General features: G+C 39.5%; 1 protein-coding gene across 3 annotated transcripts; it reads right to left on the reverse strand.

Moving 5' to 3' along the window:
* Positions 1–22,446: 22,446 nt before the first annotated feature.
* On the reverse strand, positions 22,447–56,861 carry SLC2A2 (solute carrier family 2 member 2). 3 transcript variants are annotated; one of them, XM_032631392.1, is made up of 11 exons: positions 56,775–56,861; positions 47,559–47,651; positions 43,212–43,474; positions 38,230–38,354; positions 35,496–35,611; positions 34,205–34,367; positions 33,578–33,765; positions 31,026–31,130; positions 26,872–26,973; positions 25,999–26,202; positions 22,447–25,911 (listed from the first exon to the last, which is right to left on the reverse strand). In XM_032631392.1, the coding sequence occupies exons 3-11, from the start codon at positions 43,298–43,300 to the stop codon at positions 25,711–25,713; spliced, it is 1,293 nt and encodes a 430-aa protein (XP_032487283.1). In that variant the 5' UTR covers positions 43,301–43,474; positions 47,559–47,651; positions 56,775–56,861; the 3' UTR covers positions 22,447–25,710. The 3 variants fall into 3 exon arrangements, with proteins under 3 accessions (XP_032487283.1, XP_032487281.1, XP_032487284.1); XM_032631390.1 differs by lacking the exon at positions 56,775–56,861 and adding an exon at positions 55,093–55,162; XM_032631393.1 differs by lacking the exons at positions 38,230–38,354; positions 47,559–47,651; positions 56,775–56,861 and having other exon boundaries at positions 43,212–43,298.
* Between the last annotated feature and the right edge of the window lie 9,918 nt (positions 56,862–66,779).

Raw genomic sequence — 66,779 nt, forward strand, 5'->3', positions numbered from 1 at the left:
TGTTTCCAGGCCCTTATTTACTTCTCACTGGGGCTGCTGTAATGATTCCCTACACCAAAGACTGCTTTGATCCACACTGCTGACACAGTGACCTTCCTGCAACATTTCTTTCCCCTTCACCAGCTCCCCATTTCATTCCAAATAATTTCCACTCCTCAGCAAAGTGGTAAGTTTGATACCAGTCTGCTTCCCCAGGGTATCTTCCATTATTGCCTTGCATTATCTCTACTCATGAGACACCTTGATTGCTGTCCTTTTTTAAAAATGAATTTTAGACACTTTGTTGCCCTTGAGTGTTTCACTTCATATGTCTCCATACCCAAGGTGCCCTTCTGCCCAACACTAGACAAAGTTTGACCTTATTCGCATCAAAGCCCAGATTGAATTCATTTTCTTTATGTAATCTTCCCAAGCAACCCATTCAGAAATCTTCACACAGCACTTTGTAATTTTCTTATTTTCACGTTTTGTATTATATAATAATTCTATAATTAAATTATAAATACTTTCAAGGTAGGCAGTTTGTCTTTATAGTCTCCACATTGTGTTTATGTTTGTACTATGTGGCACTCCCTGAAGGTCAGCGGGATTGAATTTCAGGATTATTCAAAGCTAGTTTACAGTAGTGGTGAAAGTGCTGACTAATCACCATCAATTGCCAGCCTTCCTCTGGTTTCTCATTTTGCAGATACGCAATGAGGGGCCACTATAGCGAGAAACCAACCTGGATGAAGGATGTCCAGGGCTTATTAACCAATTTGAAGTAAAATTTCCATTCAATTTGACACTATATGTGAAAACTATTAAACTTTTGCATGTCATTTGATCCCTGTATTCCACTCCTAGGTAAGAACATGATAACAATACTGTAGGATTTATTTGAAGAATATTTGGAAGGGCATGTTTATAAAAGATAAAAGTTGGAAATAACCCAACTACCCAACAATACAGGCTTGGTTAAACAAATTCATACGATGAATTGCTATGAAGCCATTAATAATATTTAGTGAGTTGAGAATTCTCTAAATATTTCGGGAATAATATTTAGTGACATAGAGGTTCCTGATGTATTAAGTGGAAAAAAATTACAGGATAGTGTTGACATCACAATACCTTGTAATGGAAGGAAAAAATATATTCATAGAAAAAAGACTGAATGTGATGGCAGAGGTATTTCTAAGTTTGGAGATTATTTTCAGTTTTCTCTGTTGCTATTTTTTTTTAAGTTTTAATGATGAGCTAATTAAGAAAACAATAACAAAATTTATTTTTAGAAAATAATGTATCTCAAAAGTTATTCTATTGTATACACAAAATTCAGTAAAACAGGAAGAAATTTCAGTCTGTAACACTAGTCCTTGGGCCTCACACAGAACCAGGGGACCGGAAGGGCCAAACGATGACACGGGGAAGACAGTATTAGAGGCCAGAAAAGATGAGGAACCCAAAGAAGGTTAAGAAGTGCAGTTACCATGCTTAGGAATAGAGGGGCACAGGAGTACAAGTAGGAGAACCAGAGAAATCAAGCAGATACCAAGTTTGCAATGTAGTAGGAAGATAACTACACTTAGAAATCTAGGAACAATACTTAGTGTTATTGTTTACTGAGTAGGTGGTCTTGAGTAAATCATTTATATTTTTGAGGGTCAGAAAATACTTTGAAGGTATTTTTATTCCCATTTTACAAGTGAGTAAAGTAACATTCAGAAAATACAAATAAAGTCATATATGTAAGCTAGGGTTTCTTAACATTAGTACTATTGGCATATTAGACCGATACCTCTTTGATGTGGAAAGCTATTTCATACGAACAATTACACTAGTATGGGATAATAAATGACGATGTCAATTTTAATGAAGAAAGGAGAGTTGCCCAGTGAGAGGAAAGGGGGTGAGAGGCATTTTGTAGTTCATCAAGGAACTAGGACTGGTATGCCTTTTTATGTAAACTCTCCCTAAATTCTCAGTATATATCTCACCAAAGAGTGTTCTCCCCTTGTTGAGGACTCTGGAAAACTTCATTATCTGTAGTTGGTAGGTATATGCTCCAGATCTACGCAAGTCAAGTCAAGCCACCAGTAAACAGAGCATCTTGTGTAAGTGATTTTAAGCCCAATCTTCGTCAAAAAAGGGTCTCTTATATCCTGCCTGTCTACGTAGAGATAGGTCCTTAAGATGAGTGGGCCTGAGGGGGGTCCAGATATGTGTAAGAGCCTGAATCTAACTTAGAGAAGGAGTGGAAAGGGTAATGAAAGGGAGTTCTGACACTGTGGAGCTATTTGTGGGTAGGGAGGATTCTAAAATAACTCTTCAAATCATGATACCATGTTAAATACATGGAGTATGTATGGTTTATATTAATCCCATTTTTTAAAAGATAACTGTCATTGATTATTATTTCTACAATGTACCTCAAATTTATTCCAAAGTAGGGATATGACTTTAATAAAAATGGGAATAAAAATTTAACTTCATGTTTTACTTGTAGGTTTCACTTTTGAAAAAAAAATTTTTAATATGCAATTTAAACATTTTCATATTTTAAAGATTGGAAAACAGTAAACAAAAACAACAGAAAAGAGAATAGAATTTGTATGTAACTTCACCACCCAGATAGACCCAGTATTCATATATGGTGGATAGACTTTAGACTTCTTAAATCAGTAGTTCTGAGCCCAGACTACACATTAGATTCCCCTAAGGAACTTTTAAAATGTAACCATGACCAATGTCATCCCAGAACAATTAAGCCAGAATCCCGGGCAGTATGGGAGTATGTGGGGAGCCAGGCAAAGGTAATTGTTTTTTAAGCTTCTCAGGTGATTCTAATGTGCAGATAGGGTTCAGAACCACTGTCTTAAATGAGTGACATATTAGTGTTATTGTCTCAGCTGAAGCAGCTAGGCCACACTAGGCCAAAAGATGCTGGTGGTTACACTGAAGAGGCACTTTGATTGTAGTTGCCGTTGGCAACTAGGAAATGAGAGAGTGATAGAGAGGCCACGGGGCACGCAGCAATCCTTAGTGGCCTAGCACCATCCAAGCCACACCACCACTGTCTGCGGTAAACAGTACTCAGTAATTTGGGCAGCAGTAGCTGTAGATATTTTGCAAGCAGCAGGCTGCCAGCCACACAAGAAGGTAGTTACTCTATTCTTATTTTAAATTACAAAAAATGCTAGAATTTATCACCAGAATGTTATCTTTGAATATACAAATTCAAATGGCCTGATGAGCTTTGTGAAAGGCTCCCAGGTAAGCTAAGTGGTGGGAATGGGTGGAGGGTACGGATTGCTTTGGGCTGATCTCAGTGTGGCAGCTCATCATTGGGTTCTGGGGAACTATTTGTGTACAGGGACAGGAAGGTGGTATGGGAGAAGCACACTCTACGATCAGGTTGAAAGAAGCATCAGTCACCTAAGAAAGTTTGTCCGTCAGCTGTTCCTGTAGAAAGGGGAGTGGATGGAGGGGAGGCAGGCAGGTTTCTCAGTTGGGGCCTCACAAAGCTGCGTTTTCCACAGTGGGGTCTGACCTCAACTTTGTACAGCCCAGAGATGGGAAGGTTCCAGTCTCTCCAGTGGAGGATCAGCTCTCAGGACAGCTACACACAGTAATGTTGAAGTATTATTCAGAGGAGGAGAGTAGATACCAGCGACCAGAATAATTTGCATTTATTACTCCTAGGAAGGGAAACGAGATAATGAGTGAATATTTATTAAAATGTCAATGTGTCAGGTGCTTTACATTTTAGCATTTCATTTACAGATGAAGAAACCAAGGCATGGAGAACATGCCCAAGCTCCCCAAACTGGTCAGTGTGATAAGAGCAAAATTTAAACCCTGGTCTCTCTGGCTCCACAGTTGTGCTAGCCTTCCCGGGAGATTGAACAAGCATTTAGAAGGCTACTCAAGAGACTGAGAAAAGGGAGAGGAATGATCCTGATGGAAATGTCACGAAGGCCATAAGAATATTTGCACTACACACGTCTCATAATGGGGTGGGGCTCTCTGGTAACCAGAATGATTTAGGTTGTCAAATACAGCGTCCCATTTTTGCAAGGTACATATGTTTCTTTTTTTTCCTTAACTTGGTAAAGTCTCACAGAGGAGTAAACAAATTTTAAGTTTATACTTAAGAACTCAATGAACTATTACAAATGTATACACGTCATATTGCCATCACCCAAATGAAGTTAGAGAACATTATTAGCAGTGCAGTAGCTTCCCTCTTGTCCCCCTAGTCAAAACCAGACTTCATCCTCTGCCTCCCCAAAACCAGTATCCTTAATTGTGGCACACAGATTTGTTTTGCCTACTTTAGAGCATCACGTAAATGGGCTGTACTTTATGGACCTTTTGGTATTTGGTGTCTTTTGCTCTACACTGGCCTGTGGAATTCATCCATGTTGCTCTATGTAGTTCTTAATATATTTTTTTTCACATGCTCCAAGAATATATCACTGCTTGCCACATCCCAGTCTCTAAGCAGTCAGATTGCTCATATTTGATTAGATTTGCTTATCTTTAGTTATAGTGCTATTCTGAGGACAATCCCTATACGCCCAGATTGGACTCCAAATATTGGGTTGGCCAAAAAGTTCGTTCGGGTTCTTCATGCTATGGAAAAACCCCGAACGAACTTTTTGGCCAACCCAATATATCTTCTATCCACATCAGCTAAATATCTAGGCACTATTTCTTAGGATGGACAGTGTCTTCAGAGGTATTGCACACCCACTATATGCTTATTTTTAATGTTATAACTCTCAATCGTAATTTTCTTTTCTTCAAGTTACTGCCTTTTACCTACCATAGCTCTGTCTTAAAAAAATACTTTGGTTTTTTTGTTTTGTTTTGTTTTGTAAACACATTGCTGTCTCTCAATATAAACAATTTCTTTTGAGAAGGAGGTTTAACTAAATACTGTGTTTTTGTAATGCAAAGAGTTTCTGTGGCTTGTAGGGAAGTCTTGTAATGATGATAAATTGTTCCCAGGTTATTGTGTATATATATGACTCCAAGGTCTGGAGAGATGGAGCTGCTTACATTCTTGATTACTTCATGCTCACATCTGGACCATCACTCCCACCACTCTCTATTCCTTCTCCCAATATTGGACATTGAAGTCTAACCCTTCCCACAAATAGGTGGAAGGAGGGCCAGTTCTCAGTGAGTCACAGGAGCCTTCTCCTCTGCACATCTTCCCCTCCTCATTAAAAAACTATTTCCTGATCATTACCCGTATCACTGACAATTGAATTCTTTATAAGAGCCAGCAGTGGCACTACTCACCCACCACATTTTCCCTTCTCTCTTACCCTGTTTTTCTCTCTCTCTCCACCCTTTCTTTTCTTTCTTTCTTTTTTTTTTTTTTTTTGTGGTACATGGGCCTCTCACTGTTGTGGCCTCTCCCGTTGCGCAGCACAGGCTCCGGACACGCAGGCTCAGCGGCCATGGCACACGGGCCGAGCCGCTCTGCGGCATGTGGGATCTTCCCAGACCGGGACACAAACCCCTGTCCCCTGCATTGGCAGACGGACTCTCAACCACTGCGCTACCAGGGAAGCCCTCCACCCTTTCTTTTTTGTTGTTATGGCAGGGGGAAAAAATTAAGTAGTTGAAATCTTGGCATAACATTTTTTAGAAATTGCCAAGTCTGATGTTATTGGAGGGAAAAAATAGGAAGACCTAAAGAAAACATTTAGAAAAACTGTTTTTGCCTGGAATTTTTGTATATAATTTTCCCCCAGATTATATAGTTCTAGGCCAGGAACTATCACTGTCTTACCCCTGTTTGTTTTTTTCATTTCTACAACCAGCACTTGTTTCTCTTTTCCATGGTACTTGCTATTATAAAGAATTTGTTATTGCTTCTCGTTTGGTTGTTTGGTTTTAACCACTTCTTGGGAGTTAGTGCATTTGTTACAATCAGTGGAGAAAGGTAAAAGCATGAGGAGATTCGTGCTAGCACAGTAGCCTCTGAACACTTTAGTCAAGTTTGGGTGGTGATGGTCTACGGTGCTTTTGTTTCCACTTTGAAAAAATATTTCCCAAGAGTCACCTCTTCCGCTTACACATGCCTATATACAGTATTTCAACTAAAGTGTTGGGTAAAAGAAGATAATTGAGTACATGGGTAGTAAGTTGTACCCATTCCTTTCTAATTATTTTATACAGGTAATTTATTCATATTCAGCAAAAAAACAAGAAAACTTTTTTTTTGTTTCACAATTTAACTTTTCAAAGCATGTTAATAAATGATTATCAATTAAACATTACTGTTTGGAGGCTGATTTATTATCTTAAACACACCTACTATATTCAATAATTTAAAAATAAATTCCAGTATTTATGATGACAACACCTAGAGATAACATTCATGTTAAATACATTTTTGAAGATTCTCTTTTATTACATTACATAATGAATGGACATTTTAAACAGCAATGCAGACACACATTATAACTAGGTCAGAGACAATATACGCATATTAAAGTTCTGTATTTTTCGATAAGGTAAAAAATAAAGCTATATAAACTGATCTTTAGATTTTTTTCTGCAAAAGTAGAACCGCACTTTAATAATGCTCTGACACATCTTCATTAAAGCTTTGTTTATAGACAATCAGAATGCTTCTCACCCCCATTCATCTACCCTCTAACTAAAAAAAAAAAAAAGAATGCATTCACCAGCTGACATTTTTCCTGTTTTTAATGTTACAAATGGGGAACTTCCAAAAGAAAGTGCATACCAAGCTGTTACACTGAGTTGTCAAATAAATACCATTAATTTTAAGATAAAGCAGAAGTGGTTGTATTATGTTATTAATAGTGCAAAACAGATGAACTTAGTAGTTTTAAAGAAAAAGGCTGGAAACTTCTTTTAGGTTGCCCTGAACTTTTGGTTGATGCCCATGAATTTAAGGTTACACAGCACGTGCAAGGCATTTACAAAAACTTTTTATTTTTCTCTTTCCTAATGTAATACATGTTTATTGTAGAAATTTAGAAAATAGAGATAAGTGAAATAAACCCTTCACCTGTAAAAAAATTGGTTTCTGATTCTACAGCAGAGAAAAACATTATTGCTATATAGGGCTATAACATCCTTTCAGTAATGTTTTTGTGTATATACCATTTTGTTCCTCTTTTCCTTTCTGACATGCACAAAAAATGGGTTTAATTTTTTAAAAATTTAATATATTGAGAATGTATTTCCATGTTATTATTATTTTTCAGCATCATTTTTAATAGAAGTACAATATTCCACTGTGTGAACAGATCATAATTTATTTAAATAATCTCCTATTCTTAAATATTTATATTCTTTTATTAGTAAGCAACATACAATAAGCATAAAAGGATAAGCTTTTTTTTTTTTTTGCGGTACACGGGCCTCTCACTGTTGTGGCCTCTCCCGTTGCGGAGCACAGGCTCCGGACGCCCAGGCACAGCGGCCATGGCACACGGGCCCAGCCGCTCCACGGCATGTGGGAATCTTCCCGGACCGGGGCATGAACCCGTGTTCCCTGCATCGGCAGGTGGACTCTCAGCCACTGCGCCACCAGGGAAGCCCAAGGATGAGCTTTTTAAAGACCCTTAACTTCAAGTGTGTATATCTTCTTTTTCTTCTCCCTAGGTTTCGTTCCAGCATCTATTTCTGCAGTAAGACAGCAATTTAAATTGTAGAACAATAGGATGTTACCATTGGTTCATTATATACTTCATTCATTTATCTAACAAATAATTATTGATTACCTACTTTGTGCCAGGATCTATGCAAGGTACTCAGGATATAATGATGAAGAAGGTACAAGTAGTCATTAATCTGAGGAAGTATAGTTTTATGTGAGAGAAACACAATAAATAAAGTCATTGGATAGGTGCCATTACAGAAGAAGTACACACTTCCAGGGGGGCACAGAAGAGAGGCAATTATTCCAGACTCTGACGAAGGGTAGTTAAGGGGAAATGTTCACATTGCATGAGAATTTCCTGTGCCATATATTCTCAGGGTGGGAAAAGACTTCAGATGTCATTTAGTTCAAGCCTCTTTGCTGCTAGAATTTTCTGTGTCAAGTGGTGATGTAATACACAGGGCTTTGCAGTATGGTCAGTGGAGTTAGATTCCTTGGATTTGAGTCCTGGCTCTACTCATTTAGTATCTGCATGTATGATTTCAGGCAAGTTGCTTAAAATCCCTGTGCCTTTTTTTTACTCTCTAAAATGGGATAATAATAGTGCCCACTTAAAGATGCTGTTGTGATAGAAGATTTCATATAGGTAAAGAGGGTCTGGCATATAGTATACGATCCCCGACCTACGATGGCTCAACTTAAGATTTTTTGACTTTACACTGGTGCAGAAGTGATAGGCGTTCAGTGGAAACTGGACTTCAAATTTTGAATTTTGATCTTTTCCCAGGCTAGCAATATGTGGTATGATATTCCTTCACAATGCTGGGCAGTGGCAGTGAGTCTCAGCTCCCAGTCAATGCAATCATGAGGGTAAACAACCGATACCCTACATGTCCTGTGTTTGAACATGCTTAAGGTAGGCTAGGCTAAGCTGTGATGTTCAGTTGGTTAGGTGTATAAAATGGATTTTCAACTTACAATGTTTTCAGTTTATGATGGGTTTATTGGGACGTAACCCCATCATAAGTTGAGGAGCATCTATACATGCAATTCATGTACACTCAATTCACGCAGTAGTCGTGTTAATAATATGGAGCTCACTGTCCACCAAAGATTTTGATTGTTAGAAAGTTATTTTTTGTGATAGGTTGAAATTGGGCCCCTGTAGCTTTTACCTGGAAGATATTCCCACCTGAAAAACGGAAGAAATTTCAGGGAGGCAGCTTTTGGTTCAATTTAATGAAGTAGTTTCCAGTATTTAGAGCTGTCTAACAGAAATGGACAGCCTAAGGAGGGGTGATTTTCACAAGTTAAAATAACCACACAGCCTGTTGTTTGCAGAGAGTTCCCTGGATAAAACCCAGAATAGCAGATTTCAGAGCTTATCTGTACTACAGGTGGACTCTGAAACTCATTTTGAAAGCATGTGAACACAAACACATTAAACTTTGATTTTGTACTATAGTGACACTGTTATTGGCAAACACAGTTTGAAATTACAGATTTGTGTAAGAACGTGAGCACATTGTCTTGCATTAAATTCCATAAAGGAATTAATATTCCCACAACACTCAGATTAAACTTTGCTCAACAACAGAGAATTGGCGACCATTCTCCTTTGTTACTATTGAATCAATCCATACATGCAATGAAATTTAGATTATGACATCTAATCTAATTATGACAATCAAAACCAGCCTTCTGCCAGAGACCCCTGCAATGAAGAAGCATTAGAAACAAGACAAAAGAAAAACCATGTTACTTTTTACGCTAGTTTCCAAGGCTTAACTGAAATAAATATGCTTTCTACTGAGAGAGGGTCTCACCGTGGGTTTCCTAGTGTGAAAGGTTTATAACAGATTTTAGACTAATGGAAACAACTATGCAACAGAGTTTAAGTAGGAGTTGATGTGTGCTTATCAGTTTTGAATTGATTTACAATTCATGAAGCCCTTAGATGGCAGAAAAGAATGACTACTCCATGAGACACCTTGGTGAAGATCACGGGGGTAGTCGGTAGAGATCAACGGTAAATCAAAGCTGTGAATGGAAACTTGCAGGCCCACTGCTACTGCTGCAGTGGCCATTTGGTAATACGGATGGGCTCACCCTCCCCTCCTGTGTGGCCTTTTCATGCCTTTCAATATATAATCTGAGTTATGTAACTGAGCAGCTTATTCTTTGAGGATATGACTCAAGTTGGATTATTCCTAGGGTCGAACTACTATAATTCCTAGCAACTGTATAGAGATTTACATTTGAAAATTAGAACTAGCATAGTATAGGATAACATTATAATATACTGTGGGGTTTTTTCCTTTTAAAAAAAGTGGGTCCTCCACTTTTAGATAAGTTTACCAACTTAGAAGGGGTAATTTCTTTTGCTCATTTGAACTCAAAACTGACGTCCTTATCTTCCTCTTGAAATCACTTCTTTTCTCCGTGAAGTTTGGCAGTATCTATTCAAGCCAGCTTGAATAGCTCAAAACTGTGGTGTCTCACAACTGGACCTTAAACGATCCTTAGTCCATCACCCGTTTGATACTTAAAGCCTTTACTATTATCTAATTTGTGATTCCCCAAGTATTTGAGTATCTACTCAGTACCAGGCGCTGCACTCATTCCACTGAATAATCATTTCTGCCAGATATTAAGCAGCTCTGGGAAGAAAGAAGATATAGTCATAACAAGGCACATCCCACCCTAGTGGGAGAGGCAGCTAAGAACATTTTAATACGATGCAGTGAGCGCTTTGCAGAGGTCATGCAGAGGACTGGGGGAAGACAGGAAGGGTGCCTAGCCCAGAGAAGGCTTCAGGAAGGGTAATTGGGCCTGCTTTCTAGAATAGGGAACACTAGAACTGAATCTTGAAGGATGACTAGGAGTGATCCAGGTGACTGGCAAGTGTGTGTTCCAGGCAAGGAAACTGCAAGGGCAAAAGTGCAGAGAGACCATGTTTATCTCTCTAAGTCTTGGTTTCCTCATCTGTAAGTGCTGACTTTGTAGGAGTGTTGTGAGGAATAAATGAGAAAATGTTTATAATGGACATACTAAGTAGTCACCAAATTATTCTTCTTCTCACCATCATCATTATTACAACTGCTGCAATATGTCAATGTAGAGATATGCAAGGTAACCATTACAGCAACCAGATGATCCCCACACACACACCCAGGCCCACAATTCTTGCCTGATAAATATACTAACGTATCTAGAGTAGGAATGTTCCAGTCTGAAACACTCTCAGAGCCTAATGCTACTAGACACTTCAGGTCATAACAACTCCCCTTGCTTGCTAACATTCCATGTTCAGTAAAAACCATGTTGCTTTGGCTTCCCTCGGAGCCAGGTCAGGTCAACATGAAATTCCAGATTGCTCAACAACTCTGTTTTCTCACTGTAAAATAATTTGTCACTATGGTATTATGACCAGTCTCTTATTAATTTTGTAATAACACTCAAAAAGCACCGACTATGTGCCAGACACTAGTCTTAACACTATTCAAATATTAACTCATATTTAATTCTTACAACAACCCTAGAAGGTAGCTAACTATTATTTTCATAATTTTTTAAATGTGGAAACAGAGGCACAGGGAAGTTAAGTAACTTGCAGCTAGTAAAGAGTAAAGCCCAGATGCAAACTGAGGTGCTGTGGCTTCAGAGTCCCTGTTCTTTACCTCTACATGCACTGCATCCCTGAAGCCAGGCAGGCAGCTCTGGGACCCTATGGGACTGACTTTCTGAGCCCACAAGGCTGAGGTCAGACTCTGTGGTAAATGCAGCAAGATAAACACCACTTTGCTGGGTTTGTCTGGGTGCCTTTGGCAGCTGGTCTCCCAAAGTGCCCGGATAGCAGCCTTGGATTTGGTGTTCAGACCTCACAGTCCTTCTTCAACTGATTAGAGCGAGTGGTTGGTCATCTCTTGCTTTCAAGATATCGATGCACTGGCCTGCTTGTCTTGCATTGGATCCAAAGTTTGCCCTAATCCACATGAGAAGGGCCTTCAGGTCTGAAAAATATCTTTGAGACCTACAGCAGAACAGTTCTTCAGCTGTATTCTGAATGGGAATTTACATTTCTTAGGTTTAGAAGTGGTCATTCCATTCCCATGGAGAATCTTATGGTTTGAGTTTTTCTCTGATGAAAACAGAAGTGGCCAGTGGCCCACCATTACAGCGTACCAAGGAGATCTCTACACAGAAGCCATATTCCAGGATGATACACATTACTTATTCCTGTATAACTTTGACCCCACTCCTTTGAGACATTCTGGCCTTGCTAAACTCAGTGAACTGTGAATGAACCAGGAGGACTCCCTTTTGCCTTTCTAGCCTAAAGCTAATCTGAGAACAGGTCCTTCCTCAAAGCCCACACTCCATACTTGACCTTTGGGGTCTTATCCACACTGATGACAAAAGGAAGCAAAGACAGGTGAATTGCTACCCTTCAGAGCAGTACTGGCTCTATCTCCCCACCTCTAGGCTTCTTCAGAGTGGAGGCCCCTCACAAGGCAGGGCTCAGACCTATCCATACCAGCATCCCGGACAGACCAAAGTCGAGGAAGCTAAGAACCGAGAGAAGCTGGGAAGAACCCCAAAGAGCCCTTCATGCCAAAGCAAGGGCTTTTACTTTCTTCTGGCCCACTGAAAGCTGCAACTCCTAACAACATACCGTCAGAGCTTCCCCTCTAATGCTCCTTGAGGGGAGGATGGGATTGTGTTGAGTCAGGGTGGAAGTGGGAGAGTGTGGAGGCGGGGTGGCGCTTGAGCTTCGCTAGAAGCTGACTTGTGCTGCAGATGCGTTGTAACCGGTGAATAAAGTCATGGCATCATCTGACCTGCTCTTGACATTCACAGATGAGACAGGATACAGAATATCATGGGGCTGAAGAGTCCCAGGGACTCTGGAGTCAAGTTACCTCAGTTTGAATCCTGCCCTACATTTCCTATTTGAGTGCCCTCGTACAATTTACTTATCCTCCCCTTCCCCCAGTTTCCTCATTTTTAAATGGTTATCATCATAATAGTAGAGTTTAGAATAATAAAAATGTTGGGGAGGTGTACGTATGATGGTGGCACAGGTCATGCACCTAGGCAAATCCAGTTGCACCTGGAGACTTCAATACTTCTCTCTCAGCAGTCAGAGAACAGGTAAAGGAATAAATCATCAGTAAGGAAATAGGAGACCTGAACAACACTATCAACCAAATTGACCTGATTGACATTCATAGGATACTCTACCCCACAGCACACACTACACAACTAGACTCACCACCACGTGACTGAAAGCCAGAGTTATTAGAGGTTTCCTGTGTATTTAATTTCTAACTTGATAAAAATGAAATATAATTGCAGAACCAAAAGAACAATGATTCTTGTTTCACAGTATGTATAACTCATTTCACTTCTGATAGTTCCATCATATTTACATGATTAGGTGCTTTTTGCTTTTGCAAAGTGTGGTGTGTGGGACGTGTATGCTGTTCATCCCTCTTCTGCCACTGCCCCTGGAATGTGGGTGGGCAAGAGATGGGAAGGGGAATCTGGAGACGGGCAGTAAATTGCCAAAAATATTTCTGTGTGTGTTCTTATTTTACAGTCATAATGATGTGGGAGATGAGGACGGGTCTTTGGCTATCTTGTCACCCTGTTATTTGCTTTTCCTTTTCTTGGCTTTCACCGAACAGCTCTGGTGTCAGAAACCATCATCACATGTTTTCTTACTCCAGCAAAGTGGTGTTAGGCGATGTACTAGTTAATTGTATAAGACATCCAAGATTGATTTCCCTACATACAAAATATACTTTTTAGCACCAAGTAAGAATAATGGAACACAGCAGATCCTATAAACAGGGGAATAAAAAACAAAACAAAACAAAAAAACAAAAAAAACTGTGAGAAGAGCATGAGATGAAGCAAATGGAGAAATCTTTAATGGGGTAGATGAATCATTATTCTGACTTCCCCTGGGTTTTGCTTGCCCATGCCCTTCTGCTGAGATAGATGTGCTTTTGCAAGGCAGAATTGGAGGTGAGTAAATAAGAAGGCGGTTATCCACTTTTATCATCACAGCACCCCACATGTCAGTTCAAGAAAATGCTAATGGAGAAAATTCTGTGAGTTTGTGGAATCAGAACCCAAATTACTTTTAGAATTTAAAAGAATCAGAGTAGGTACAGCACCAACCACTTAATCCAATGAAACAGAAAAACCCTAATGGAGATCATCTTGGCACCTTAGGAAAACAACCTCAGGGCTCCCGCTGACAGGATACTTTCCCCAAGTACTATTAATTATAATGCATTATTAGCTAACTGCAGGTAGTGGACGCCCTTTGCATGTTAACAAAAGTGCAACAGCCTTTTAGTTAGTGGGGCTTGCTCAGTCTTCAAAATTGTCTTAATCATTAGTGAATTAGTTAAACAATAACATTAGGAGATAAAAATAATCACCAGTGTCACTTGGGAACAAGTCTAAAGTAGAACTGGCTGCCAGAGGCTCTGGGTACAGACATTCCTGACTGTACAGATTGACGGGTGACAATCAGCACAACTCCAGACAGAGACAGCCTCATCCTGGCCTCCTCAGGGTTACACAGTAACATGAGATTGTTGTTGCAGAGTTGATTTCTGCTACAGAGCATGGTAGGTGTGTGAGACAGGGAAAGTGGTACCATGGCCTCTCTGTTCAGTTCTCAATCATTCAGAAATTGACAATGCAGTTAGCAGATTTTTGAAACTCATGTTCCTTTCAGTGCTCTCTTTTTGGGCCATTTCACTGATTGTTAATGGCTCCACCTGGGGAGGTCTGGCAATGATGCTGAAACTCTGTCAAGCCTCATTGGCTGTTCTGGAAAGAGGTTTTGAGTGTCAGCTCAGAGACTGTGAAGAGAAGCTCAAATTGTGCTTTAGGGTTATCTCTGGATTTTGATGATTGGCATATTCCTCTTCTGCTGATTCATATTTTGGTGACTGACCATAGGTAGAACAAAGTGGAAAAAAATCTCTCCTCGAGTGACCTGAGGTGATAAATTCATTGTCTTTTGTTTTATCCAAATTTTAAAAAGCACTAAATTTCCTTTTTTATAAATTTTACATACAGTAAAATTCACTCTTTTTGGTATACTGTTTTGTAAGTTTAGACAAATATATAGTCAAGTAAACCACGACTACAATCATAATAATTTGTATTATCACTTCAGCATGAAGAAATGCTAAGAAAATGTATTCAGAATTTCTTTTACAGCAGGTCTACTGGTAACAAAAATCCCTTATTTCTTCTTCACCTGAAAATGTTTTTTCTTTCCTTTCATCTCTGAAGGATGTTTTCTCTGGATAATACTAATTTATGCTTCCACAAGCAGTGTGTCAGGGCCGTGTTCTCTTAGCACTCTTGCCAGCCTCAGTAGTACCATTTTTAATAGTTTTGCCAAATTGGCAGGAAAAAAATGGCATCTCATTCGTTAGGCATTAAGAATATTTGCCCTTTGTTGTATATGTTGACAATTTCCCCCCACTTTATTTTTATTTTTAAAAAACATACACATGTTTAATACTTAGGTAGAAAAAGCTATCTTTTTTCCTTTATTATTATTATTACTATTTTGCTTTATTTTAGAAAGATCTTTTACACCCTAGGTTAGATTAGTGTTCATCCACATTTTCTTTTGGTCCTTCTAGTTGTTGTTTTCTAAATTTAGCACTTTTCTCCATTTGCCACAAATTGTTTTGGTTAGTGTGAAGTAGGCATTTAACTTTATTTTTTCTAACTGGTATGTATAGGTTCAGTAACATTTATCAAGTTATATATACTTTCCCCTTGTTTGAAATACCCATTTTATCAAGTGTTAATTACTTTTATATAGTTGTGATTGTTTGAGTTTTTAATTCTATTTTGCCAGTCTGTGTATTTGTACATACATGCCACGATTTTATAATGGTAAGTTTTTAGTATTGCTAGATTTAGCAAATGAAAATAGAGGCCACTCAGTTAAATTTGAACTTCAAATACGCAATGAATAATTTTTTAGCATATGCATGTTTCAAATATTGCATGAGATTCCAAACTTCAAATTTAACTCAGTGTCCTGTATTTTATCTGGCAACCCTAAATTCCAATATCTGCAACACATACTGCCCCCAGTCTTTTTCCTTTTCCAAAATGTGCTATTATTTTTTTTAAAAAAGAGTAGAGTCCTTTAAGAAACTGATGGGTAGACACTTTGGGAAAGTTTTTAAGTGTGATTAAAGATGACACCAGCAAAAGAAAGTAAAAATGGGCTTAATTTTCATTCTTCAAAATAGAATAATATTAAAACATGTTAATTCCTCCAAGACAGGCTGGTCCTCTTTCCACCCCCATCCCCCCCCCCCCCGCCCCCCGGTGTGTCTTTTGTTTTTCTCTCCTGGAGGTAAAAGTTCTTTACCATTTGTTGTTATGGACTGAATGTTTGTGTCCCCCCTCCACCAAATTCATATGTTGAAACCCTAACCCCAAAGTGTCTATACTTGGAGATGGGACCTGTGAGGAGGTTAAATGAGGTCATAAGGGTAAGCCCCTAATTGGATAGAGCTGGTGCCCTTATATGAAGAGGAAGAAGCACTAGAACCCTTTCTGCCATGTGAAGACACAGGGAGAAGGTGACCATCTGATCTTGGACTTCTTAGCCTCCAGAACTGTGAGAAATAAATTTCTGTTGTTTAAGTCACACATTTTATTTTGGCATATTTTGGTATTTTATTATGGCAGTCCAAGCAGACAAATACATCATTTGAGAACTAAATTATTTGCATATTTCATTAAATTTTTTTAACAATTATTATTTGTATCTTGCAAAATCCTATAATTTAAGCAGAATCTGTGCTATCTTTATTTTCATTTTACGTTAAGAGCAAATGACTGAAACTTTAGAAGGTTATGTGAACTGCCCAAGATGACTCAGCTGATAACTCTATAATCAGGGTTTAGCATTAGGGTGCAATTGGTTTATAGGAGTTGGTTCAGGAATCAATGATCTCTAAGATTCCTGCTCAGGGTAGGAGCTCTCCTAGTACTTTCTCTGCAGAAAATGGCTAGTCAACCTGATACAAGAAACTTCAACGTTTTTACTCTTTGCCTCAAAATGTCTTCATATCATTTTTCCTTTTTAAATTTTTCTCTCACTTTTCTGTCTCCTCCTTTCTAATAGCACTCCCTGTGATTTTTATATCAAATTTTCCCATGCCTCACTTATCCTCTCTCATGAATCTTAAAATTCCTTCTCTATTTCTCCATTCCCTTAGTCTACAAACATATTCACACATTCTCCCATTGTAATCACGTCCTGTATTGTTCTTCAAATTGCAGACCCTTTTCTTCTACCATCTATTTCTAAAAGAAGGTTAATTTCCCCCACATTTTTTTAGCCTATTATAAGCATAATATACGTGCACAATGAAGAAAACTTGGACCATACACTCACACACACACACACACAAACACACACACCCTAACCCCAACATCAACCCTAACCCTAACCCTAACACACTACCTGAAATCCTATCACCTATTGATAACCACTAACCACTGTACATTCTTCTCTTATCCTCTCTCCCTCTCTTCCTCCTCTCTCTTCTCCCTCTCTTTCTACCCCTCTTTACTCTCTCAATCTCTCTCGTCTATCTAAAATATACTGTGTATATATAATTTCATCCATATTTGTGCTATATAGCATTTTTTCAGTTGATTTAATAGTTTAAATTAAAACGTTTATTGTTATTTAATAATTTCTAAATTTTTATAAAATAATGCATGTCTATAATTTAAAGGTTAAAGAATAGCACAGGCTTATATTACATATGTTTAAAAACACAATAATTTCTTGCCCCATCCATCTTCAACCATGAGTCTTCTTAGAGGTGAATACTTGAAAAGTTTTTAGCTATTTCTTAAAGCTTTAGTATCCATGTTCTAATTCATATGCTGTATTGTTCGGGTCCCAGCAGAAACAGATGGCCCCCTGAAAAGGGGGCGTTAAAGAAGCTTAATGAAGAAATGATTTACAAAGGAGTGGGCCGAGTTAAGGAAACAAGAAGGGATGGTAAAGCACCTGGGACTAGCAGTAGTGACTAACAGTAGTGTGATGCCATTACCAACTCTAGGATTAAAAGAGGCAAGATTCAGGGGAATGATTATCAGAACCCAGTAAGAACTGTAGCTGTAGCTGTACAGTAGCTGTGGCCTTAAGTGGAGGAGTGCAGTCACTGCCCAAGGGGTGGGAGGCTGGAAGGTGAAGGAAACAATAGCCTTCTTTCTGCCTCTTCTTATCCTCCCATTTCCCACTAGGGCAGCCCATTAAGCAAACCCAACTAGAAGCCAAAGACAAGGAGCTTAGATGATACAGTCTGGAGAGATCAGCCTTCTGAGTCACAGAGCAGGATGGAAAGGGTAAACACAGATCTGCAGAAGCACAGGGAAAATTACCAGCACATAGGCTTATATGGATATTTTTTGCTTTATAGATTTTGGTGGTTATGTGTCGACAACTTATTACGATAAATAATAATTGAGCTTCTTTCTCACAATTTCTCACCTTCTCCACATATCTCATAATATAGTACTATTATAAATTTTTTTTAAAAATTTATTTATTTTTGGCTGCATTGGGTCTTTGTTGCTGCACAGGCTTTCTCTAGTTGCGGCGAGCGGGGGCTACTCTTCATTGTGGTGCGTGGGCTTCTCATTGCGGTGGCTTCTCTTGTTGGGGAGCACGGGCTCTAGGTGCGCGGGCTTCAGCAGGTGTGGCGCGCAGGCTCAGTAGTTGTGGCTTGTGGGCTCTAGAGCACAGGCTCAGTAGTTGTGGCACACAGCCTTAGTTGCTCCGCGGCATGTGGGATCTTCCCGGACCAGGGCTCAAACCCGTGTCCCCTGCATTGGCAGGCAGATTCTTAACCACTGTGCCACCAGGGAAGTCCAGTACTATTATAAATTTTATTTGAAAGTAAGAATTGTTACCAATATCCAGTGTTTTACATAATTATGTGAATAATTATTCACCATTGAGCCAAGAAGTGTACTAGGACGTTTCCTTTCTATGCTGCTCCCTACTGCACTCTCTCCGTAGGAATTCATAATTGCCTCCTATTTGCATTTGTTTAGTTTTCTATGTGCTTGGCACTATTTTTTTTCTCTAAATGTTCCAAATTATTCTTCATATGGTCAAACACATCAGAGAATATTTTAGTTTTGTTTTTCCCTGGAACCTTCTTTTTCTTGCTTCAATCTGAATTGGTTGCTTTCTAGGCCCTGGAGCTTGCTGTCACCTATGACTCCTGCCTTGAGACTTATTTTTAATTCTCTCCTTTTGCTGAATTCCATGTCTCTCTCTCTCTCTCTCTTTTGGCACAGTACACATTCCACTTGTTTCATGAGAGAAGGTACAGAACAGGTAAGTTTTTGAGTCTTGCATATCTGGAAATATGCTTAATTCTACTTTTACACTCAACTGATAATATGTCTGGGAACAGAATTCTAGGCTGGAAATAATTTTCCTTCAGGATTTTGTAGGTATTGTTCCATAGCCTTTTAGCTTTCACAGTTGCTATTCAGATATGACATGCTTTTATGAAGCCTGTTTCTTTGTATGTGACCTGTCTTTACTTTCTGGATGCTTTTATATGTACTTTTTAACTGCTGGTGCTCTGAAATTTCATGATGAAATTTTGTGCTTTGTTTGTTTATTTGTGTTTCGCACACAATAAACTTTCAATCTCAAGCCTTGTTCTTCAGCTCAGCAAAATTCCAGTATGATTTGTCTTTGATAATTTCCTTCCTTCTATTTTGATTTTATTTTTTTTTTCTCTTTTGAGCTCCCATTGTTTAGATGCTGGATCTTCTGGGCTGATCCTCTTAAGTTTCATTTCTTCCTCTCCTCTCCTCCTCCCTCCTCCTAGCATTTAGTTTGTTAATAACTTATAATAACTTGTCAGAGTTGGGCACATTATCTCTTATTCATGGACAAAAACATATGTTTTCATGCTCAGTAATGCGCCTGCAGTTGGGCATTAGGCCAGTTCTTTCCCCAACACCTCTTTCATAGTCATCCTTCTCCTTCTTTACAAAAGACAGGTATAGTCCTCCTTGAATCCTGACTTTCACTGTGGCGCATTGCCGCAGACTCAAACCTCTAGCAGTGCCAAAAAAAGGGATACTTGGAAATGATTTTAACTGTGACGCCTACCTTAATTAAGATGGCATAAGAAATAGCATATTTGGGCCTGAGTTAGGATATTTTGAACGCAGACATTGTAGAACAGGGTACTGACCACTTTGGTTTAGCAGACCGTACCCAATTATTTTCAAAGTGCATTTGCTCCTGAAGGAAAGACCAGTAAAAGTAAAGAATATAAAGCATCTGTAAGAAATGCAGGAGACAGACTGGTGACCAGTACCCATGACTCATTTATGTTTACCTGTGGAAGCACTGGAATTCAGACATGAGATGGCTGTCACAGGAATGAGTATTAAGGTGCTCACTGGAAGTGAAAAATTAAGTCAGATAGAAAGTAAGTCTGATTTAGAAAATTAGTTTGACAATAAGGACTGAGTTTGCCCATTAGGTTATGACAGACATTTCCCATGAATTGAACAAGCTAACAAGCTGTACATGAGCTCTCATCTGAGGTTTGGTGTGACTAGAGCATGTGATAAAATAGAAGAATTTTATCACATATATGTGAAAATGCGTGAAATTAATAATATTTCAATTCTCCCAAACCCTTCTGAGTATATCATGTTAAGCAAGTTGCCTCTAAGTGAAAGATTCAACAATATAACTAATAGTCTTTTAATAAGTCTTGGTAAAGCCTTTTTGGTATGCTGCCCAGAAACTAGGGAGAGAATAATTTTAACAACTGGATAACAAGTCCTTTCACAATACAGGTTCTTTGATTTGAACAAAATTAAAGGGCCCAATTGAGTTATTAGCTGATAGTTTATTAAAAATTACTCTGATGATTAATTTTTATGTGCTTTTTGGCTATAACTGAGAAATAGTTATGGAATTAAATGACATTGGTTCTTCCATTCCTATCTACTTATTTATGAAAACAAGATTTTCAATACATCTATAATAACAAAAAGTAATGATAGGATTTATGTTGAACACTGTTTCACATTAGTAATAAGAAATATCTATCCATTAATTTTTTTTTTTTTTTTTTGCGGTACGCGGGCCTCTCACTGTTGTGGCCTCTCCCGTTGCGGAGCACAGGCTCCAGACGCGCAGGCTCAGCGGCCATGGCTCACGGGCCCAGCCGCTCCGCGGCATGTGGGATCTTCCCAGACCGGGGCACGAACCCGTGTCCCCTGCATTGGCAGGCGAACTCTCAACCACTGCGCCACCAGGGAAGCCCCTATCCATTAATATTTAAATTACTTGAAGAAAACCCATACTTCTCACTGAGATGAATTTCTAAAATAAATATTTAAAAAATGATAAACGTATATAACTGAGTCACTTTGCTGTACAGCAGAGATTGGCACAATATTGTAAATCAACTATACTTCAATAAAAAAATTAAAAAATGAATAATTTTATCAAAATTTGTAATATGGATAATTTTCAGCAGTTATGTGCTACTAGTTATCATAAATGCTAACTCAATCCAGAAAAGAAAAAGAGGTTAAACATTTTGACCTTTGTAGACACAGGACATTTTTAAAAATTAAAATTCAAATTATAGATATTTTTTGTTGCAGAAACTTAGAATCATCAAAAATATTTTAAAGCACGTATATTTATTACTTTAGGATAAAATTCTTTGGGGGAAATGGAACAGAAATATGAGAATAGAAAATAATGCAGTAAATTTTCCAACTGTTAAATATAAAAATATATTTATATATATATTTTAAATGGTTATGGTGAGTAACAAATTACTATGGTAATTAAATGCTATTGAATAAATAGAGCATAGCAATTTAAAAATGTAAATATATACTATATTTTGAAAAATTATATCCTTTGCAACTATTTAAACATATGATGAAAAATTTTAGATATTAACTTAAAAATTTTAAAACCACTAACTTACAGTTTTTCCTTTTCTCTCCTTTGTACTATAACTATTTGTTTTCAAATTTTATCCCCTGTATGAGTATGCAGGTGAATGAGGATAGGGACCATGTTTTCTAAGCTTTGTCTCTTTTACAAAACTTTAATAAAGTGTCTTGTTCATAATAGAAGCGCAATTCAATATTTACTGAATTAAATTATTTCTATTTTCATCAAAGGGAGCCATTCATTCCTCTTCAGTTGTTCTTACCTAGCCTACAGGTTAGTTTTTTCTACTACTGATAATCAAAACAACTGCTTGATGGAAATAAAATTTTGGTTTAAAATGTAACTCACATATTATCTTTAAAATGAGAATAGGAAAGATACTGTGAGAGGAAATGAGTATACACAATAAACCAATATCAATTTTCTTAAATGTGGTTATTTTCTACATAAAATAAAACAACACAGTATTTGGAAATATACTTATTGACATAAAACTATAGTGTATACATACTATAAATATGTATACATTCATATAGTTTATGTATGTGCATAGATATTAATAGTGTATACATACTAATAAAACAAGTTTATTTTCATGATGATTCTTTCTAATGTGCACTCAATTAGAAAGCAGTAAAAACACCAGCAGATGGCTCAGAGTGGTTGACAATAAACCTTTTCTCCTCAGGTCACTAATACAGAATTGTAATGAAAAATTGTATATACTTTACTCAGCACCTTTGCTTAGGACACTGTGAGCACAAGATATTGCCTAATACTGCTTTATTTGCTACGTTTGCAACAATAAGCTAGCAAGAAGAAGTCGCTTATGCATGTATACAGGTTTATACACTTTTGCAATTTTTGAGGATTATCAAGGTTTGGTCTTGCCCTGTGATTTAATCCTATTAAATTACATTTAAATATGATATATAGCATTTTATTTTGTACTTAGTATTATCCAAAGAAATAATATTACATATAGACCTCTTAAAAAATAACTTAGGCAAAAGCAAGTTTAAAAAATACAATAGAAACTCTTTTAACCTACTTAGAAATATCAGGTATGGGTTTAAGAATTAGATAGCCTAATATCTACCCTAATTCTTACCATTCCCTTGTCGTCATGAGACTGTTGCTTGAAGTAAGAAAATATTATCTTGAATTTATATAACTATTTTTATTCAAAACAAAAAATTGGAACTATCTTATATATGGTAGTCCTGTATCCTAACAGTATCTTCATGAATACTAATTCTAGGTAACATTTATTGAGCGCCCCTTTGTACCAGACACTCTGCTTAGCACTTTACATTTAATCTTCACAACAGCTCTCTGAGGTAGGTATATGATTGAGCCCTCTTTACAAAAGAGGCCTTCAGTTTGAGGTTCATGGAAGGAAAAAGATGCAGATGGGGATGTTTATACCCTGGTCTTCCTGAGCTCCTCAACGGACTGAGCTCCTTGAGGAGGGGCTTTCTCTTACTGTGTCTCAGCATGCACTACTGTGCTGATCGTGTAGTGGAGAGTGGGGAGAAGGAAGTGAGAGGAGATCCGTGCATTGGTGTCATGACAGTGGGCAACACTAGATCTAGCAGATGAGTAGCCAGATCAAGAAGTGTAATCATGCTCCGAGCAAGCTAAGAGAAAATCACATTTGTAAGGATGTTAGAGTAGGAAAATAATTCCACAAGAATGGTAGCATACTATGAAAATTAAACATTCAAACACCCGTCTAATTTCCCTGGGATTAAATCTAATTAATTAGTGCCGATATTATTATCTATTATGATGAATATTGTTGAAAACCTAGGAGTTTTTGTTATCATGTTAAGCTAGTTCCTTTGTCTTAGCCTCTTATTTCATCTTAATGTTTCTTTTCAACTCACTTGTATCTCTGAAAGGAAAAAATTATGAAAGGGAAACAATGTAAGCCATTTACATTTCTCTGAGGCAGAAGACTGCAGGGTCCGAATTTTTGGTATTTGTGGTCAATCAGAATAATTAATTAAAACTTAAAAGGGGTCTTTTGGTTCTTTATTTAAACCTTTACTACTTTATTCTAAATGAGGTCAGGAATAGTGATTAAGGAATGTGAATAAATCACATTCATCGCCTATAAATATGTTAAATTTCTTTACCAGTGCAACTTTGGGCTTCTCAAAGGTCTTCAGCATCCTGAAGAAGACAGGAGCCGCAAGATGAGCCATTTTCCTGCTCCTGCCCTATTCAGAGTCCCTACTTTTTTTTTTTTTTTAAACAGAGTTCACAGTTTAGCAAAAAGGTCTACTGAACTATTTAAGCTCACTGTGACTGTGTTCTGAAGTCCTAAGTGAAAGTAGTTTATCCCAAATTGGCCCAGAGGAAACAAAAATCAAAGTGAAAAGAAATAATTTCATGTTGTTTGGAATGTCAAATTACGTAAAGGTAAACACCTTTGGTCAAAAAAAGGGAAGAAAAATAAAGGAAAAAAAAAAAGAAAAAACAAACAACCCCCCCCCCCCACCAAGTGTTCAGTATTGTTTTTCCCACTCTTAAAGAGAACTTTTTAAAAAGTGCCTTTCTTTCATGCACATTAAAGCAAATGTAAAAAAAGATTGATTCAGTGCTCTGCTTTGTGAGGAAAACAGCCTGGGGATACTTTAGCTCCCTGCTAAGCCTTTGGTATCCATCAGAACTGTATTTCCATAGTTGCAAAATTGACTGTAAGTGAAAGTCTGTTCAATTATCTGTGTATTTCCAATTTGTCCACATAAAAGCACTTGTAACAGTGCCTGGCACATAGGTAGTGTACCTATGGCACAATGTACAATGGTAGCAATTGCAAGAGAACAGCTTAGATAGCATCCATATCCTGCTAAGGCAAAAAAGGAAACGTCAGATGGGATGATTGCTTTGTGTTAGGCAACTCAAGTCTTTTCAAGAAAATTAAAAAAGGATATTGATCAAGTCTGAAATTAAACATTCATGAATTTTCAGGAGGCTGCCCTCAGGATCTTCCAACCTCACCTTTTCAACTCTATTTTAAAACATAAGAATTCAGAAAATATTTTTTAACAAACAGAGCAATCTTTTACTTCCAATTTCCTACGTTAGACTGTTGTATCTTATTTGGGGTTTGAGGAGATATACAAAGTGTTTGATTTATCACTGTTTGAGTATATTTTATAACACAACTCAGAAAACCAAGCTGTGCTCAGTTAAAACGCAAAACAAACTATAGCTCAAAGGATTGAACCAGCAAGGAATTAACATGGGTTTATAATAACTGTTAATATTAACTGATAACCCATGCTAAATGATCAGGTAAAACCTTTTAGTGTTTAATCTTACAAAAACCATTTGGTCATCAAAGTAACAAAAAAAAAATTTTTTTCCCCAAATACTGAAAGATTTTGGTAAGCCTACCCAAAATAAAAGTTTTTCTTTATAACCATATTTTAATGTGCTTAATAAACTATTCCACATGAAAAATAACAAAAAAACTTTTAAAGCACAACACAAATTCTAATGCACAAGAAAAAAGCTGAGGGGAAAAATTGGAAAAGTTATCAATTTTAACATGGACCTTACTGCCACTAGTCATATCTCCCTTAGTATTGATATGAGGTCTGCAGGTAGGAAAATTCCAACTTGATCGTATTTAAATATGTAAATATTGGTTGTGTCTTCAGGTTTCTAGTCACGTGCTTAATGAAGCAATAACTCTGAAACTGCTTCAACTTCAGGATACTCTTGTTGTAAAGGACAGCACTAAGAACATTAGAATGTACTTGCCATTTAGTGTACCAAAATGAGCTAGACTTTTTGGTTTACTTAATTATAGAGTCTTACCACCCAAAATAGATTCTCGAAGTTAAAAAAATACTTTCTTTGTAATATTTGATGACATTTCTGATCAAAGCCTATAACATCTCTTTAAAAAATAAAACAGTACTTCAAGATGTAGATATAGAATTCTCAAAAAACTTGTCATTTAAAAAACACTGCTTCCTTCCTGTTTCTGTTCCTGTCAAAAAGCAGGTTATCTTTACACAGTCTCTGTAGCTCCAAGGAATTCCATTTCTACAGCAGCTTTTGGTGCTTTGGTTGAAGCACTCTTCTTTCGGAACTCTGCTGCGATTTCCTCAAAGGACTTTCCTTTGGTTTCTGGAACTTTGAAAAATGTAAACAGAGTAAAGGCCAGGACTACACCAGCAAAGAGGAAAAACACATAAGGTCCACAGAAGTCCTGCACAGAGAATAAACAGAGTTCCAATTAGCAGCTCTTCAACCTTATCTTCTGTTCAGTAAATTTGTACAGTATCAGGCTGCTTACCGCAATGTACTGGAAACACAGAGCTATAATGAAATTGCAGGTCCAGTTGCTGAAAGCAGCCATTGCTAAAGCAGCAGGGCGTGGTCCTTGACTAAAAAACTCAGCCACCATGAACCAGGGGATGGGGCCTGGTCCAATTTCAAAAAAACTGACAAAGAGGAAGATGGCTGTCATGCTCACGTAACTCATCCAAGCCAATTTATTCTGAGGAGAAAACAAAAAACAAAGCAAAAGTGGAACTGACATTGACTGCTTCTTCCTTTAGCTAGGTAGATTCTCATTGAGTTCAGAGATGACATAGCTCCCTTCTTGATGTGTTTATATTCAATTAAGTATAAGTTATTCTAGTCATAGACAACTTTATTCTAGTTTTAGTCATCCTTAGATCTTTTGCGCTATAGGAAATCCTCTGGATTAGGATTTTCCATGACTCTCAGTCACTCTTTTCCTGTGAAAGAGGAAAAGCAAGGATCCAGTGACCTTTGCTTCTACTCATACCAAGGTTGCTAGACAGGATGCACGACCTCCTGTAAAGTAGTGGATGCTGGTGCTGGGCTGGAAAGGTCTAGGTACTTGTCCAAGGTCACACAGGCAGCCAAGTGGCAGAGCCAGGATTAGAACCTGGTTGGGCTAATCCCAGAGCTTGTGCTCTACTATTATATACACTGCCTCTCTGGGTAACAAGCACAGTTTACCTGCTGATGTTCTATATTTAAACCCCTAAACTAGTTCTCTTTTTCTTTACACTTCTCCTTTGTATTATATGCTGTTCCTCTTGCTTTATTTCGTAAGTCAATCTCAAACATTTAACCTTGTAGCTCAGAAGTGCTATCATATGGTAATCAAAAATCTCAGTGCAGGCACCAAACTCACCAGTAGCACAAGTCCCACCGACATGAAGATGGCACAAACAAACATCCCACTCATTCCGATTAAAAACAGAGAGCGTCGCCCTGCCTTCTCCACAAGGAATACCTAGGAAAAATTTAAAACATATTGGCTTTATACTTAAATCGTTTTTACTGCCAAAGAGATCATTTTAATTTATACAGCTGGAAAGAGGCCGTTCTGTTATTCCGTTTTACAGATGTGGAACTCAGGAGGGGGGTGACTGTTGCCTGGGGTGGCAAAGCTGTTCTCAGTGAACAGAGGTGATTTACAACTACTGGCTTCCTTTCGTCACATTGATTTGAACAGGCCATTCTAGAGAAAGAACCATAGCATTACCACCACTGATGTTTATCATTTTGGGTGCAATATTTAGAGACTGGACCTCTTGGACCTCTCCCAATATATTTCCTGTAGACTTAAAATACGAAGGTCCTACATAAAAATGATGTTAATTTCCCTTCTGATAATTATCCTAAGTTATAATTGCAAGGGTTTGAGCACTGCAGACCCCTGAAACAGTACAACTGTTGATGTGTTAACTATTCACATCCGACTTTCTTACTGCAAATAAAGTCAAACTGTGTCCACTCAGGGGCAGCATACAGAGTTTGATGGCCTCACCAAAATAGTCAGGTCCACATTTTTCTGGTGAGCCTAAATGTACCTGGTGCTGGTAATGAACTATCCACTTGAAAAGGTATGACTTTAAAGCAAAAGGTTAAAGGGCTTTCTTATCCTAATTCAGGAGATTTGGTGTCGATTCCTGTGGGTCTGTGGATCTTTGCACTAATGGTTAAGATTTACAATTAGCCAGGACCAGAGTTTGTTGAATAGACTCTTGCTTGATCCTTGGAATACTGCCGAGGTTGGAGAGTCACACACACAAAAACTACTTGTCATAATTTCTCACTTCAGTGAGTAAATTGGCTAGGCTCATAAATCTATCAGTAAATCAACAGCAATCCAATACCCTTAGTGTAGTGAGTTTTGGCTCTGAAAATATCTGAGAAACATTTCTTTTCACCTACAATGAAAGCCCCTTTCATCTCAGAGACATTTCATATTAGAGTTTCAAATCACTTCAGGGTGGTAAGCAAAGAGCCACATTAAAAAAAAAATTTTTTTTTTTTAATTTTCTTTATTTTTTTGGCTCTGTGGGGTCTTAGTTGCAGCATGCGGGATCTTTTGTTGTGGTGCGTGGGCTTCTCTCTTAGTTGTGGTGTGCAGGTTTTCTCTCCCTAGTTGAGGCGTGCGGGTTCCAGAGCGTGTGGGCTCTGTAGTTTGCGGTACGTGGGCTGTCTTGTTGAGGCGCTCGAGCTCAGTAGTCGTGGAGCGTGGGCTCTAGGGCGTGCGGGCTTCAGTAGTTGTGGCTCATGGGCTTAGTTGCCCCCTGGCATGTGGGATCTTAGTTCCCTGACCAGGGATCAAACCCGCGTCCCCTGCATTGGAAGGTGGCTTCTTTACCACTGGGCCACCAGGGAAGCAAGGAGCCCACGTTTAATTGTTGAGAAGAAAGTGGGAAAAACAAACCTTTCTCAAGTTCATAAAATTTCTCTCTATATTTTGACTCTTTAATTATGACTTTTAAATCTGATTTGATGACACCATGTCAAGCTGCCAAGAAAACTGGAGGATTTCTTCAGGAATAAGGGCTTTTACTGTGTCTGTTTCTTCTATTTCTGAACAATTATTGCTAATAGGATTATAAACTCTAAAACTACATGCCTTGAAAATTGAGTTGGACTCCCTCCTTGGGGCTAGGTGAGCACTCAGGAAAGGGTGTGATACAGGGTGAGATTTGGTCAGGGGCCAGAGATGTCTACCTGATCTTAATTCTCATTTTCGCTGCAGACACTGTACATCACTCAGATCCTGGATGCTTACTTGGAGCCACTCTTCCTCCTCTGGACCTATGCTGCCTTCCAGTTCCCTTTATATTCTTCCTGTTTTGTTTTCTTACTCAAGATTACAGGCTCCCTTCTACCAGCTCATTAGTTTAAAAGAAAATCTGGAAATGTGGAACATAATTCAGCATCGAGTTGGAAAAGTCTATCTCTTTCTCCAAGTACTCATCCAGAAAAAAAGATTGATTATGTTCCTTCCAAACTGTTGAAACATTAATATGTTATCAGTACATATTACTAATTGCACATCTTTATTTGAAAGGATACACAGAATTCGGTAACCTTGGTTGATTTTGGCGAGATAAACTGGAGGACTGAGAGGCTGTCCTTTATGTACTTCTTTGAACTTTAAAACAACTTTTCAAAAATAAATATAATTAAAAATGTTAACTGTTATCTGTAGTCCTGGAGGGTTAATTAGACAGCTGATTAGAGTTGACTTTTTAAAATTATGTCAGGGGGCTTCCCTGGTGGCACAGTGGTTGAGAGTCCGCCTGCCGATGCAGGGGACACGGGTTCGTGCCCCGGTCTGGGAAAATCCCACATGCCGCGGAGCGGCTGGGCCCGTGAGCCATGGCCGCTGAGCCTGTGCGTCCGGAGCCTGTGCTCCGCAGTGGAGAGGCCACAACAGTGAGAGGCCTGCGTACCGCAAAAAAAAAAAAAAAAAAATTATGTCAGTCATGCAAAAACTTTCACAGAATAAAAGGATGAGTTCAAAAAAGGTAGATTCAAAATAATCAAGGCTCTATTTTCAGAACAACTCTTCCCACTCCATGGGGTTGGCTGGTGGGGGGGAGGACAAAAATGGAATTCTGCAGTAGTTTTCTCGTTAGATATTCTTAGAGTTTGGGTTACCCTGATCTTGATAACGTGATGCTTTACATAGCAAATCCTGTTACACATAAAATGTTTTAATCATAGTCTCTATATGAAAAAAATATGTTGAAGTGGGATTTGCAAAAATATTATCTCAGGAGACAAAAGAATGGGAATATTCCCTTGGATTCCATCCTAGTACCAGGCCTTTATTGGTTTAGAGTGGCCTTTTGGATTGAACAGGCCATGAATGCCTTTAAATGCCTCTAAAGGCATTTCTACAGAAGCACTGGTGTTCCCTTAATATCTGTTCTTCCTTCTCTTTCCAAGGTCCAGTTCTGTTTAATGTGGCCTGGACAAACCTGCCTTTTGATCTAGGTAGCCAGGTTGTAATTTATTGACTACTCTAGGTAATAGTTAAAAGTCCATGTGCAGAGAATGAAAAACAAGTGACTAAAGTATATTGAGTATATAGCACTGTGACCAAAATTAAAAAGCACAAGCTTTTTTAACATCTGCATTCAAAGATAAACTCAATTATCCTCATTTTAAAGTGAGTTACGTTAGTTGGGAAGTTTGGGGGGTTTTGCTGTTGTTTTTTGTTTACTTTAATTCTTAGATTGTTATATTAAATATTATTACTGTCAATATACTGAATCATTCCTTAGATAAGGTATGTGATCTTAAGAAGAGTATATGACCTCCTCCCTTGCTGAGAAAAATTTTCAAAAGTGTATAATAAAATTTGACAGTTGAAAAAGTTACATTTCAAAAATAGCAATAACATTTCAAGTTATAAACCGCTTCTATTCCATCCTCTCATAATATCACAGTCACATACATCACCAGAAGCCATGGCCTTGTGAACTACCTGGAAGTTCTGCCCAATGGCCTAACATCATAAGAATTTACTGAATCAGTTTAATTTTGCTAGAGGCTTAGCTATCTAATTGAGAGGACCATGTTTATTTTAAAAATGTTTTTTCTGAGATATCAGGATAAAAATTTTCAACCATGGAAGGAGAGGATCTAGGATCCAATGCTGATAGAAATGACAAGCTGTTTGCTAATATCAAGGGCCTTAAGTACAGAGCAAAGGAGAAAGAGCCCAGGTATTTACACAAAAATACCAAGTGTCTGTGCCCCCAAGTGAGTTACTAATTCACAAATGAGAGACAAATGACATCTTCAGCAGATAAGGAGAACCAGTGATCCACCTGTTCAGTTATGCCTAATCTCAATACAGTGGTTGGTTATTCACATATAGGACTCTTCCTGTGACCCACTTGGTTCTATCTACATACCCACTACACGTGGACAATAAGTCATGGGTCACTTTTATATTACAAGGTTATTTTACTCCCATTTCTGGACTGAGGAGCAAGCAGAATATTTATATAGAGTTATTTTACTTACGGAGAGAGCAGTGAAAACTGTGTTGACAGCACCAACTCCAATAGTTGCATAAACAGGTTGGCTGATTCCAGCTGTCTGAAAAATGCTGGTTGAGTAGTAAAATATCTGCAAAATAATAATAGTTTAGCCTTAATCAAGAAGCCTAGCACTCATGGCTTTAAAGCAAGAATTATTTTCGTTTTTTTATTTTTAGGTGTTTCAATGGAACCAGGGTCCCTAATACTCCCAAAAGGTTTTATCCACCCTCTTCCTCCAGGGAAGGAGAAACCACAATCTTCCTTCAGTGTGTAAAGCTTCCAATCACTTAAAAGTTCTCCTTCTATTTAGCTGAAAACTGTACATCTGCACTTTATTTTTTTGTTAAAGTATAAAATACATGCAAAAAAGTACACATATCATTTAAGTGTACAGCTCAATTAATTTTCACAAACTAAACACACCTGTATAGTCTAGATCAAAAACAAATCATTTCCTGCCCTCCAGAAGCCCCCCCCCGAATGTCACCCTTTTCTCAAAGGAAACTCTTTCAACTTCTATCCTTATAGATAAATTTTGCCTAGTCTTGTACATGATATAAATGGAACCGCATATTTTGTGTGTATTTTGTATCTGGCATCAACATTACTTTTATAGAATTATCCATATTGTTGTATTTTCAGGCTGTTCATTATCATTGCTGTTTAGTGTATAATTGTATTAATATACCACAATTTAGTTACTCATTCTACTATTGATGGGTATTTAGGTAGTTATCATTTAGAGTGGCTATGAATAGTGCTGCTCTGAACATTCTAGTACAAGCCTTTTGGTAAAATATGTATACATTTACACCTAGGAATAGAATTGCTGGGTTGTAGTGTATGCATGTTCTCAGCTTTGATAGATACTGCCAAACAGTTTTCCAAAGAAGTTGTGTCACATACATACTACTGTATATAAAACAGATAGCTAATGGAGACCTACTGTATAGCCCAGGGAACTCTACTCAGTACTCTGTAATGGCCTATATGGGAAAAGAATCTAAAAAAAGAGTGGATATATGTATTTGTATAACAGATTGCTGTATACCTGAAACTAACCCAACACTGTAAATCAATTATACCTCAATAAAAATTAAAAAAAAAAAGTTGTGTCGATTTGTACTCTCACCAGTGTGTATAGAGTTCTGGTTGTCATTGATGTAACCCAAAATTTTCCACCAATCTCAGTGGATGGAGAAATCTGATTCACAACCTCCCTAATAGGCTTTATTATTTGGCTACGTCCTTATGTTTATAATAGTCTTTTACATCATCTTTTTTGTTCTATCATCTTCCATCAGTTCCTTTCCCACATAGCATGTCCTGCTGCTGGTGCCTCTTCCTGCAGACATGGCTGACGCAGGAGGACTGTTCAGACTGTGTTCAGTGAGGAGTGGATTACTCACTGCACACCAGCCCACCATTTTAGGCTGCCTGACAGCGCGTGGTTCGACACTTCCTGAGTGCCTCTAAGTCAGGCACAGGGATGGAAGCTAGAGCAGGGAGGTTTAGAGAGATTAAGTGTTGTGCTCTTGGATATACAAGCAGAGCCGAGAGAGAGGATAACAGATTTGGTCTCTGAGCCCCAAAGTTATAAAGAGTTAAGAGATAAAAAATGAGTATCAGGGACCTGTTAAAGGAGGATGGAGACCACAGCAGAGCAGCATTCACTTTGTGGCGTGAGGCTCAGGTCTTCTTTTGCTTCAACTCATGCTTCAACTTTTGCTTTCTTTGCTTCCCCCAAGTCTCTGCCCATTCATCAGTCACCCCCAAAGTGTCTTTGTGAATCTAGGATTGGCTCACTATAAAAGCCCAAACCACATTTTTAACAGCAATGAAAGGGGATCAGTGATTTTCTTTATCTAGTTTCTTAACAAATGCTTAATTTTTTTCTTCTAGTAGCTAATTGTCAGTAGAACAATTTTAGTCTGCATAATATGAGAATTTCAATTCAAAACCTAAATGCTAGCTAGTTTAGTACTCAGAATGTTTTTCAGTCATTTCTTTTCTATTACCCTTACTCACCAATATCATGTCAGTTCACTCTATTGTTTATTTTGTGTGCTATCTCCCCAAATAGAGTGAAAGTTTCTTGGATGGCAGGAAACTTCTTTGCACAAGGCTATCTGGTATACTTCATTTAAATAGACAGAGGGAATCATGGACTCCTTTTGCTTAGGCTATCAGAAATCCTAAATTTGATACTCAACTCTGGAAGCCCCTTGTAATTTAGTCTTCTAGTTATATTTATTCTCCTCTTCCCTCTTTTGTATTCGTTATGACTTGCCTTTTAACCTTCATCTTAATAGACATGCAGACCATTGATTATTGACATTTTAAAAAACTGTAAGTTGATTTTAGAAGGCAGATGAGTCAAGACAAAAAATTAACGCTCATTCAATATATTTGTTGTAGTAAGACATGTGATGTCAACATTTTAAAGTATCCTTTAGTTATTTAAACTTAAACCCCTTTCCTCATCTATCTTAATTCACTTTGCTCTTAAGAGTTAGGGGACGTTCTTAAACTTACCCCATTGATTCCAGAAAACTGCTGAGCCATGTGCAGCATCAATGCCACTAGAATAGGCTGTCGGTAGCTGGAATTGGTGAAGAGCTGAACTATGGAGACTCTCTTTTCACTTGATGCTTCTTCCCTTTCTTTTCTCATCTCAGTGATGTCATTGGTGACATCATCACTTCCTCTGAGTCTTTTCAAGCCTGTCCCCCAAAACGATCAGGTTGACACAACTCAGATCAAAACAAAAATAAATTTATTTGTATTATGTTAATGAAAGAGCTACAGTTCTGCATAGCCCTTTCTGTTACTTAATAGCATGGGTGTTGGAAATTCTTTCTTGTTAAATTAAATCCTGCTTTTTTATTTCTCAAAAAGGCAGAACATTTCGCTTCATCTTATGACAAACAAAGCTGTGATCCTCATTATCATGGAAGGATAATGCAGGAAAGGTCTCTTAGAAGTCTCCGTATGTGGATTTTCTGTTTGGGTTTGTGTGAATGTTTACGGTTGCATATAATCACTGACTTCATTTGGAAAGCGCTGGTAGCAATTTCATGAGTATCCATTCATGCACACTCTTTCTCATTAGCTGATGGTTCCAAAACAATAGGAAGAAAGTAAAACCACCCATAGACTTACTTTTCTTTGCTTTGGCTTCCTCATCCAACTTGATGTAAAGGTATCTGGGGCTTTCTGGACAGAAGAAGAGCAGCAAAGATTGGAAAACAGCTGGCACAGCAGACAGACCAAGCAGGATGTGCCACAGCTCATGATTGCCCAGGATAAAGTCGAGGCCAACGATCTGAAAAGTCAGGGAGGAAGCATGTCAACTGCACATCACTCTGGATCTGCCTTCTGAAACAGTTTGTTGAAAAAGCACATTGGCTATTTGATAGTAATCCCTGACAGCTGTGACTCACGTATGCACAAGCATGCACAAGATGAAAACGACTGCTAGTGTGTCTCATCTGAACTGAATTATGGACTCTTTGTTCTACAAAGAATGCACCTAGATTTGTTTTCATTAACTCCTATGGGACATTTAGGATGCGAATCAACCAAACTTTTACGCACACATTCGATATCTAAAACAACAGCAAAAATCATGCATCTTTGGACCTTTGTTAAAAAAATGTCTTCTTAGGGCTTCCCTGGTGGCGCAGTGGTTGAGAGTCCGCCTGCCGATGCAGGGGACACGGGTTCGTGCCCCGGTCCGGGAAGATCCCACATGCCGCGGAGCGGCTGGGCCCGTGAGCCATGGCCGCTGAGCCTGCGCGTCCGGAGCCTGTGCTCGGCAATGGGAGAGACCACAACGGTAAGCGGCCCGCGTAACGCAAAAAAAAAAAAAAAAAAAAATTTCTTCTTAGATTACCCAGAACTTAAATAGAATGGGGTTACATAGATAAAACAATTACTCTGATGAGAACTAGTTTTGTGATCCCTACCGCAAGTAGTTTATCCTCTGGATAGCCATAGGTTTGAGGTTCTAGGACTCCCTCTGAGAACGTAGGACAGAAGGAAAGAATAGAGCCAGCTGAACAAGAACTGCTGTTGTAAGCATTTGCATATTAAATTTGAGCAGGTAAGATGCTCAGAACAAAGGAAACCTGGGTAGGCAAAATTTTGAAATTTTTTATTCCTTGAAATCTAAATGGAGTAATTTAATTCTAGAATAGCTCCAGCAGTTCAAGACTTGGCTTACCAGGTCACCTCCAGTGCCAACCCCACCGCAACTCCAAGGGGAAAAGTGAAGAGTGGAGTAGTAGTACTTTAGCTTTGAGCTAAAAAGGCTACGTCTCTATACCACCTCCACTACCACCTGTGGAACTGCCTCTTTCCTCTGTGTCGTTCTACAGTGAGAGTGGACAGTCAGGGAAGGAGAAGTTGGGTAAAGTAGAGGATGGGTGAGGTAGGGGATGGGAGTTTTTACCTGACTAATAAGAATGCCTGTGACAATGGCCAGCTGATGAAGGGCGCCAATAGCGCCCCTGAGCGTGGTTGGAGCAATTTCACCAATGTACATTGGAACCAAGCCTGAAATTAACCCTGAATGAAACATGAACATAAACGTTAAAGTGTAGCCAGGACTATCTCAATAACAATAATTCTGTTTAAGTACAGTCAATATTCTGCTGAAACTCCCTTCCTGAGTTCGTTGGAAGGAAGAGCCCTTGTCCCCAACAATTACACACAGTTTACGCAAAGAATGTTTGTTGATGCGACTCCAGATGAAGTTGTAGTTGGATATACGAATAGAAAGGAATGGTTAGTCATGCATTTGGCAATTATTCATAGCATTGTCTTATTTAGTTTAAAAAAATCCATGTTAATATTGAGTTTGTATCACAATGCCTTAGGTTATCTTCAGAAAAGAGACTGAAGAATGCTTTAACAATATTCTTAAAAACACAATGATATTCTCACTCTAGATTTGTGGGATTAAGACAAATTAGAACTTATCTAGGCCAACTTCTTTACTTGATAAAGGTGAGAAACGACTTAGCCAAGATCACAGTGCAATAGAGTGTTAGTGGAGAACTACAAGCCCTGTCTGAGTATCCACAATGTGGAGGTGCCTCAAGGTCACAGTTGAGTTGGCCAGGCCAAGGGGGAAGGTGGAAGGGGTTGAGGAACTCAGAGGCTCTTCCCCCAATCACTCCAACCAGAGAAAACCTAGCTTCTTTATTCTCTCCAAATAATAGGCTTCAGAAAAGATTTTATTTGCATAAAGACTTCTGGTGCTTAAAGGAATACAGACATTTGAAAAGCTCTAGGCCATTCTGCCTTCTATAGTTTTCCTAGATGCAGATGCAATCAGTCATGTTGGAAATGGTGGAGTATCTAGCCATTTGCTGAGTGCATAAGAAGGTCAGAGACTATCAATGAGCAAGGCTGAATGCGATGTTCGGCATTTTCTTAAGAATTTGAAAGTGAGATTTGTCAGAGGTTTCCTCTTAGAGGGACGGCCTGCCTATCAAATGTATGAAAGATGCTTTGAGGAGTTGTTTCAATATTTTTTTTCAGTATTTTTTAATCCTTCAAATTGTTCTTAATATCACATGAACATTTGCATGATTGATACAGCATCTGAATTTCTGCTTTTACATGTAACTCTAATGAGTGGTCTGTTGATCTTAAAGAAGAAGGGGAAAAAAACCCATTTGTTTGGTCCTATTCTAGGCTGTACTATTTTTGTGTAATGCCTAACATTATACCCCAAGAACAGAAAACGCAGATAAGCTCACAGGTCTGAAGTCACATGAACCTGAAGTCAAATTGTATTTCCTATAATTTTTAGCAATTTTAATGCTCATAATAGGATCTGACATAATTTTAAAAGGTGGTTGGAGAGTACGAGTTACTTGGCTATGCTAGTGATAGGTTGCTCCATGTTACGTTTACAGCATTTATCTTCAACTTTACCAAAAATATTTTGTCATTTTTTTCTTGCTATATTTTTAAAAACAGAGAGAAAGGATAGAAGAATCATGATTTGGACTTCTTTGATTGTGTTATTATTTGCATTTTACAGAAGAGGAAACTGAGTCTCACATTCAGTTACTAAGGCCAGACAAAGACAGTGCCAGAATCGATTCACGCTGAATCCAAAGCTTTTTCCGCAAGTGGGGTGACTCTTGACCTTGATCAAGCTACCCTTCAGTTATTTTTATTAGCATTGAAAATAACAAAAAGAGACAAGTAATCTTAGACTTTTGTTTCAACTGATCATTGAAGACTCATGGAATTATAGTCTTTACCTCTTTGCAGGTAAAAGTGTTAAAAATATTTTATATACCATTTTGTGCCCTCACCTTTCCTCTCCCACCCCCAATGGATATTATTAGTGGCTGTGATTTGGGACAATGGGTGTCACTGGGATTGAGAAGCAAAAGATTTGACTATTTTAGAGAATGCACGATCCTCCCTTTCTGCTGATAAGTTGCTTCAGGTAGTTTGAAAAGCTGTCTCCAAGAAATAGTGATTCAGCTGTTAGATGGGAAGTTCTTAGGAAGAGCACCCTTCCTCCCTTCTGAACTCCTCTACCAACTGATTCTGCCTGATTCCCTCTCCCTATATGGTCAGCACCACTTTAACCCTTCAACCAGCTACATGTGGAAGCATTTAGGGCTAGGGAATGTGGTCTGAGAGATGGGCCAGAATGTCAGGGTCTTTCCAGATAGGAGAGACAGAGACACCAGTGGCCAGGTAGGCCATAAGGGTAGAGTTAGGGGTCTGGGCATAGCAGTCTTCCGCTGTCTACTGAACAACGGGAGTAATGATAACAGCTAGCACATTTGGCAGCTTGCTGTAGTCACATTCTATGCTGAACACTTATTCTCACAAGCATCTCCAGGAGGTAGATACTGTTATCCTTCTCACTTACTGGATAAGGAAACAAAGTTAAATAATTTGTCTTAGATCGTACGACTAGAAATGTTGTCATCGCTGTGGATAAGAACATACCCTTACAACTCCACTTACTGGTCCCAAACCTCCCTGACTCAGGACTGCAACTTTATGCTACCGCCTTTCCCTTTCATGATGTCACTCGAGGCTCAAAAAAGTTCTCTACATGTAACCACATCTGCCTTCAGAATAATTTTCAGATGTGTGTATGTGTTTGTGTGGGAGTGTGCGTGTGCCTGTGTGTGTGCATGACTTACCACAGTAGAGTCCTGATATGCCTCTTCCTGAAATTATAAGAATGTGAGATGGTCCCAGTTTCGAAAACCCCATCAAGAGAGCTCCAGCTAATGAGAGAATGTTTGCTACCAACATGGCTTTGATTCTGAAAATTTGAAAAGCAAGAATTATAAATTTAGCATCAAGACTTGATAAAATTATTTGCTTTCAGAGCATGCTGAGATTTTTACCTAAGACTGAATATTTTAATGTTGCTGATAGAGCTAGTTGGGGAATCTTAAACCATGATTGCTACTTTGATCTGTCTGTGGGTTACAGCATTAACAATACGTAATATATGTATAATGGGAGAATTAGGGTTGCAGGTACCTGATCTCCACATTTTGATAGAGATGATTCAATTGTGATGATGACTGGTTTGCTTTAAGATAACACTTCTGACACCTTTTCAAATAGTTAACAATTAAGTTTTCTAGAAGTTGATTGTTTTAAAGAATAATTGCCTGGTGATAGCTAAATTTAATTCTGGAGTTGTAACCTATGACACCCCTTTTCTTTTCTTTTAATGGTACAAGTTTTTAGTTGATGTAGATCATGAAAGGAACCTTCAAAGTTAAGTTTTCTCTAGTATGAATTATTTGGAAGTAAATTAAAACACGTTTTTACTTTAAGCCTTATCATAGAGAACTACAGTTATCCCTATTTTGTCATTGTATGCCAGCATATTTCCAGAATCTATGAGTTAATGTCAACCAATGTAAAATATGTAATAAAGCTGACAATAGCAACAAAAACATCATATTCAAAATTAATCATATGAAAATTGACATTTGCAGGTATCTGATACTCTTCCTCCTGTTAAATGGGAAACTGAGGTACACAAAAACCTTCAAAGTTCAGTCGATGCTAAGGCCAATAAAAAGAATTTGAGTGAACAGGCGTGAAAATTTTTGTCCCACAAAGAAATGTAAGTATCTTGTTATGCTCTATGTCATTTTTGTCCCACAAAGAAATGTAAGTATCTTGTTACGCTCTATGTCAGTGTTTCAAACTTTAATAGGTGAGCTTTTTCTAAGCAAGTATCTTAAACACCAAACAGATTTTTTTTTTTCTGGAAAATAAAACTATATGATCTCATACTGCAATGATTGCCCAAAAAACCATGTGATGGGCTGGATAATACCCCACAAGGGTCCACACCCTAATCTTCAGACCCTGGGAATATGTTACTTTATATGGCAAAGGGATTTTGCAGATTGATTAAATTAAGGATTTTGAATTGAAGAGATTATCCATTCGGGCCCAATGATGTAATCATGACTATCCTTATACTAGGAAGGCAGAGGAGAAGGTGATGTGATGAAAGAAATAAAGCTTGTAGTGATGTGCTCTGAAGATGGAGGAAGGGGCCACAAGCCAAGGAACAGAAGTGGCCACCAGAAGCTGGGAAAGGGAAAGGAAATGGACTCTTCCTCAGAGCCTCCAGAAAGAATGAGTCCCGCTGACACTGTGACTTCAGCCAAGTGAAACTGAATTTGGGTCTCCAAAACGGTAAGAAAACAAATTTGTGTTGTTTTAAGCCATTAAGTTTGTAGTAATTCATTAGAGCAGTAACGGCAAGCTAGTATATGCAAGTTATCAACTACCCAAAGACAGGTAAATAGAGTACTTTAGAGCTGACCAGCTTCAGAACTGCATAGTAGAAAAAGACAGGGGTGTTCTTCTGTGAAGTGCTTTTTCTCTACACAAGGACAGAGGGCAGGCAAATTCAATAATTTACCCTAGGAAACTGTTACTAGCTAAGCTAATAGTATATTCCATTAGGCGGGGAAAAGATAAAAAGTCGTAAAAGAGATAGATAGCCTGAAAGTATTTTTGATGCCGGATTGCTCTAAAGTCCCTCTTCCTTACCACCAGTGGATGCTGGAGCACTCTATACACCTTAAAGGATTTTAACTTCTGCTCAGACGTGAGAAATGGCCAAGAATAAATAATCTAAAAATACACGAAATGGTTGAATCAGGGAGAAAGAAATATATGTCTACGTATATTTCTTTAAATCTTGCTCTAAATACTTCTGTAGGCATAGGCTTCTTCATCATCATCATCTACACTTGCTGCCTGCTCACTTTGTGCCAAGCAGTGTACTAAACCTTTTATATTCATTTTAATTTAATCCTTACAATAATGCCACGAGGGAGGTATTTCTTTCCCCACATTGCAGATGGAGGGAAACATCTTAGAGAACTGAGGTAACTTGCTCATTTTCACATAGCTATTAAGTGACAGAGCTGGGATTTGATCTGTGTGAAACCAAAGGTTAATGCTTTATTTTGGTGAGTTCCATTTTTGATACAAAAGAAAGAACATATTCAAAGGCAAGCTGTGTATACCTTCCTTCACTCATGGTAGTGTGGATTGCCCAGATCATGGTCTCCCCTACCTTACCCTGGTACTTAAATTTTAAGTAAAATTTCACTTTGAGAACCCAAATCTATAAAACAGTGGCTATAGACATATATTGACTATTAACACAATTACGAGGAAAGATGTTTTTTAAAGCAGTAACGGAAAAGTACACTTTTATTTACTTTTAACTAGTAAAGCAATGACCCTGGCAATAAGGACCATCATGTTAGTTCTCAGTGAATCTCCCTAGAAAAATAGTTTTGTGAAAGAGACTGAACTATTTTGTCTTAATTTTGAAGTTAAAATGATTAGTTTTAGGGCTATTTTCAAGGAGGATCATTTTTCTACTGAGAGTTGGAGGAAGCCTCACTTTTAGTTCACAATAAATAATTTGATAAATGGTCATTTGACATTGTTTTGGTCGTTTGACATTGTTGATGCTAAATCCTACGACCTTTTTTTTTGTTTGTTTTTGGCTGCGCTTCATCTTAGTTGCAGCACGCAGGATCTTCGTTGTGGCATGTTTTAGTTGCGGCATGCGGGATCTGTAGTTGAGGCATTCGGGCTCTTAGTTGTGGCATGCATGTGGGATCTAGTTCCCCGACCAGGGATTGAACCTGGACCCTCTGCTTTAGCAGCACAGAGTCTTACCCACAGGACCACCAGGGACGCCCCTAAATCCTAAGACTTGAGAAGACAAGCATCCTGATTCCACCACCAGGACACTAATTAAACATTTTAGAGTAAGTCACTGGATTGTTAGAATCTGTTCTCTAAATGAGGGACAAGGGCTTAAATTCTTTCCTCAGTGATAAGAAGTATAAAACATCAATAGCTGTTAAAAGAGTTGGTCTATCCATATTTAAAAATTTAACTTAGCTTTGCTTAATTTTATTTATTTTAGACATAATTAATCTAGAAAAATTTCCAACTATTGCTTAAACCAACTTGGTGCAAATTGAAATGATTTTTAAAGTTTTTTAATAATTAAAGCCAGTTAATGACCTGCATAATTTATGGATACTGATTTAAAGATCAGCTAAACACCAGTAAGTTGATAAAAATTTGAAGAACTGACCATTTTCTTTTATGGTAGAGGAAGTCCCTCTCAAATAAGAGTAAGAATAAAACTTGCATTACCATGCTACCCATTACTTAAGAGAAATTCTTACAGTCTTATTATATAAAAACTCCAGTACAAGAGGAAGAACTTATCAGAATTTAATAACCAGAGAGGGAAAACTATAATTTAAAGTAGGAATTTTAGGACTTCCCTGGTGGTCCAGTTGTTAAGACTCTGCACTTCCACTGCAGGGGTTGTGGATTCGACCCCCGGTCAGGGAACTAAGATTCTTGCATGCCATGTGGCGTGGCCAAGAAAGCAAAAAGTAGGGATTTTAATAATTAAATGAGGGACTTCCCTGGTGGTCCAGTGGTAAAGAATCTGCCTTCCAATACTGGGGACGCGGGTTAGATCCCTGGTCGGGGAACTAAGATCCCACGTGCTGCAGGGCAACTAAGCCCACGCGCCACAACTACTGAGCTCGCGCACCTCAACGAGAGAGAGAAAAGCCGCATGCCACAGCTAGAGAGAAACCTGAGCAGGCTGCGTGCCGTAACAAAAAGGATCCTACATGCCTCAACAAAGATCCTGTGTGCCGCAACTAAGACCCAACGCAGCCAAAAAAAAGGAAAATAAATAAATACAATAAATAAATATTTTAAAAATAGTTAAATGAACTGTAATCCAGTATTACTAAGATAGTTGCCTATATCATTTAGAACTTTAAAGGTTTTGCATTTTCCATATTTGCATGTTTTTATCATGAGAAAAAGAGTGATAAAAGATGGATGCAAAGAGCAGAAAATAAATCTAAAGAAATAACCGTTTTATTTTCTGTTTTACTTCCTCTCTGCGGGGGTGGGGGGATCCAAGAGCTTTAGTACATCACATGACTAAATGAAATTTGAGTGTAAAGGAGTTCCGCTGATGTTTTTAATCCAAAACACATAATAGAAACCAAAGTAGAGAAATGGAGACACCACTTGCTTCAGCCCTTTGTTGGGGCTTTGAGATAAAAGGAGCGGTAGCTAGAAACCCCACGCCAAGTATATTGGGCAACTGGGAGCGGGGGATATTGACTGGACCTTAGGACCTGACTGATCCAAATGTCAAATTCTAATTTGAAGATGAAAACCTGGATGTCTGAGAAATGGAGCAATTTGATGAAGCCAGCAATCGACTCCCAGGTTAAAAATTCCACGCTTGACTCCCCACTGAGTTCCTGAGTAAACCACTTGTGCGGTGGTTTCTCAATATGTTTTACAAGTTACAAAGTCAGAGAATCAGAGTGATTATCTAGAAATACACACCAAACTCACTTTTGCTGTAAATGCCTCCACTATTAAGCCGATGGTTGCAACAGATTTTTCCATTATTTGGTCCAATACCAACCTAACTCATAGGGTCGTGAGTTGAAAAAACAACTCTGAAACTATTCCACAAAAGGAAAGATGATTTCTTTCTAAGCAAATTATGACACCGAAAATACTGAAGTTTCTGTGTTTCTGCTTGTCTATGAAATTTGCCTACCTTCCAAGCTGGTCTCCAAGCAACCCACCAAAGAATGAGGCAATCATTCCACCAACTGGAAAGCTGGACACAGACAGGGACCAGAACATGGTGACGAGGCTAGCAGATGCCACAGGCTCTTCCTCAGCCCAAGGGGTTGGTGTTGGGACCCCTAGGAATGGGCTTGCGGGTAGTTCCTCTGTACTGTTGATAGCATAGCTGTTGATAGCTTTTCGGTCATCAAGCGGAACACCCAAAACATGTCTATAATGGGTTATTATTACCTAAGGAGATAAAAAGAAAAATAGCTCCAATATTTCAAACATTCTATATATTTTTTGTTTGTTTTTCCTTTAAAATATTTGTTAGGTGTTTAAACAGGATTATCTCAATTATGTGTGTTATGCATATACTAACGCATCTAGTTGTTTCAGTTGACCATATCCTATAAAACAGAGGTCACAAATTCCAGTGCCAACAGGAACCAGACAGGAACAAACAAGTGAAGCAGGCAAGAAGGATCTTGATGACTAGAGGACTGAAATACTGTCTGTAATTTTGAGAATGTAATAGTGAGTTGGCAGAATTTATTTGTCCCATCTGAAGGAGGAAGTTGCAATGTGAGACTAGTGTTGCATGACCTTTAATTTTTTTTTAACATCTTTACTGGAGTATAATTGCTTTACAATGTTGTGTTAGCTTCTGCTGTATAACAAAGTGAATCAGCTATACGTATACATATATCCTCATATCCCCTCCCTCTTGCGTCTCCCTCCCTCCCACCCTCCCTATCCCACCCCTCTAGGTGGTCACAAAGCACCAAGCTGATCTCCCTGTGCTATGCGGCTGCTTCCCACTAGCTATCTATTTTACATTTGGTAGTGTATATATGTCCATGCCACTCTCCTTCGTCCCAGCTTACCTTTCCCCCTCTCCATGTCCTCAAGTCCATTCTCTATGTCTGAGTCTTTATTCTTGTCCTGCCCCTAGGTTCATCAGAACCTTTTTTTTTTTTTAGATTCCATATATATGTGTTAGCATATGGTATTTGTTTTTCTCTTTCTGACTTACTTCACTCTGTATGACAGTCTCTAGGTCCATCCACCTCACTACAAATAACTCAATTTTTTTCTTTTTATGGCCAAGTAATATTCCATTGTGTATATGTGCCACATCTTCTTTATCCATTTATCTGTCGATGGACACTTAGGTTGCTTCCATGTCCTGGCTATTGTAAATAGTGCTGCAAAGAACATTGTGGTACATGTATCTTTTTGAATTATGGTTTTCTCAGGGTATATGCCCAGTAGTGGGATTGCTGGGTCATATGGTAGTTCTATTTTTAGTTTTTTAAGGAACCTCCATACTGTTCTCCATAGTGGCTGTATCAATTTACATTTCCACCAACAGTGCAAGAGGGTTCCCTTTTCTCCACACACTCTCCAGCATTTATTGTTTGTAGATTTTTTGATGATGGCCATTCTAACCGGTGTGAGGTGATACCTCACTGTAGATTTGATTTGCATTTCTCTAATGATTAGTGATGTTGAGCATCCTTTCATGTATTTGTCGGCAATCTGTATATCTTCTTTGGAGAAATGTCTATTTATGACCTTTAATTTTTAACGAGAAGCCAGAAATCTGGATTTTTATGTAAAATTCTTCAAGTTTTAAAGGTTGGCTACTATCCAAATTGAAAATATCCTGCAGGTTGAAAAGATATATTTTCACTCCACTGTTACCCCTGCATAGCAGGATTTTAATTGGCTTCTGTAAATATTTTAACAGACACATAAAAGTAGGTATAAGAATAAAGATTGGGAAAGATGAGGCCCAAAATAAAGTTGGTATACAAATTTAAACACTAGGTGCTGCATCCTTGCTTTAGGTGAGCTCTAAATTTATTAATAAGCTTCCTAGCAGCCAGTGAAAAGAGAGGAAAACAGTCATATATACTGGTGAATTCTGAAGATCAAAAACAACTCAGTAGTACCTGAGAAGGTATTGAGACCTGAAGGAAGTTTCTTGTATGGGTCCTCACAGAGTTCAGTATGTAACAGAATAAACAATGTTCAAAACTAGATTTCACAGTGCCGTATTTTATAATGTGTTTCAGTAGAGGTAAAGATCAAACAAAAGTATAATCGAGTAAAGGCACATCCTTCAGGCTCTCTTCCTTCTGTGTCATTCCTCTGGATGATTTGGTCACTATTTAGCAGCAATGAGCTGGGAGGACCTCTGACAAGGACCTGGAATGCAGCTGCCCTAGGTTGCCAGTCCTGGGCAAAGTCTTATGTGGTAAAATCAGCCAATGAGGGAGAGAATGATATCCTCTTACAATAAAAGAAGTCTGATCCAGACATTTATCTCATGGAAGGCCACTCTATATGGATAATATACACAGAAGAAAGGCTGAAAGGAAATATCCCAAATGTTCTCAGCAGTTTGCTCTACATGAATAATCAGGAATTTTTTTCTTCTAAAACTTTCTGCAACAGCCATGCGTAGTTTTCATATTTGTAAAAAAAATGTGACTTTAAAATACCCTAAAACAATTCCAAATGTCATTCTGCTAACAAAAACAAATGGGCCTGAATGACTCTTCTTACGTAATAGTGTTTAAGCAGCTCTTTCCATACAGAAGGAAGGGTTATAGAGAGGGCACTAATCCGGATGCCAGTGGGGGATCTCTGTGTTTAGGTTTGGCTCTAGGACTTGGATTGGAGGAGGGGAAACCTTAGATTAATTTTCCCTCCCAAGACTGAAGAGGATGCTTTAAATAAGGATTTGAAAAGTTCTACCACAAGAAGAGAAAACGTTCTACCAATTCCAAATTTCAAGAATCCTGTTAAATTAGCATGTGTTGTCATCACCCACAGAAAAAATTATATGGCCCCCAGAGTTATTCCCCAAGTCTCTCAGCCTTGGCAAAGGCTGCCACACTCATGATGCTATGTGGTACCTAACCAGAGCACATCTTTTAGTTCAAGGAGCAACGCTTTTCAGCAGATGGACTGTGGCAAGTACACATTTCACACGTTCACACCCTGTAGTCTCTTACATTTTCCTTGGAGTCCAGTGTCGTAAGAGAAGCAGATGAAATGTGATGGATTCATAGAAGGCACCGAACAAATGCTTGTACCATCACCTTATGCCACCCCTTCCCCTAGCTTCTCTTCTCTCTCTCTCTGTGTCTCTTTCTCTCTCTCTTCTTCATTCACTAAACGCTTTATTGTTTACATCAATCATTGTGCTTGGCACTGGTGCTAGGAAGAAGAATAAGACATCAATCCCACCCTAAACGACCTGACAGTCTGATTCAGAGCAGAGGGAACGAAGTCCTGGTTTCCCCACTTACAGCCTGTGGGGTCTGAGAAAAATGACATCCTTCTCCTGTCTATTCACTGGAAACCAGAGTAGGGATGCACAAAGTAAATGAGAAAAATGATAGAAATTATTCAATATTTTAAAAAAATACCCATTCACATGGTCAACATGGAGAAAACCCAAACTATGTTGGCCTTGTTGACTATTATTTAAAGGTTTTGTATTATTTTACTTTGGATCACCTATGGGACACAGGAGTAGGGGGAAGGACTAGAATCTTGTTAGTGTTAGGGCTCCTAAGTGTTTTTTGTTTGCTTGTTTGTCATTTTTTTCTTGTGATGAGAACTCAGGATTCACTGTCTCAAAACCTTTCATATATAACATACAGCAGTGTTAATTATATTTACCATGTTGTACCTAACATCCCTAGTGCTTATTTATCCTATACCTGGAAGTTTGTACCTTTGACCTCCTTCATCCAATTCCATCCCCTCCCCTGCCCACTCCCCACCCCTGCAGGGTTCCAAAATGTTTTAATCTGGACAAGAAATGGGCATAATAAGGTTGTTGGGCGAGTCAAATGGGGGAGAGCATATGTTAGTGCCTGACGCACAGTGAGTTGGTGCTCAGTACAGGTTTGTGCACTGAAACAACCTTATCCTTCCATTGTTCCCTCTTATTCCCTGGCATTTTCATCTGTGCATCTGGGAGCTCTGAATGTATGCTTCAATCAGCTCTTAAGTTTTTTTAAAAAAATCCTTAGGCACGTGGTATTCTAGCTGGAGTTTTCTGTGAGCTCAGCGAATAGCTGAGTCAGAGATCAAGGATTATTTATTACTCTTTCTTTTTCTGTGAGGGTTTTAAAGTGAGGAGTCAAGGCCAAGTTATCAGCCTTGGAAGCACACATGTGGAACCTGACAGAGACCAGGATTATCCCGTGTTCCCCGCGTGGACCCACCTTATCTCTCTGGATGTGGAGCAGATACCTTTCTGTCACTGATAGAAATTACCAAAAAGAGAACTTGGGCATGTTTCACTTGCCTGTTGAGGTGCATTGATCACGCCAATGTCATATCCAAACTGGAAGGAACCCAGCACGGCAGTGAAGACAGTAAAAACCAAGGTCCTGGTGACCTGTGGGGAATGAAACACAGGGCTGGGAAACACCAGGCAATTCCAGTTACCATTGCCCCATCTCTCTGCAGCTTGGACTTCTGACAGGCTCCACTGGCTGGTTCTTGTCCCTTGATACTCATTCACTGTGTGCCCTATGCTCCTGGCAGGGCTCATTCATATGAGACTGTGGGCACCTTTCATTTCCCCTACACTGCTAAAGCAGCAAAAATCTGGGACAGCTTCGTCCAGGGGAGGAAGCAGACATCCTTTTCCCTATATATATATGTGTATATTTTATTTTAAGCTTCAAAATCAGGACTGTGAACTAGAATTGCTGCTGACTAAAGGACACTGCCAAGATAAAAACAGTTTTTTGTTTGTTTGTTTGTTGTTGTTTTTTTAAAAAACAGTTTTAAAATAAAATTTTAAAAATCATTGAAAAGTCAAATAAGACACCAGTAACAAAGAGATAGGGAGCTCTCCTGGACATTGCCATGATACAGAAACACCTCAGAACTCATCTAAGAGGCATCACAATCCACATCAACATCTAGGTAAAATACTTTTCAGGATCTGCAACTTGTTGAACCTAGAGTTGTGAATTAAGGGATATTATTTTCTCCCGAACTTCATGCAGCTACAAAAAACTGTAGAAAGTGGCAGAGCATCCATCCCTTTCAACTTATAATTACATGTCTAACCATCTTAGAGAACTCATATCATGCATACAGAGTCACATATAAGGATATTTGATGCATTTTTGTGCATGTTATAGCAAGAATTGTGGAAAGAACCTAAATGTCATTCAACGGAATGGCCAAATAGATTCAAATACGTCATGATACAGCAGTTAGAATAATGTGATTGTTATATACTGACTTTTTAAGTGACAAAGGAAATTGTGAAATCGAATTATTTTTTTAAAAAGACTTAAACCTAAGTGTTATTTGATTTGTGTGTGTTTTATGTAACTCATAGAATATTTTCTTGAAAAACAAATACCAAAAGGCTGACCTTTGAGGAGGAATGTGAGATTGGAGAGGTGGGGTAAAAGAGTATTTTTCTTTTATTTATATTATTATACATTTTGTAAGGAAAATATTTCATGTATAATTATGTAATTTGAAATTTTAAAGTAAATGATATAAGATACAGTAGGAACTTTGTTGAATGAATTAATGAGTCATATCAACACAGCGTTTAGTTCCCACTCTGATACCTAGTGGGTATGTGACCCAAGCCACTTTCCCTATATAATCTTCAGTTTTTCCCTCAATTGGCAAATAATTGTAAATCCCCCTACTCCAGCATGAAGAATAGCTAATTAACCAGACCTCCTTATTCCCCAATTAAATTTCTGGAGATCAGAAATTTCACAGTGTCATCATCAACAAAGTATTATCACAGTACCACCCTGAGAGCCCTTGAAGTTACTGTCTAATGGTCCTAAAACCAGACTTTACTTGAAGAGCTTATTACATGTGTAGCTTCCTGGGGCTCACCTCGGATCTACTAGTGGATTGGAATCTCTGGGGTGATGATTGGGAATCTGTATGTTCCCTCTCTTTCTACTAATTCAGAATTAATTGCAGGTGGCCCCTATATAGACTTTCCCTCCCAGTAACTTTGTTCCCTGAAAGGCAAGACATCAAAGCTGACCCAAATTACATGCTAGTACGGTATATATATATCTCCAAAGAACCATATAAGTATGAAGCATATATATAATATCTTATATATCATATAATTATATAATTCACATTTGTATTTATTAGATATAAGTCATATATACATATATAGTTATTCATTAATAATCAATAGTAAAATAATTATAAATAAAATATATGTAAAAAGTGCACATGTGCGAGTGCTTACACACACAAATACACACACACGGTATGGTTATGGTGTGTGGGATTACCAGAGACTTTGAATTATCCTCTGAAACGGAACTGGAGACATCTAAAACGCAGTGGCTCAGGCAGCCAAAGCTAAGATGAGGTTCCATTCACTTGGTTGGTGATTTCTCCTTAAATCCTTTTTCCCTTTAAGCTGTTTCCAAGGACAGAGAATTTCAACCCATTTACATTAGTAATGAGGGGACAAAGAAGCGCCTTAAGCAGGCTTTAACCCCCTTCTTGATAATCTCCATTACTGCAGTCTGGACAATCTGATGTTAGGTGCAATGCAAACAGAGCTTCAATGCCTAATACTGATTATTTTGCCTACTGCATGCCATTCATGGCTGTATGTGTATTATGTCAGTTACCTGTAATCGTTTTCTCTTGTTGCTATTACAAATAACCAAACAAAGCAGTGGCTTAAATAACACAAATTTATGATTTTACAGTGTTTGTAGATCAGAAGTCTGACACTAGTCTCATCAGACTAAAATCAAAGTGTTGGCAAGCTGTGTTCCTTTCTGGAGGATGTAGGGGAAAATTTGGGTTGATGATAGAATTTAGTTCCTTGTGGTTGAAGGACCAGGGTCCGTGCTAGCTGTAAAGCAAGGGCCATTCCCAGCTTTACAGCATTCCTTGATTAGTCATGCCCTTCCTCCATCTTCACAGCCGGAATCTCTCTATCTCAAGGGCCATAACGGTAATGGCGTTTGTAGAGCCCTTTTTACTATGTGAGGTAACATATTCACAGGTTCTGGGGACAAGGTTGTGGACATCTTTTTTTTTTTTTTTTTTTTTTAATTTATTTATTTTGGCTGCGCTGGGTCTTAGTCGTGGCACCCAGGATCTTTGTTGTGGCATGCGGGATCTTTTGGTTGCAGCATGCATGCAGGATCTTGTTCCCTGACCAGGGATCAAACCCCGGCCCCCTGCATTGGGAGCACAGAGTCTTACCCACTGGACCACCAGGGAAGTCCCATGGACATCTTTTAAGGACCATTATTCTGCCAACCACACTCCTCATGACAGTACCATTAGTATCCCTATTTTATAGATAACTAGACTAGTTAAAGTCTTACAGCCAGTAACTTGTATTGATAGAATAATGATTTGGATCCAGAACTTATGCTTTTAATTACTTGGTTATTTTGCATTTCTCATTGATCAGAAACAAACATTCACAAGCCAAACAGGTCTGAAACTCTAGGATCCTAATCTTTCTAAACTTAAAAAAAAAACAACTAAGAGTGCACATATTTATAGGATTTGCCAATTGTGATGCTGAAGCAAATCACCAGACAATGACCAGTTCCACGTGCATTTTCCATTTTCCCACCACTCACCACACAAATCCCCTCCTTCCTCACACACCCATAAAAAGCTTTTTTGAGGGCTTCCCTGGTGGCGCAGTGGTTGAGAGTCCGCCTGCCGATGCAGGGGACACGGGTTCGTGCCCCGGTCCGGGAAGATCCCACATGCCGCGGAGCGGCTGGGCCCGTGAGCCGTGGCCGCTGAGCCTGCGTGTCCGGAGCCTGTGCTCCGCAACGGGAGAGGCCACAACAGTGAGAGGCCAGCGTACCGCAAAAAATAAAATAAAATAAAATAAAAAACTTTTGTGAGGTTTCTGATGAAAATCAAAAAGGGCAAACAAAGGCTACTCAACTGCTCATCTGTAGCTCAGCTGAAGAAGAACCTCAGGTCCTACCCAACACCAAGCCCAGGGCTACGACATACTTGCCCAGTTTCATCCCTGCATCTCCTTTTCGTCCGTGGCAGAGTCTCCCAGCACTTGGTGTCTTAGTGACTGCCCCTCCCACTCCATCCCTGGGCTTCTGCTCTCTGCTGGCCCTCTCTTCCTGTCCCCACCAGACAAGCATATAGTTCCTTTCTTCTTATTTTGAGTCCAACTGGTGAGCAATGGTGAGCAGCGGTGTTACAGAAATGGAAGTTGGGGCTGAAGGTGGTGGCTGCAGCAGATCCGGTCCCCTCTAATCTCCATCAGCCTCCCTCTTCCACTCCAAATGACAGTCTCAACAGTGTTAGCTGTTCCTTCATTGCTTTGACAAAAATGTAAGTTAATTTTCAAACATAGATCTCTGGAACTCCTGTCCCATTACCTTCCAATTAAATTGTTCTAAGTCATTGCTATAGAAATATTGGAGCTGCCCCTAAGATCACTTTCTCACATTATAGGGATAACAAAAAAGCCACTGTGAAGGAGATAAGAGAGGTTTTAAACATTTAGAAATCTTAGGGTGCTCTTAAAGTCTTGGTCCTCTGGTCTCCCCGGCTTCGTTTTCCAGCGTTGGCTCTGGTACTGCCACCCATGGCCTGAAGTTCCCCACTTTAACTCCTTGAGATAGAAATTTCACCCAGTTGCTCAGATAAGGAGCAATCTCATTTATTTTAATCGGGCCACTTGAATTCCCAACCAAAGTGATCATACCAAGTATCAAAGTCTCTGGAACTGTTTGATTGCATTTTCTTTTTTGTTTTTGTTTTGTACCTCTTATTTTCAGGTTTGATTTCCTTCCCTGAACTCCATTTTGAACTGGCTCTTCGCTTCCCATCATTTCTTTTTCCATTGTGAAATAAAAAGAGATAACATTTGTAGTTAACCTTCTTTGTGGTTAGACTTGGTCAAAGAAAGTTTTGTTTATGAGAGGGAAAATTTCTGAAAACTACTAAACAACTAAGTTTGAATTGGCCCATTAACCTCCATTCATTCAATCTAATATCCAAAAGGTTGACTCAAGGATAGGTACATAGGAGCTAGTGAAAACAGTGAGAACTTAGAGAGGAACTTACTCTTGTCCAGGCTCTGTCTTCTAAATGGTTTGCCTGCTCTCTCGACAACCTTGTAGGTGGAAATTATTATACCATTTTACGTATGGGAAAAGGTAATGATATGGAAAGGGTAATGAACTCATCTAAAGGCCATATATCCACCAAGTGGCAGCTTTCAACTTCTTCATAGGCAACAAGGTATTAAGCATGCACTTTTAGAAAGACTGTCTTCATTTGGAGCTTAATAATTTTAAGTTAAAGAAACTATGTTCTATATCCAATTAAAAATATGCGCTGGATAAATGTAGAAGAGTAGAATGGGCAAGTGGCTGAACCTTAACATAAAACAAATGTGGGGCTTCCCTGGTGGCGCAGTGGTTGAGAGTCTGCCTGCCGATGCAGGGGACATGGGTTCTTGCCCTGGTCCGGGAGGATCCCACACGCCGCGGAGCGGCTAGGCCCTTGAGCCGTGGCCGCTGAGCCTGCGCGTCCGGAGCCTGTGCTCCGCAACAGGAGAGGCCACAACAGTGAGAGGCCCGCGTACCGCAAAAAAAAAAACCAAACAAACAACAAAAAAACCCAAATGTGGTGTTTATTTTGTGGCTTAGAAATCAGATGGAGTCTATTAGGAAAAACAAGTAGGCTTGGGAGTCAGAAAACCTGGAAGAGTCCCAGCTAGGCCCTTAACATCCCCAAATCTCAGTTTCTTTACCCCGCAAATGGGTATAATAATAGTTAATGCATAGATTTGTTACAAAGGCTGAATAAGATACATACTGTGGTCTTCCTATAAATAGTGAAAGGGCTAAAAACCAACTGATCTTTAATCACATCATTATCATCTCATTTATCACTCTTGCCAAACAACCACCTGTCAAATTTTTAGAAATCACCAATAATCTTCACAACACTACTGCAAAGTACATGAAATTATCCCCATTTTACAGGTGAGGAAACCAGGGCTCAGAGATGAAGTGGTATGCCCAACACACATAGCTGATGAATAACAGATACTCTTGTATTGGAAACCAGAGCTCATCTTAAACTCCCACTGCTAAACAAAAAGGCAGATTTTCAGCATCTATTGATTGACTAGGTAGGGAGCAGAGCTTGTACTCTTTCCTCTACAAAATACTATGTACACCAACCCAAAGGCGATCTTGCACCCAACTTTGGAAAAGTCCAGGAGCTTCTCAAGCCATAGAATTTTCAAGCTGAAAGGGACCTTTGAGAGCAATGGATTCTAGGCTAATCTCCTCCTCTTTCAGTTGAAGAATCTGAGTCCAAGTCTTTTGAATTACACAGTGCATTACTGGGTATATCCAGAGTGAGAACCCAGGTCTCCTAACCCTCAGTCTCATGCTTAGTTCACTTCTTTCAAAGTCTGGGTGGTTTTACGAAGCTATAACATTGTGCTTTACATCAGTTCTCATTCTTTCTGGGTTCCCTTTTTAGGCAATTCCTTAATTCTCAAGAGAAGTACTACAACACAATTTCTAAAGGCCCCTGAGGGAATTTAAGGATAGTTCTATATGAAACTTGATCATAGGCTATGTGCCAGGCAGTGTGGTTAAGCACCTTTCTTTTTGCAATATCTACCAAACGTCACTTGTTTGAACACTACCTTCATAATTTTTGCCAAATCTACATACCATCCGTATAGTTATTAACTTAATATTTGTCTTTATACTATTTTTAAAGTTTTAACTACTTTAGCTGTATCCTGGGCTCTTATAGGAAATCATGAAATCCTAGTTATTCCTTAAATACACATTATATAAATACATAACTATTGATATTAAAATGTTTGTCATCTGAGTTTCTATAATATTATCTCATTTAATTACACCCCTACAGCAGAGAACTATTATAATCCCTGTATATCCCATACTATATCCTTATGTTATATCCCAATGTGTTCTTAATCTGTTGCAGTCGAGAAAAGCACTCAAGAAAATCATACAGACTACTCAGAAAACAGAGAAAATATCCTTAAAATCTCAATTAGTGGATAGGCCAGTTAAATAACTTAACCCCAGTATCACAGCAGGTAAGTAGTATCAGCACACTCCAAATCCAGGTCCCTGACTGCAAAGCCTGTGCTCCTAGCCTTGTCACTTACTGACATGAAAGATGGCTCAGCAGAGTAAGTTACACCAGATACTTGTGTCACTTCACTCCTAAATACTTCAGCATGTACTCACTAAGAACATAGACATTCTCCTACATAATTACAATACCATTATCACATCCAAGAACGTAAGAGTTATAAAACATTATCTAATACACCATTTTCAAAATTTCTCACTATCCCCATATTGTCCCTTAGAGCTGTTTTCTTCTTCCTTCCACCATCTAAGATCACTTGTTGCATTTGGTCATCAGTTCTTCTTAGTCTCCTTTAATCTAAAACAGGCCTTCTACCCTTTGTTTTTTGAATATTGATATTTTTGAAGATTTCAGATCAGTTTCACGATTAGTTAGATTTGGGTGAATATGCCTTTTTTTGCACATTCCTTCCATAATATGGTTATGTAGTACCACTCGAGAAAACATTACACAGGCTAGTCAGAAAAGAGAGCAAATATCCTTAAAGTCCCAATTACTGAATAAAAAATATGATTTTTTTAGCAGCCAAACTATCAATCGGCCAAGAGAAGTAGCTTTGATCTGTGACAGCTACACCCAACATCCCCCAAATCCTCAACATGCTCACTGACTTCAACAGATTTCCCTATTCACGTCCGCAAATGGACATAATACGACTGTACCTTATCTTCTGTCATTTTGTGGGTTGGAGTCCTCCTCTTAATTCCCGGTCCTGTGGTGAGTGTGGCAGATACCGTGGCCAGTCCCTGACTGTCCTCCTCCAGCTTCCTGAGACTAGTTATACATTAGAGTAGGAGGAGCAAAGCAAAGAAGGCATGAGGCCAAGTCTAATCCTGGGCAGAGGGCGAATATTGATGGGAATCCAATCAATAAATGCTTTTTGCCTCTGTGACTTGTGGCTTCAATGCCTTTGTTCCACCAGGAAAGAAAATGGGAGCAGGTCCCTTAGGCGTAAGTTAGAAACCAGAGGCGGTCATGTTTTAAGCCACGTTCTAAATGGGGCAGTAACCAGGGGCAGGTGAAAAAGGAAATCTTTGGGGTCTTTTGTGGAAAATGAGAGAAGCTGGGCTGCCATGCTATGCTGTGGGGAAAAGAAAGACAGGTGCGTGGGAGGCACATGCACTGCCCTACAGAGAAACAGTTCTGTGGTGCTTTGCGCTTCAGAGCTGGACTGTGTGGCCAGAGGTCACTGTAGGCTTGAGTGGTTACCTGAATGCGTTTGGAGAGTCAGGAACTTGGGTTTGAATGTCACCATTTTACTGGTGTTGTGACCTTAAACAAGTGGCTCATTGTGACTTTCCTGTGCCTTAGTTTTTTCACCTGATAGAATGAAAATAACAGAATATACACTTTGTTTATTGCTTGGGTTAAATGTGGTAATATATGAAAGTGTTTAGCATGGTGAATAATAGGTGCTCAGCAAATGTTGGTTGCTCTTGTTTTTGCTGTTATAGGTACTGGTTCGGTGTATGTCAAGAGGCACCTGAAGGAGGCAGTAGTGGAGCTCTCAAATAAATCTCCCAGGGCTTGGGCTTGTGCCCGTCTGCACATCCTCTACCATGTCCAGTCTCGGGGGGGTGGGGGGGCAGGTGACATCAAAATCGGTTGAGCTTGAACTGTGCCTGGCAAACCGTGTTACTGGTTCCACTGAGGCTCAGCTGGAACCAGTGTCCAGCAGGGAAGATGTAACGAACAGCCCCATAAATGAGGGGTGCTATGAGGAAACAGAATGAGGAGATAAAGGAGGCTGAGATTTCATTTGTCTTTGATTTCCCCACTCTTTTCATTTGTATCACTTCTGCAAGGTAATGCAAGTGAGTATCATTCAATTCAAATCACAAACTTCTATTGAGCCCAGCACAGTCCCAGGCTCTGAGATGCATGATATAAATATGACACTTTGGAGCTCATAATGCATAAGGAGAGAGAAAAGTAACCGTAAACAGCAGTCCAGTAATTTCTGAGTGGAAAGGCATGAATGAATATTACTAACAAAGACAGTTAATCTTTATTGAGTTCTTGTTTAGTGCCAGGTGCTGCCCTCAGCGCTTTACATGGATTAACCCATTGAATCATAACATAAGGCACTCTCCCTTGCAGAGTCAAGCTTTGGGGAGCAGTTTTGAAATCAGAATTTAAAGACCCCGGGTAGCCGCGCTGCCGTTAGTGCACGGCCGGCTCCTGGCTTTCTGCTCCAGTTTCAGCTGGTGATGTGCACCACCAATTGTCTGAGCGTATTTAATCAGGAGACGATTCCTTAGCAATCATTTTCCAAGTGACAGGAAACTCTGCCAGAAAGTCTTTGTGCGGCTGTCAAAAATGATAGTTCCCTCTGTTTACCAACCTTTGTTTTTTGAATCTTCCTTTTAAGAGATGGCCTTGAATGCTGCGTGGGGCCGTGGAGCCTTTAACTTCTCCTGCCGGGTTGGAGCTGCGCGCACAGCGCGCAAGGGAGCTGTTTTCTTCATTGGAAACACGCCCTGCCACTCGCTTAACCGGGACGCTGGACCTTAAGCCACCTAGACCAGTTTCCTCTGGTTTAGCCCAGACCTCTCCTGTTCTCTTACTCAGAAATAAGTAATCTCCGCACCTTTTAGGGATGGCTGAAACTTTATCTCCGGCTGTAGGGTGGAGGAATTGTTAACAGTGATTGCATTGGGATTTAGCCTCCGGAGAACTGATAATGCATTTCGACCTCTCAGGAGAGTTTGCCTTAGCGCCCACCCGAGGAGCTGCGGGTCCGATTGTATGAAGGCGTCTTCGTGTTTCCCTGGCTGTGGGATAAAGTCAGGCTTTTCTCGCTTTGTTGTCCGGATGGGGGCCCCTCCGTGAGGTGCGCCAGTGTCCAGAATCACCAGGAGATCCCCTCTGGGCTGTGTGAAACAGCTCTGTGTGGTTGTTTTTTAGGGTTCACTTTGTAAACCCTTCAAGTCACATTCTGATTACTTCTTTTTTCATTTTTAAAAATTTTTTAACATCTTTATTGGAGTATAATTGCTTTACAATGGTGTGTTAGTTTCTGCTGTATAACAAAGTGAATCAGCTATACATGTACATATATCCCCATATCACCTCCTTCTTGCGTCTCCCTCCCATCCTCCCTATCCCACCCCTCTAGGTGGTCACAGAGCACTGAGCTGATCTCCCTGTGCTATGCGGCTGCTTCCCACTAGCTATCTGTTTTACATTTGGTAGTGTATATATGTCCATGCCACTCTCTCACTTCGTCCCAGCTTACCCTTCCCCCTTCGTGTCTCAAGGCCATTCTCTATGTCTGCGTCTTTATAAAGTCCACTGATTTAAACATAAATCTCCTCCAAAACCCTCAGAGAAATATTCAGCATAATGTTTAACCAAATGTCTGGGTACTGTGGCCCCAAGTTGACACATCAGATTAATCATCACAGCATGCTACCTTTGAGGTTGGTATTTTTCACTCAGTATAATTCCTTCCAGATGCATCTAAGTTGCACGTATCAGTTGTTTGCTTTTATTGCTTAGTATTGGTCCATGGAATGGATGTACCACAACCTGTTTAATCATTAACCTTTGAAGGACATCTCGGTCCTCTCCAGTTTTGGGTTATTACAAATAAAGCTGCCATAAATATTCATGTAAATAAAGAAAACCCTTTTTGTGTGGCCATTAAGTCTTCTTTTTCTGGAATAAATGTCCATGAGTGCAGTTGTTGGGTCAGATGGTATTTGCACATTTCGTTTTTAAGAAACCGCCATTTTACCTTCTTACCAGGGATGTATGAGTGATTTAGTTTCTCTGCACCCTCATCATTTGATGTTGTCATTATTTTTTACTTTAGCCATCCTGAAAGGTGTAGTGATATCTTACTGTGGCTTTATTTTACATTTCTTTAATGGTTAATGACGTCGGGCATATAATTTAATTATCTGACATCTGTATATCCTTTTTGGTGAAATGTCTCTTCATATCTTTTGCTCATCTTCTAATTGAATGATTGTTTTGTTTCCCTTCATGGCAGAACTCTTCTGAAAAATTGTCTATACTCACTTCACTACTCACCATCCTTTTCTCCTCAATCTAACTTAAGTGGGTTTTTGTCCCTCACCGTGCCTCTGAAGTAGCTTTTTATGGGTTTCCCCCAAATCTGCGTCTCCCTAAGGCTAAAGGACAATTCTGTATCCATTGGAGTACTATCCTTTTTCTTAAAACTTTTTCTTCTCTTGTTCTCATGACAATATGATCACTTGAATTCAACGGCCACTGCCTCTTATTATCTTACTCCCTCTTTATTCCTAGACTTCTAAATGGTATTGTTGTCCAGGGCTCAGTCCTTGGCCTGTTCTTCTTTTTATCTACATCCATTCTGTAGATGAACTCATCAGACATAATGGCCTTAAGAACCATCCCTGTGCAATAGAACGTTTTGTGATGATAAAAATATCCGACATCTGTGCTGTTCAATATAGTTGCCACTAGCCACATGTGGCTATTTCAACTTAAGTTAATTAAAAATTTAAATTTCAGCTACTCAGTCCTACTGAAACCGAGCAGGACCCTGCGAGGCCTCCCCGGGAACAGACTCCCCTCCTAACCACAACACACCCCGTGTCCTCTCCCTCTTGTTTGTAAAAAAGCTTTAGCCTCCCTGAGTTCCAAAGAGCAAATTTAATCAGTGAAGTGAGACAATGCAGAAACAAAGGAAAAGAGTCAAGCAAGAGAAGATCATCATAGTTTAGCCATAAAACAAAGTCAAGGACCTTTAGTTCCTCCTCGGGGGTTATAGGTAATATCCTGAGCTATACCCTTGAGCTGACTTGCAGATACTAAAACCCCCACCAGGTGGAAGAAGTTACCCTTTACCGCATGCTGACCGCAAGCACATAGATCCCAGACTAGCTGGAACCAGAAGGTTGATGATGTTGATTCCCGAAATACCACCCGGTTACTGCACTACCAACCAACAGAAGAATGTCCACAAGCCGATCAGGCACCTTTCGACCCTCTTCCTCACCTTGCCTTTAAAAACCCTTCCTCAAAAGGTTTCAGGGTGGTTTGGGTCTTTTGAGCGTGAAGGTTATCTTCAATTTTTAGACAAACAACAAGCAAGGCAAGAGGCAACTTCACAAATGAACTAGGAGTTAGAAAAATAATTAACCATCAAGTTCCTACCACCTCTTTCTAAACTATCGAACACCTACCATGGTTCAGAATTTCACACATTGTCACTTCATCCCTATAGCACCATTTAAATAGAATATTCTCATTTACCTGTGAGAAGACTGAGCCCCAGAGCCTTGAAGGATCTATCCCAAGTTTCCATGGCTAATCAGTGGAAAAGCTGTGATTACTCACTCAGCCTTTCAACAGATGTTTGGAGATTATCTTTTATGTGCCGGAACTGGAGACAACAGTGAACCCATCAGATAAGATTCCTGTCTTCCAAGAATTTACATGTTATAGGGATTGGGATCCAAGTTTTAGAGCCTACCTTGAGAGTGCTCAAACTTTCCCAAATGACAACCTATTAGGTTCCATATAAACCCAGATTTTTAGCTTCAGTTCTTTCTGCTATAGCCCACCATCGTTGTTACTGTTCTGCAAGACATTTTTGAAGCTTGTCGTCATGTGATCTACTCCACAGTGAACGCTGGCTCTCTTTACATTCATATGCTGTATGGCCCAACTTATTCAACGATTAATAACTGGATTCTTGACCACTAAGGGTAAGAGTGAACAGTTGTTTAAACTACAAAAGCATTGTCATGTTTTCCGCCCAGTCTAGAGACCCTCACGCCTACTCACTCCTTCTTTCAGTTCTACCTACAATCCAAATAGAAAGTCATCTGTCGTATGGAGAATACCCATTTAATAAGAATCCCTGTGATAGCTCTCCTTGTGAAAAGATAAAATGAGGACTTTACTGAATGTATTGAGAATAAGGATTTGAGATTATTTAATTTTAGAAGACCCTAAACAATTTAAGTAAATAGTTTGGAGACAATTTAGTGGCCACGAAACGTTTCAAATTCAAGCCTTAATTAAACTTTGTGTCCCTAAGCAATGTGAGACAGTTGGGCCGATAATATTAGACCCTTATTTCTTAGAGTAGGTTTTAGGAATAAATAATCCAATGAGCACTGAAGTCTGAGCTTTGATGTAATAGACTTGAGGGAGGGGTTTGATTAAGTGTAGATATTTCTCTGACAGACAGTAATGTGAGTGTGGGTTGGGTGGGCCAATGAGTGAAAAAGGAAAGATGGAGGACGCTAAAAGGAACGGAGTCCAGGTCTCCAGGAAGGCCTGCTGAGGCTGGCATATGGTTCCTGATCCTGCTCTGGGACCCATACTGACCTCTTGGGCTTCCCCTGGAAGTGAGCCTTGGCAGAGGTCCAGCGAGGTCAAGTCTTTGTCCAAGGTCAGTGATGGTCTCTATCTTCAGCCATATCCATGGCTAGGGGAGCCTGCTAGGATCTTAAGGAGAGTGTCCTGTGCTGGCACTAAGAGGGAAGGACATGGGGCAGGTTGTTTGTGCCAGTTCTGCCTGTGGCAGCCAATAAATTGCCCTATTTCCTTTATTCCTTTTCTTTTCTTTCTTTTAAACTTGCCTGTTAATGCGTCAATTCAATGAATCTATAGGTGGATAAGAAGGGATTAGTAGATTCTTCTGGCTAGCTCCGTGGTCACCTGGAGACACTCAGACAATCTTAGGTGATAAACCCAAATGTACACAGAGGCCTGTGGGACCTCTTAACCCCCTCCCAAAGGCAAACCTATAGCCCCAGGTGCAGGGAAGAGGAAGTAGCTCTGGTCAGTGGGGCTGTGACTGTCTACTTCTTGGACAGATACACTGACCTTAACAGCCTTTCAATGACCCACATTGGGAGTCTCAGGTACCAGATGAAAAGCTACCCAATAGCTGTACAAGTCTAGGCACTGTCCTCACTTTTCCTTTGTCTCTTTTTCTCCTTTCAAAAATATTTACTTCATTTTAATAACAAATTAAACATAAATACATGAGACCACTGTCCTTGAGAAAATTTTGTAGAATACAGATAAAGCTGAAATAACCCTCTACCACCACCTTCAACCAAGATAGCTCCTCAGAGATGTCTCTGTTTTCAGTTTGGTAGGTGTCTTTCCAATCCACCATCCCCTTTGAATCTTCTACTCTTAATTGTTTCTGTCACTTTGTCTCCTCTCCAAATTTGTCCTCTCTGCCATGTTAGGATGAAGTTTTAATTTAGCTACTACTCCTCAGGAAGCTTCCTCTTGGACTTCCCTGGTGACGCAGAGGTTAAGAATCCACCTGCCAATGCAGGGGACATGGGTTTGATCCCTGGTCTTGGAAGATCCCACATGCCACGGAGCAACTAAGCCTGTGCACCACAATTACTGAGCCTGCGAGCCACAACTACTGAAGCCCGCACATCTAGAGCCCATGCTCTGCAACAAGAGAAGCCACCACATTGAGGAGCCCCTGCACCGCAACGAAGAGTAGCCCCCGCTTGCCGCAACTAGAGAAAGCCCGCGTGCACAGCAACGAAGACCCAACACAGCCAAAAATAAATAAAATAAATAAATAAATAAACTTATTAAAAAGAAAAGAAAAAAAAAGCTTCCTCTTAATTTGCCCTCCTTGGTATGGCACAGAAGCCATAGACAAGTGATGCACAATTCCTCAGGTGTCTGGATATCCTTTTCCAGCACCCCAGGCCTATGCTTGTCTGAGAGAGAACATGAGAAGAAGAGCAGCTGTGTCACCACTTCTGCTAGACCAGATGATACCTGGCTGACCCCTTTAGCCTGGTGGCCATCACTTTAGAAAGGATGAAAAACTTTCCCTCCCTGGAATGGTTTTATATCTTTTCGGAACCCAAGGAACCTTGTAAAATGAATTCATGCCACCCTCTCACAAGGGTTTGGAGCACTGGACTGGGGTCAAAAGATGTTTTCTGGGTTCTCCCTCTCCAGAACGTTTGGCCTTTTGACCATGGGTAAGTCTTGCTTAACTTCTCTAGACTTCATCTGTAGAACAAACTGGATAATCTCTGTCTCTTCACATGTAAGACGGAGATTGTATTGGATTCATGGGATTTTTGCGGGGGTTAAATAAGCTAGTACGGATACAGTGCTTAGAAGAAAGCCCAGCACATAGTAAACCCTCAGTAGATGTCAGCTGTCATTATTTTTCTGCTGTCATTTTCCATGATTCGTTCTTAATTTAACACCCTCTCCGAAAGTTAGTATAGGGTCCTGTGACTCCCAGGGTTGACTAGCTATGTGAGCTCTGCTCCTTTTTTTTTTAGCCTGGAGTTTGTGTTATTTGGCTCATTAAAAGAACAAGGGGCCACCTACTGAGTGGCCACTTCCCTGGATTTGTGCCATTCACGTAAGGAAGGTTTGACAATTTGTGACAAATTCCTTTGACAGATGTGCATCTATGGTAATTTATCAGTGGGCTCTGCCCCAAATTAATTAATCATTGGGCAATTCAGTCTAAATTGGATGGTGCTACCGCCTGCAGAAAATTTTTGTTTGCCATTCTTGAGTCATCTCAGTTTAAAATAAGTCAATTAAAATTCTCTGTTCCTAACGATTTTTCAATCAAGTGTGCCTAGACGGCCACAGTACTCTGCAGGGCATCTTTCTGCTCATGAGCTTGTGTCTTTTTAATGTCTGTGGGTTAATCATTTTCCGACAGTGTGCTATTTTCTACCACTGCCTTCAGTAGCTTTTGCTGCTAGCTTGCGGGGTACTAAGGGAGGCTTACGCGGTTGACATAAAAAAGTGGGAGTGAAGATCATGAGGTCATCACTGAGGTACAACAAACAATGTTGCTCGGTGTTATTGACCAATAGGTCACCAATAAAAGAAGCAGCGTCAGGGAGAAATGGTTCTCGTGACAGCTGTTTACCAGACATAGAGGAGTTCCAGGAATGTACTGTAGCAAGCAGATGGTGCAACTCGGTGATGGGTGAGTTGTTGACCAGGTACTTTTTTTGTCTTGTAGATCTTTAAGAGACATAATCAGCTTCAGTTTATTAGCCCCATTCTCCTCGGAAAATCCCCAGTGCTTACCAACACCCAGTGTGGGCTCTGACATCTGTTCAGAGACTTGGAGAGTCAGTGGCAAGACTGGTAAAGATAAACCCAAATAGAATTTCTCGCTCCCTTACAACTTGACATCATCTTCCCTCTTTGAACAGGGCGACTGGGTTTGGGGAAGCACTTTGTGGTGGTTGGTGGGGAGAGGAAGTTGTTTTCATTTTTCATCAGTGAGTCAAATGAGTACATCAAAAATGGAAGCTCAGTGCCTTGGTGCCTCCATGCAGTAGAAAAGACGGCGTCCACTGTCCTAGAAGAAATCCTCTGAGCCTCTAGGGATGTCCAAGGCAGCTGCAGAATGGAGCCCTCCTTTGTGGTGGCCACGGTCTCCCCTCACAACTGGAGTCTACCCCACGTTTGCGTCCTGCCTTTCTTCTCACTTCTGTTCGCTCCTTTTTCTTCTCTCTTCCCAAAGGCTCCTCAGGTGGCCTATGCTGAGCTGAAGGGGGAAATTTCTTTGTTCTGCTACAGCAAGAGCACAGGGTCTCTCACCCTGACCCAGCTGTCAGATTCCAAGCAAGCCTTACGGTGTGCTGTTGCCTTTGTTTTGCCACCGATGGGAGCAAGAAGAGGGTCAGGGATGTGGCTTGGTGGGGAGGAAAGAGTGCTGTCCTAGGAGCCTTCTTGTTCCACTGCTGATGCAGCCCTCCAGCCCACCTTGAGCCACTCAGGGACTTGGAGCCGTGGTCTCTGAAGAGTTAGGCTCTAAGTTCCCTGAAATTTTGTCCTTCCAAGACATGTAAGATCACAGCAAGGATAGGGATAGGTTTCTTGCTGATGGCTTCATAATGAAGGGCAAAGAGATGGTCGAGTGTTCCCATAGCTAAGTGTCCTGAGTGAGAAACTCTAGTTCATTTCCGGTGGTTATAGCACTGGCTAGGAGGCGGCCCCAACACTAGAATGTCCGTGATCCTTTTGTCCTTATCAGTAGCACCTGACCTGACTCATCCATTGTCCTTACAGATTTCTCGCCGGTGAGAATTCCCTTAGCATTTTAATCCATTAATTTGCTGCTGCAGAGCCAGCTCTGCCTAGGAGAAAACCGCTCCAGATGCCAAGGCACTGAAAGATTGCTGTCTGAAAAGTTCACTGAGTAATGAAATAAAAAAGCATCTCAAACACCAGACGCACAAGGTAATGCTTTTTCTGACTGTCATTGTTAACTTCCACAAAGATTGTAGCAGAGTGCTGTTGGGAAGGTGGAAGGGAGAACTAGATCGGGGGAGAAACCGTGAGTTTGCTGCAGAAGTCACTGCTTGATTAGTAAGATCAAATCTGAGTCTAAAGACAGACTTTCTTATAAAGTATCTTTCATTAAGGTAGCGTTATTCACTTTTTTTTAACCATCGAAACTTAAGGAATGAAGCAGGCATATAACACGGGACTATAAACCCAAGAGCATGGAAATGTGCATCAAACAACGGAATGTCAAAAAAAGGTAATTTGGTTTTTTAGAAAAGGAAAAAAGGGGGAAAATATGATTTTGGGTATTGAGAGTGGCAAAGGCGCCTTATTCCTTCCCTCTTTAGATAAACCAATATACATATTTAAAAAGTAAAAATGGTATTCTTTTTTATGTAGTTATTCCTCTAACATTTCTCTTGAATTTTATGGGCATTATAACAACAATTATGCACAAAGTTTACAAAGAGCTTTTTTATTGGTGATCTGATCTGATCAACATAACACAAATGTGAGTAGGGCAGGAACGGCCTCATGATCTGCATTTTAGAAATAAGAAAACAGAGGCTCAGAGATGTCTGTTTGCTTAGGGTCCCCCAGATGTCTGTTTGCTTAGGGTCTCACACATCGTGTTCTGACTTTAGATTCTGTTCTTCCATGTATTTTACAAATAAAGTCCCAGTTCTTAGCCTTCCCTTTTTCCCGTTGTTTTCTCATGTCCTTTTAGTGAAGGCCAAGGAAAACCTTCTCCCAGGGTGATCACCGACATTGAATCACAGTCGTGACTCTGATGTCTCAGGAACCAAATGCTCTTGGATGAGATGCTACTCAGGTGTTCTCTGTTTTTAAAGAGGACGGGTGCTCTTTGCAGGGTCATTGTTGATGGAGTGGTTTGGTCGAAAGAGCACCAGACTGGTCACCAAAAGAGCCAGCTTCTTGTTTAGGTTCCACCACTGCCCACCCTAAGATCTGGAGCAAGTTATTTCTTCTCTTTGCAGCTCAGGGTCCCCATTCACAAAATGAGGGGGTTAAACAGAATGAGCTCTAAATTAAAATTAGGGAAAATTTTTAAATATGTTGGAAAAAATTTAAATGCATGATGAAACAAATAATTAGAACATATAAAAAGTAGGCAAGACCAATGAAACAAACCAAGAGACCAAGAAATTAAGAGTAATGAGAGAATATAAATGTAGATTAAAGTATAAAATGTAAATAAAAAGAGGACAAAGGGTAAAAGCAAATAACATACAAAGGTAAATGGAGATATTTAAGCATAAGAATATTCAAAGGAGAAAAGCAAAATAAGAAGGATTTAAAGTCACAAAGAAGTAGAAATCAGTACAGCTGCTGAATAAAAGGGAGAGGTTGGACTTCCCTGGTGGCTCAGTGGTTGAGAATCCGCCTGCCAATGCAGGGGACACGGGTTCGATCCCTGGCCTGCGGAGCAGCCAAGCCTGTGCACCACAACTACTGAGCCTGCACTCTAGAGCCTGCTGCCACAACTACTGAGCCCACGCACTGCAACTACTAAAGCCTGCATGCTCTAGGGCCCGCGTGCCACAACCACTGAAGCCCTCGTGCCTAGAGCCCATGCTCCTCAACAAGAGAAGCCACCGCAATGAAAAGCCTGCACACCGGAACGAAGAGTAGCCCCGGCTCGCTGCAACTAGAGAAAGCCCGTGCGCAGCAACAAAGACCCAACACAGCCAAATAAAATAAAAATAACAGGGAGAGGTTAAATAGAACGTAAATAGCTTTGCTGTACACCTGAAACTAACACAACACTGTAAATCAGCTATACTCCAATAAAAAGTTTTAAAAAAGGAAATAGCTAAGTAAAAGAAATTAGAAGTTGAGTATAAAAAGACAAGTGTTAGGCCCGTGAGCCACGGCCGCTGAGCCTGCATGTCCGGAGCCTGTGCTCCACAACGGGAGAGGCCACAACGGTGAGAGGCCCGCGTACTGAAAAAAAAAAAAAAAAAAAAAAAGACAAGTATTAAAGTAGCAATAGAAATTTATTATCTCAACCTAAATCTAAGAGACAATAAAAAAGATGGTAAAAGTCAATGGAGGTTTGAAA

The sequence above is a fragment of the Phocoena sinus genome, chromosome 4 (assembly GCF_008692025.1).
Source record: "Phocoena sinus isolate mPhoSin1 chromosome 4, mPhoSin1.pri, whole genome shotgun sequence".
Classification (NCBI taxonomy): domain Eukaryota; kingdom Metazoa; phylum Chordata; class Mammalia; order Artiodactyla; family Phocoenidae; genus Phocoena; species Phocoena sinus.

What these genes read in the sequence shown, in the direction of transcription:
- SLC2A2 (XM_032631390.1), bottom strand. An exon ending in TGATCAATGCACCTCAACAG is followed by an intron (nt 43,475 to 47,558) that starts GCAAGTGAAACA and finishes TTATCTCCTTAG; the next exon opens with GTAATAATAACCCATTATAG. An exon ending in CAGTTTTCACTGCTCTCTCC is followed by an intron (nt 26,974 to 31,025) that starts GTAAGTAAAATA and finishes AATTTTTCCTAG; the next exon opens with GTATTCCTTGTGGAGAAGGC.